Source organism: Coregonus clupeaformis, chromosome 16 (genome assembly GCF_020615455.1).
Source record: "Coregonus clupeaformis isolate EN_2021a chromosome 16, ASM2061545v1, whole genome shotgun sequence".
NCBI lineage: Eukaryota > Metazoa > Chordata > Actinopteri > Salmoniformes > Salmonidae > Coregonus > Coregonus clupeaformis.
In genome coordinates, this window is record NC_059207.1 from 47,351,417 (window position 1) to 47,422,888 (window position 71,472).

The window sequence follows — 71,472 nt, forward strand, 5'->3', positions numbered from 1 at the left end:
CGTAATTGGAATGAAGGTGATCAGCCCTCGCTGCTCCCTGGTGTGTAATATCTGTTCCCTTCCAGACCTTAGAACAGGTGGATACAACTAGAGAGAGGGAGAGAGGAAAGACAACGACTGGAGCCGCGTGGCTGAAAGACATTTAAGTCCTCCTGCACTTCCCAAACACTACAACTGATCTTCAACTCAAGATGACGGTCAAGGTTTCCACATCACGTTGAGAGCCTGTTATTTACATTGATTAGAGACTGAATCAACAGGTTCTATCTGTTTGTCCCTCTGTCCTTTGCAACAGGCAGTAGTGGGAGATACCTAAGTGTTATTGTGAAAGCCCCCGTATTGTGTGAGTCGGAACTCCACAGCTCCAGAGTTAGTCTAGTATCTGCTGCTCCACGACACTGCTCTCCCTCAGGCTAACTGACCCTACTAGGAGAGGGTAGTGGGTGACCAGGTTTTATTGGGGGGGTGGGTGGGTTGGTGGGGTGGCCTATGCTATGGTGAGCTGCTCCCTGCCGTGCTGCTCGTGCTCAGGCTCTGAGGGACTCTGTGCGGCCCGGGACAAAGGATAGTCCCCGGGCAGAAGGGCTAGGAAGAGGAGGAGGAGGAGGAGGCGGCTTAGGCCGCAGGACTCTTACCTTTTTCCCGCCACGGGTGTTGCCGTGTGTGTGTCGTCATCGTGACCTCCAGCCATAGCCATGGTGAAGCTGGCCAACCCAATGTACACCACCTGGATCCTGGAGGCCATCAAGAAGGTAAAGAAGCAGAAGCAGCGGCCGTCGGAGGAGAGGATATGCAACGCTGTGTCCATGACCCACAGGCTGGACCGCAAGACTGTGCTGGAACAGCTGGAGCTCAGTGTCAAGGATGGAACTATCCTCAAAGTGTCTAACAAGGGGCTCAACTCCTACAAGGACCCAGAGAATCCCGGCCGCTTGGCCTTCCCCAAGCCCCGCCTGGGCAGCGGTGGAGGGGGAGGTCATCATGTGCATGGGGACCATGGGGGGAGCCACCATCATTCTGGGAAGAAGCCAGGACTGGACTGGAACAAGCTGATCAAGCGTTCCCTAGAGGGGCTTCATGAGCTAGGCGGCTCCACCCTAAAGAGTGTTGAGCGCTTCCTCAAGTGCCAGGGTGACGTGGCGGCCTACCTGTCTGGCAGCGGCTCCATGGGGCCCGCGCTGTTCCACCAGCAGCTGAGGGTTGCGCTGAAGCGGGCGTGTGCCCACGGTAGGGTGGCCAAGAACGGGCCGCTGTTCCGCCTCGTCAGTCGCAGCTCCCAGTCAGATGGGACGGGCACTGTGGTGCTGGACTCCCTGCCGCCCGTCCGTCTCCTGCCACACGAGAAGGACAAGGTAAGCCACACACCGTCCCATACACCTACATTCGCTTTCTCAAATATAAACACAATGTAATGTCTCTATGTAAACATACAGTGTGAGTGTAAAGGGTTAACTGTTAAAGAGCAATCTGTAATTTATTTGTCCTCTGTGGCAGTGGGAAGAGGTAAACAAACAATCAAGGCTGAAGGCAGCACACACACCACACAATCAATCTTAGCAAGGCTGAACCTTTATTCTGAATAGTAGATGCCATGTGGTTGTAAGGCTGCCAGGGAAGACGTAATGCCTAAAATGTCACTTTATCACACGCAATTAGTAGCCAGATCGGGCAGCCAGGCAGAAGAGTTTGGCAAAACACAATGTCGAGCCTTGAACTTAGTTTCATTTTTACCCAGTCAGTGCACAGTCTCACAAAATCCCTTGTTCCTTCTAGGGCAATAATTTACAGATTGCATGATCAATACGTTTGCACATCATGGGTTGACTGATAATGTCTTTGTTAGAGTGAGTGGTCATTGGTGTCAAATGGTTTCATAATTTTCATAGATTGGAGTGTGAATATAAGCACGGGAAGAGAGATGAGATGTGTTGCATGTCTCTGTGTGATTAACATGACCCTAAAGCCACACGCTGTTGCTAAATTGACAGTTGGAGAGCTGTGAAAGAGAGACCCTAGATGCAAGTGTGTTTAATCCCTATGTGAGCATACAAGATGTCGGTCCACATGTAGCACCATGGGGGGAAACGACTAGCGTATCATCGCTGTGGCAGTCAGTGGGTCGATTCGACCTGTGTGTGTTCGGAGCCCTGGCTTGGGCACAGAGTACCAGGGCTTTCAATGTCTCTTTCAGGGGGCCAGCCCTGGGTCTGGGCGTAGTGGTGTGTCGTGTGCTCCAGGAGGCAGCAGGACTGAGTGAAGCTCCGTGCGAGGCGGATGAACTTAGTGCTCTGTGGTCGGCTGCCAGGGGCGAGGGCTGCTCTCCAGCCCTCTGTCTCAGGCATGCAGCAAGAGGAGAAAGAGAGTGGAGGAGGAGATCAGGGAAGAGTCACGGGACGCCCAGCGAGCATCCTGCTGGGACGAGAGAGACTGGCGACCAGCTGCAGGGCTGCTCCCTGTCAGGAGCTGTCAGGAGATGAGAGGAAGAGAGGAGGGAGGCAGAGGAAAAGGCCTGGCTGACGCATGCTCTGGGCCACCTTACCCAGTCAGGGAGAGGGAGAGAGAGAAAAGAGACTGAGACAGTGGCAGAGGAGCAGACATGCAGGCCAGAACGGAGCCAAAAGACACACCCACAGTGTAACCCGACAGACCGTAGCCGGATGGGCACTAACCTCTCCTACTACCAAGGGGCAGGGCCGCACATTGCCAACACACATAATACACATTACATGCATTCATGCACACATACACATGTATGGCATGCATACACACACATGCATGCACTGTGAAAAAACAAGTGCATGCAAGCTGACATACTGTAAACACTCATATACACAGACAACCATGTGCACACACATACACCCCTACACAAACGCATACAGTACACACACTTATCAGCCATCAGATGGAAATGTGGAAGGGTGGAAATTGAACTTTTTGATCCAGCAGCCGCAGTGGGTGGTAGATGACCAAATGTTACCAGCCACTCACATTTTGTACCAGACAAGCATGTTTTGTAACGTTAAAACAGCAATTAATGAATGTTTTTTTTAAATAGATTGAAAGTGATTTAAAAGAACAACTCAGAATATGACAGACAGTAGTGGATATCAGTGTGTGTTATTGACCTGTTTCAGCTGGCAAGATCTCCATCTTTCTCTCTCTATTGTTTGAACCAAATATTGAACCTATGCTGCAGCTGTACCCCACCCTGCTTTCACCACTGTACCATTGAGATTCTCTCATTCAACTGACACACACGTTGTTGTTTTTTTACATGTGGGCTTTGCATTATAAAAAAATAAAATAAAACTGCACCCAACTGCTCTGTGTGACCAGCTGTCAGTGTGGCTGGTAAGAGTAGACATTTACCAGCATGTGGCTGGTGTTAATTTCCCACCCTGGATGTAGTGTATAGTGATCTGAAAGGTCCTGCCCTTGACCTCCAGACAGACTTTGTTGTGACTGGGGGTGTAGTAAATCTCTGCTCTACTCTGCCGTAGAAGGGGCTTGTCTTGTGTGGGCTTCGGTTTATTCTGCAGGGGTCTCCAATGGCACCATATTCCCTACATAGTGCACTACTTTTGATCAGAGCCCTAAGGGCCCTGGTCAAAAGTGTTACACAATATAGGGAATAGGTTGCGATTTGGGACGTACCCTAGGATTAGAGTGGTGGGAGCAGCCAGGAGTCATATGCCTGGCTGACCGACCGGCTGGCTTGCTGGCTCGAGGGCTGAGTAGGCTAACACACTACAGGCCCAGATGGCCCCCACTTAAGACTGTGATCCCTCTGACTTAACTCACTATGAAAGTCATTGAACTAACGGGCTCTTTCGTTGTAGTGTTCATGTGTTGTTTGGAGGCGTTTGCATGGTGAACTCTGGGTGTACTGCTAATACAGCAGCTGCCGGTCTGGCTGGGAGTTATTTGAATGTTTCTCTTTGGCAGTCACACAACCTCCACAGATAGCTCTGTTCCTCTTATGCTTCTATTTGCTGCATTAAAGTAGCCGTCTCTCCATATCTCAGCTATAGAGCCTCTCTCTCAGCCTCCTGTCCTCTAGCTAGCCCCACTGTGTTTGTGTGTGTGACTGGTGGGGTGTGACGCGACGCTCACGCTTCCCTCTCTCCTCTCACTCCTCTCACTCAGGCGAAGTCTCATCAGTGCCATATTGCCTGCATGATTGCTATGGGTTGTGATTTAGAAAGGGAAGGGGTGGGTGAGGGGAGAGGAGGAAAGGAGGGGAAAAAAAGCAAAACAAATGGATAAGCACCGGCTTTGACCCCATTGCAGAGGAGATTTGTGTACTCAACACCCGAATGACTGTGTCGCACGGCTCCATTCAAACGGGATTGCAGACCCACTCACTCACTCTCCCTCTCTCCCCCTAATAGGGGGTCACTGGCGGGCCAGATTGGGGGAGGCGAGGGGGGTGTGGAGTCATCCAAGGGTCACGGATATATACATGGGGAACCTCATTGCTTTTCCTGAGATGAGCCACCCGTAGCCGTCCGTAGTCATGAGCCTAGTGGGCCATTAGGAAACTAGTGGATGGGGATGGGCCTGACTCTGTTGTTGGGAAGAGAGGGGAGGTGAAGAGCGATCATGGCCCTGTGCTTGACCTTTTCACAGCAGCTGGACCCAGGTGAAGCAGAGTTCTCCTCACTGATGTTGCCGTGTCAGGGAAGGGATGTGTGAAAATATGATCAACTGAAACGACACTGACTGGGGTGATGGTGTTGTGTTCTCAATGACCTCATGGGCTCTGTTCCGTTTGCTGGCATGGTGGCTGTCTACCTATGAATGAGCTGTACTGTAGTTAGGCCTAATTGGAGTCTAATTGTATCTTTATTCCAGTCGCTTTCAAACCGTAATGGCATAGGCATGTACTGCTCGCCCTGTGGAGGTTAGGCTAATTACCAAAACCTCTCACATAGATATTAGCTGTCTTTCGCCTTTTAGCTAACATTACAACCATCTAGTGTTTTCTTTCTGCTCAAGGTGAAGGAAGAGCGCTACACAGGACATGAATACAAAATACCAGTAAACATTGATTATGTGCCTTGGGTCAGTGCAGTCTCCCCACCACTACCTCATTGTGTGTCTGTCTGTGGCCGTAGAGAGGCTTGGGCCAGGTCAGAGAGGTGGCTGGACAGAGTAATGAGACATTTCTCTCAGTAGTGGACACCACTGGGGTCAAGAGAGAGAGCCATTTTTCAGGGCCCTGATGACAATGTCTTTGAAGCCTGTTGGGTATTGGTTGACAATAGAGAGAGCACAAATGTGTTAACAGACTACTAAACCAATGGAACAAGTAGGGTTAAATAAATAAAATAAAAAGGGTTTAGGAAAGCATTCACAGCCAATACAGGGCTGATATTTGTTAGTAGACGAAACCATCTGATATTTACATTTACATTTTAGTCATTTAGCAGACGCTCTTATCCAGAGCGACTTACAGTTAGTGAATACATATCTTTTTATACTGGCCCCCCGTGGGAATCGAACCCACAACCCTGGCGTTGCAAACGCCATGCTCTATCAACTGAGCTACATCCCCTGCCGGCCATTCCCTCCCCTACCCTGGACAACGCTGGGCCAATTGTGCGCCGCCCATGAGTCTCCCGGTCGCAGCCGGCTGCGACAGAGCCTGCATTCGAACCAGGATCTCTAGTGGCACAGTTAGCACTGCGATGCAGTGCCTTAGACCACTGCGCCACTCAGGATGATATGGAAGTGTATAGAGTCTAGGGAAGTTCAGGTTGATTTGCATTGGAGGCAGCTATTGTTTACGTTTTAACCAATGCATCACCTGGTGTCCTTAGATATGAGACATACTTTAAAAAATATATATTTTATTTTAGCAGGAAAGATATTACAATTCATACAACTCCCAGTAAAAATCAAATCCCTCATTGGAAAGGTTAGAATTGTAGCTTTCTAACAAACACACACATACATCTACACACATACCTGCTTATACACACAGCAACTGCACAGCCTCCCTATAATTAATTTCAGAATAATAATGTAGAGCGCTCTTTACTTGCACACAATATTGCTTGGTCGCCCCGCCCTGAGCCATAATTTGAATATGCTTCTACTCTGTGCTCAAAGTCCACGTCCATTGACCTATACTTCACTCAGGTTATGATATTTCCTTATGGACGTATTCTGCCTATGCATGGCCTTTTAAATAGGGATGTATTATGAACAGGTTGTTAGTGGTGGTGTGTCACTAATGAAATGTAACAAAGCTCATATTTCACTAGCCAGGTGTTCCCACTTGCCCCAGTGACACCAGAGGTGCTGCAATTGACAGACAGACAGACACAGACACATCATCTGGACAGTAGTCTGGTGGAGTGCCATTATCAGGCTGAATGAAGATAAAGTGGCTAGGGAGGGAGAGAGTGATGAGAATGTATGTTGGCGTGAGAATGACTGGAACTATAACCCAGCAAATGGGGCCAATGTGTTCTCCATCTGGGAAGTCTTTAGCTGCCACGCACACCACACACGGCCAACTTGTACTTTTTTGATAGTTATTTAGCCTTGTTACCTCTTTAACCTCACTTCTGTAAGGTGCTTCACTGCTTCCAACAGCTAGACTGGCAGGAAGCATGTCTATTTGAACCGAAACCCCAACGCGTGTAATAATATGGTCATTTAGTTAATCCAAATGGATTTAGTCAGTAAAACAGCTATTCAGAATGGGGTCCACTGGTCCATGCAGAAATCAAACCCACTACTTCGGAAGAGCCATCGGAAGGTGTTTAGCTACTCCCCATATGTTAAGTAGTCCACTCCATATTCCTGCTATGGCCTAGTGTGTGTGTGTGTTTCTCGTGACGTGCATGTGTGAGTGGCCGAGCACGCACCGTGCTGTGGAGCGAGCGGTGTGTAACAGTGATCAATGAGGTTGTGGTAAGAGGGCTGGGTCTGTATTGGTGAGGGGGCTGCCCAGCACTACCTGGTTGGACGATGAGATGGGTTTCACATGTTTATGAGAACCTTGACTTGAGAGGAGACAAGGACAACAGGACAGCTTTTCCCATTCGTTCTGTCTCCCACCTTTCTCTTTTGCGCTCTCTCATCCTATTTTACCCCCTTCATCCTCTCTTCATTGTTCTCTCTTTCATCATCTCCCTCCACCTCTGTCCCTTCTCTTTTACACCCAGTGCCACTGCAAATGGACAAGGAGAAGCCAGGACACTCTCACAGTACATCTCTCAGCTAGTGTATTGTACACTATGCACATCTGCCTCCGTAGCATGGGCAAGTGTATCTTTCACAATGGGACATCTAATCTGTGGAAAATGTAGTCCTATACTACAAACCTTTATCAGCTAGGCTCTGTTTTTGCTCAAGTGTAGGCCTTAGTAATACAGAGGGTTAGATGTGTCAGGACAGAGACAAGAAAATAACAGAATTCTTTAACCAGGGGCGGGGCCTTCGCCAGGGTTGCAATCTGATTCCTGCACTCTTTAATATTTACATTAACGAATTGGCCACTATTCTAGAAAAATCCCCAGTCCCTGGTGTTAGTCTCCACAATTCAGAGGTTAAATGCCTGCTCTTCGCAGATTACCTATGCCTACTGTCACCCACAGCACATGGCCTACAGCAGAGCCTGGACCTGCTAGAGCAGTACTGCCAGACCTGGGCCCTGGCAGTAAACCCCAAAAAGACTAAAGTAATGATATTCCAGAGAAGATCCAGATCTCAGGGAATTATACCAAAGTTCTCAATTGGTACAACATACAGTTGAAGTCGGAAGTTTACATACACCTTAGCCAAATACATTTAAACTCAGTTTTTCACAATTCCTGACATTTAATCCTAGTAAATATTCCCTGTCTTAGGTCAGTTAGGATCACCACTTTATTTTAAGAATGTGAAATGTCAGAATGATAGTAGAGAGAATTATTTATTTCAGCTTTTATTTATTTCATCACATTCCCAGTGGGTCAGAAGTTTACATACACTCTATTAGTATTTGGTAGCATTGCTTTTAAATTGTTTAAACTGGGTCAAACGTTTCGGGTTGCCTTTCACAAGCTTCCCACAATAAGTTGGGTGAATTTTGGCCCATTCCTCCTGACAGAGCTGGTGTAACTGAGTCAGGTTTGTAGGCCTCCTTGCTCGCACACACCTTTTCAGTTCTGCCCACAAATGTTCTATAGGATTGATGTCAGGGCTTTGTGATGGCAACTCCAATACCTTGACTTTGTTGTCCTTAAGCCATTTTGCCACAACTTTGGAAGTATGCTTGGGGTCATTGTCCATTTGGAAGACCCGTTTGCGACCAAGCTTTAACTTCCTGACTAATGTCTTGAGATGTTGCTCCAATATATCCACATCATTTCTCTTCCTCATGATGCCATCTATTTTGTGAAGTGCACCAGTCCCTCCTGCAGCAAAGCACCCCCACAGCATGATGCTGCCACCCCCGTGCTTCACGGTTGGGATGGTGTTCTTTGGCTTGCAAGTATCCCCCTTTTTCCTCCAAACATAACAATGGTCATTATGGCCAAAGAGTTATATTTTTGTTTCGTCAGACCAGAGGACATTTCTCCAAAAAGTACGGTCTTTGTCCCCATGTGCAGTTGCAAACCGTAGTCTTGCTTTTTTATGGCGGTTTTGGAGCAGTGGCTTCTTCCTTGCTGAGCGGCCTTTCAGGTTATGTCGAAATAGGACTCGTTTTACTGTGGATATAGATACCTTTGTACCTGTTTCCTCCAGCATCTTCACAAGGTCCTTTGCTGTTGTTCTGGGATTGATTTGCACTTTTCGCACCAAAGTACGTTCATCTCTAGGAGACAGAACGCGTCTCCTTCCTGAGCAGTATGAAGGCTGCGTGGTCCCATGGTGTTTATACTTGCGTACTATTGTTTGTACAGATGAACGTGGTACCTTCAGGCGTTTGGAAATTGCTCCCAAGGATGAACCAAACTTATGGAGGTCTACAATTGTTTTTCTGAGGTCTTGGCTGATTTCTTTTGATTTTCACATGATGTCAAGCAAAGAGGCACTGAGTTTGAAGGTAGGCCTTGAAATGCATCCACAGGTACACCTCCAATTGACTCAAATGATGTGAATTAGCCTATCAGAAGCTTCTATAGCCATGACATCATTTTCTGGAATTTTCCAAGCTGTTTAAAGGCACAGTCAACTTAGTGTATGTAAACTTCTGACCCACTGGAATTGTGATACAGTGAATTATAAGTGAAATAATCTGTCTGTAAACAATTGTTGGAAAAATTACTTGTGTCTTGCACAAAGTAGATGTCCTAACCGACTTGCCAAAACTATAGTTTGTTAACAAGACATTTGTGGAGTGGTTGAAAAATGAGTTTTAATGACTCCAACCTAAGTGTATGTAAACTTCCGACTTCAACTGTATATAGAGTACTGCACACACTACAGTTACTTAGGTTTAAAAATAAGCTCAACTGGACACCTTAATGATGCAGTGAATGAACTGAGAGAGAAAGCACGCAGGGCATTCTACGCCATTAAAAAACAAATTCAAATTGAAATGCCTATTAAAAGTAGGTTAAAACTAATTGAATGTGTCACTGAACCAATTGCACTTTATGGCAGTGAGGTGCGGGGTCCACTTGCAAAACAAGATTTCACCAAATGGGACAAACACCTCATTGAAACCCTGCAGAGTTATGTAAGATTCTCCTACATGTCCAGAGGAAAACTACAAACAATGCATGCAGGGCAGAATTAGGCCAATATCCACTAATAATAAAAACTCAAAAAATAGAAATTATGTTTTGGAAACATCTAAAATACAGTGACCCCCTCTCATATCATATCATTACAAAGCCCTGCAATGCCAAGAGCTGAGCAAAGAAAAGAGTCCCCTCATCCAGCTGGTCCTGGGGCTGAGTTCACAAACTTGTTCTACTAACACACTGAAGCCTCAGGACCAGAACATCCAATCAATCAGAATAAACCAAATTACAACACAGTCAAAACAAAACTACATTGCTTATTGGGAAACACAAGCACAAAATAAAATGCAGTGCTATCTGGCCCTAAATCGAAAGTACACCTTGGCTAACTATTTGACCATGGTTACTGATCAAAGCCTGTCAAAGTACAGGCTCAGTGAGCACAGCCTTGCCATTGAGAAGGGTAGACACAGGAACACCTGGCTCCCTGTAGAGGAAAGGCTGTGCAACAATTTATCAAAATGTCAAAAATATAAAACAATTAGAGTGTAATTTCCCCAAATTTGAAACCGTTTTCAAAGACCTCTCTGATGAGAATAGGCTACCTGTCCTGTTGGGGGAGGGCGCAGAGAGCTGTGGGTTGGCAGCGCACTACATTGCTTCCTGCCATAAGATGAGGGACAGTGTCTGACAGACCAACCAACCTGCACATGTCCTCTATATTGTTATTGTTCAATGGTTATTTTGTTACTGTTGTCCCGTTGACAATATTGATTATTATTATTTTAATTATGTTAATAGGGTAAATATCCAAAGTAAGCTTTGGCAATATGTACATTGTTACGTCATGCCAATAAAGCGAATTGAATTGAATTGACTCTCCCTGTCCGTCTCAGTATAAAGGTATAAAGGACCTGAGCCCTCACTCTAACCCGAAGGACGTGTTTTGGTCTCTGTCTGTAGTTGTTGTTCAAGTCGAGCGGGTAGATTACTCTGTTGGCATGGTGAGATGTTATAGGCGTGCCTTTGTTGTGACTAACTAGTGTTTCCTGCTGAAGTCATCTCTCTTATCTAGTGTGCATACAGCATAGTAGCATGAAGGTCAACCACGAACACACAGGCTTAAAATAGGCCCAGCAGTAGTCAAGTGCTACCCTAATAAAGGAAAGAAAGAGGGAAATCTAGGGCTAACCTTACAATACATGTTGGCTTTTGAAATAAAGAAAGAAAGCCTCATGAGGAATTGAAAGGAAATGTAGGCCTATTCCATTTCTCCCACACGTCTTGGAAAACGATTGTCTTCTTTAGTGTCTTTGGGATTATTTTACAGTCACAGTGAGTCAGTAATTGAGTGATGTCACAAATGAAACCCTGCACTGTAATGTGTGCATGAAACCCGATGCCTTGGCTCTGCCTGCACTAGCTACTCGTGGAGAAAGCAAGCGAGTGTGTGAGCACACACACACACACGCACAGGTCAACCCCTTCCCTCCCGGTGAACTGGCAGGAATGATTGGGAGTCTGCACAAAGGGCTGTTGCCTTATTTTCCCTCCTTCTCTCTTCCTCTTTTTCTCTCTCTCTCTCTCTCTCTCTCTCTCTCTCTCTCTCTCTCTCTCTCTCTCTCTCTCTCTCTCTCTCTCTCTCTCTCTCTCTCTCTCTCTCTCTCTCTCTCTCTCTCTCTCTCTCTCTCTCTCTCTCTCTCTCTCTCTCTCTCTCTCTCTCTCTCTCTCTCTGTCTCTGTCTCTGTCTCTCTCTGTCTCTCTCTTTCTGGTGTGATGAGAGGCGTCCCTGCATGGAAGCGGGAGCCTGAGTCGGAGGGAAATTAACCCAATAAATCAAGTTCTTCAGCCTGTCTCTCCTCCCTCCCTGCCTGGACCTGCTCCTTCCCTCTTCCCTCCCTGTGTTGAGCTATGTGCAGCTAGCCAGGAATATCTTTGCACCTGCCCCAGCCCACCGAGCCTCCCCCTACCCTACCCCACAGCCCCAACCCCCTATCCTAGCGCCAGACCTATAGCCTAACCCCGACCCCAGACCCAGTCAAGGCCCCCTACCTCCCAGCCCCCTTTAGTCATCAGCAGGGCTCGAATTTCCCGGTGGCATCGGGAATGCACCGTCGATGCCCCCTTGTGTGGCCGTAATGCCCCTAAAAAAATGCATGCCTTGCGCCCAAAGTGGCTGTTCCCTTGGGCTGAATATAATAATTATAATTCCCTTCTCCCGGCTGCCAATCGCCATAGCACCTTTCACTCACATGGCTCTCTCATATCTCAATTCTTATTAGCCAATACCCATCACGTGATCGGGTCCTTTCACAGGCATTGCAGCTCCTGATGTAGGCTACAAGTGAAGACAGACACATCGGGGATGCAACGGCGCGCGTCCTTATCAAATTTTGAGGGGCATATTGAAACTGTTAGAAGAACTGTCCACATTTTACTTTTCGTCAGCCAACAAGATGAGTAGGCCTAGCGAACAGCAAAAGCACTAGCCTATGTCAGTCTATTATCCCCCATAGTACAAAAGTTGACCTATTCTGTTGGTCAGCTTGTCCAAACATACTCTGGGACAGTTGTGGGATGCGATAGATCCCAAATTAATACAACCACTGTGTGTGTGTGTGTATGTATGTATATATATATATATATATATATATACATACACACAGTGGGGAGAACAAGTATTTGATACACTGCCGATTTTGCAGGTTTTCCTACTTACAAAGCATGTAGAGGTCTCTCATTTTTATCATAGGTACACTTCAACTGTGAGAGACGGAATCTAAAACAAAAATCCAGAAAATCACATTGTATGATTTGTAAGTAATTAATTTGCATTTTATTGCATGACATAAGTATTTGATCACCTACCAACCAGTAAGAATTCCGGCTCTCACAGACCTGTTAGTTTTTCTTTAAGAAGACCTCCTAAGTTTAAGTTCTCCACTCATTACCTGCATTAACTGCACCTGTTTGAAGGTGTTACCTGTATAAAAGACACCTGTCCACACACTCAATCAAACAGACTCCAACCTCTCCACAATGGCCAAGACCAGAGAGCTGTGTAAGGACATCAGGGATAAAATTGTAGACCTGCACAAGGCTGGGATGGGCTACAGGACAATAGGCAAGCAGCTTGGTGAGAAGGCAACAACTGTTGGCGCAATTATTAGAAAATGGAAGAAGTTCAAGATGACGGTCAATCACCCTCGGTCTGGGGCTCCATGCAAGATCTCACCTCGTGGGGCATCAATGATCATGAGGAAGGTGAGGGATCAGCCCAGAACTACACGGCAGGACCTGGTCAATGACCTGAAGAGAGCTGGGACCACAGTCTCAAAGAAAACCATTAGTAACACACTACGCCGTCATGGATTAAAATCCTGCAGCGCACGCAAGGTCCCCCTGCTCAAGGCAGCGCATGTCCAGGCCCGTCTGAAGTTTGCCAATGACCATCTGGATGATCCAGAGGAGGAATGGGAGAAGGTAATGTGGTCTGATGAGACAAAAATAGAGCTTTTTGGTCTAAACTCCAAGGATGAGTACAACCCCAATAACGCCATCCCAACCGTGAAGCATAGAGGTAGAAACATCATTCTTTGGGGATGCTTTTCTGCAAAGGGGACAGGACGACTGCACCGTATTGATGGGAGGATGGATGGGGCCATGTATCGCGAGATCTTGGCCAACAACCTCCTTCCCTCAGTAAGAGCATTGAAGATGGGTCGTGGCTGGGTCTTCCAGCATGACAACGACCCGAAACACACAGCCAGGGCAACTAAGGAGTGGCTCCGTAAGAAGCATCTCAAGGTCCTGGAGTGGCCTAGCCAGTCTCCAGACCTGAACACAATAGAAAATCTTTGGAGGGAGCTGAAAGTCCGTATTGCCCAGCGACAGCCCCGAAACCTGAAGGAGCTGGAGAAGGTCTGTATGGAGGAGTGGGCCAAAATCCCTGCTGCAGTGTGTGCAAACCTGGTCAAGATCTACAGGAAACTGTACCAAATATTAAGTTCTGCTTTTCTGATGTATCAAATACTTATGTCATGCAATAAAATGCAAATTAATTACTTAAAAATCATACAATGTGATTTTCTGGATTTTTGTTTTAGATTCCGTCTCTCACAGTTGAAGTGTACCTATGATAAAAAATTACAGACCTCTACATGCTTTGTAAGTAGGAAAACCTGCAAAATCGGCAGTGTATCAAATACTTGTTCTCCCCACTGTATTTATTTTAAAGTAATTAGGCTGATCCAACATATCAGAAGGTTTAGCTTAAAATGTTGATAAACTATTAGGCTATTTCTTCACATTTATAAATGCAGCAATGCGCACATGGCAGTAGGCTATAAGCGCGAATGTTCCAAAATTCAATTAGCGGGAAAACAAAGCTCTCAAAAGTGCACCGCAAATGCAAGCGGTTTCATGACAGAGATTCAATTATCCTAAACAAATATAGAAAGAGGGAAGATCTAAAGAAGCAACAACAAGCATGGGTTGTTAATATGACTAGGATTGTGTCTTTGGCTGCTGGACAATGAAAGAAAGTTAAAATGACAACGTCCAGGTTTTAAGTAATTACGTTTATGGTTTAATGGTTTCAAAATGTTGACTGCCTCCGCTCCGATTGCAAGATGGGTGATGTTGTAGTGCGCAACAAGCACTGGCCTTTCTCTCCTATCGGAACGTACAGTGCCTTCGGAAAGTATTCAGACCCCTTGACCTTTTCCACATTTTGTTAGGTTACAGCCTTATTCTAATAATGATTCAATAGTTTTTTCCCTGTGATCAATCTACATACAATACCCCATAATGACGAAGCAAAAACAGGTTTTTCAAAATTGTTGCTAATTTATTGCAAATAAAAAAACAGATCACATTTTCTTAAGTATTCAGACCCTTTACTCAGATCTTGAAGCACCTTTGGCAGTGATTACAGCCTCAAGTCATCTTGGGTATGACGCTACAAGCTTGGCACACCTGTATTTGGGGAGTTTCTCCCATTCTTCTCTGCAGATCCTCTCAAGCTCTGTCAGGTTGGATGGGGAGCGTTGCTGCACAGCTATTTTCAGGTCTCTTCATAGATGTTCGATCGGGTTCAAGTCCGGACTCTGGCTGGGCCACTCAAGGATATTGAGACTTGTCCCGAAGCCACTCCTGCATTGTCTTGGCTGTGTGCTTAGGGTCGTTGTCCTGTTGGAAGGTGAACCTTCTCCCCAGTCTGGGGTCCTGAGCGCTTTGGAGCAGGTTTTCATCAAGGATCTCTCTGTACTTTGCTCCGTTCATCTTTGCCTCGATCCTGACTAGTCTCCTTGCCGCTAAAAAAGCATCCCCACAGCATGATGCTGCCACCACCATGCTTCACTGTAGGGATGGTGCCAGGTTTCCTCCAGACGTGACGCTTGGCATCCAGGCCAAAGAGTTCAATCTTGGTTTCATCAGACCAGAGAATGTTGTTTCTCATGGTCTGAGAGTCTTTAGGTGCCTTTTCGCAAACTCCAAGCGGCCTTTTTTCATGTGCCTTTTACTGAGGAGTGGCTTCCGTCTGCTCACTCTACCATAAAGGCCTGATTGGTGGAGTGCTGCAGAGATGGTTGTTCTTCTGGAAGGTTCTCCCATCTCCACAGAGGAACTCTGGAGCTCTGTCAGAGTGACCATCGGGTTCTTGGTCACCTCCCTGACCAAGACCCTTCTCCCCCGATTGCTCAGTTTGGCCGGGCGGCCAGCTCTAGGAAGAGTCTTGGTGGTTCCAAACTTCTCCCATTTAAGAATGATGGAGGCCACTGTGTTCTTGGGGACCTTCAATGCTGCAGACATTTTTTGGTACTCTTCCCCAGATCTGTGCCTTGAAACAATCCTGTCTCAGAGCTCTACGGACAATTCCTTCCACCTCATGGTTTGGTTTTTGCTCTGACATGCACTGTCAACTGTGGGACCTTAAAAAGACAGGTGTGTGCCTTTCCAAATCATGTCCAATCAATTGAATTTACCACAGGTGGACACCAATCAAATTGTAGAAACATCTAAAGGATGATCAATGGAGACAGGATGCACCTGAGCTCAATTTCGAGTCTCATAGCAAAGGGTTGAATACTTATGTAAATAAGGTATTTCTAAAAACCTGTTTTCGCTTTGTCATTATGGGGTATTGTGTGGATTGCTGAGGATTTCTTTCTATTTAATCCATTTTAGAATAAGGCTGTAACGTAAAGTCAAGGGGTCTGAACTTTCCAAAGGCACTGTATGTCACAGAATCTCGCCTTTTTAGATATTAATAATTTTCCTACATTATATTTGTAAAACATGACTAGCCTACAAAAATATAAACGCAACATGCAACAATTTCAAAGATTTTACTGAGTTACCGTTCATATGAGGAAATCTGTCAATTTGGGAATAAATAAATTAAGCCCTAATCTATGGATTTTACATGACTTAGAATACAGATAGCATCTGTTGGTCACAGTTACCTTAAAAAAAAATGGGCCTCACAATGGGCCTCAGGATTTTGTCACGGTTTTTTTGTGCATTCAAATTGACATCAATGTTGATTGCCCATAGCTTATGCCTGCCCATACCATAACCCCACCGCCACCATGGGGCTGTCTGTTCACAACGTTGACATCAGCAAACCGCTCGCCCACACAACACCATACGCATGGTCTGTGGTTGTGATGCCGGTTGGACGTACTGCCAAATTCTCTAAAAGGACGTTGGAGGCGGCTTATGGTAGAGAAATTAACATAACATTCTCTGCCAACATCTCTGGTGGACATTCTTGTAGTCGGCATGCCAATTGCACGCTCCCTCAACACTTGAGACATCTGAGGCATTGTTTTGTTTCACAAAACTGCACATTTTAGTGGCCTTTTATTGTACCCAGCACAAGGTGCACCTGTGTAATGATCATGCTGTTTAATCAGCTTCTTGATACAGTGGGGGAAAAAGTATTTAGTCAGCCACCAATTGTGCATGTTCTCCCACTTAAAAAGATGAGAGAGGCCTGTAATTTTCATCATAGGTACACGTCAACTATGACAGACAAAATGAGATTTTTTTTCTCCAGAAAATCACATTGTAGGATTTTTTTATGAATTAATTTGCAAATTATGGTGGAAAATAAGTATTTGGTCAATAACAAAAGTTTCTCAATACTTTGTTATATACCCTTTGTTGGCAATGACACAGGTCAAATGTTTTCTGTAAGTCTTCACAAGGTTTTCACACACTGTTGCTGGTATTTTGGCCCATTCCTCCATGCAGATCTCCTCTAGAGCGGTGATGTTTTGGGGCTGTCGCTGGGCAACACAGACTTTCAACTCCCTCCAAAGATTTTCTATGGGGTTGAGATCTGGAGACTGGCTAGGCCACTCCAGGACCTTGAAATGCTTCTTACGAAGCCACTCCTTCGTTGCCCGGGCGGTGTGTTTGGGATCATTGTCATGCTGAAAGACCCAGCCATGTTTCATCTTCAATGCCCTTGCTGATGGAAGGAGGTTTTCACTCAAAATCTCACGATACATGGCCCCATTCATTCTTTCCTTTACACGGATCAGTCGTCCTGGTCCCTTTGCAGAAAAACAGCCCCAAAGCATGATGTTTCCACCCCCATGCTTCACAGTAGGTATGGTGTTCTTTGGATGCAACTCAGCATTCTTTGTTCTATTTTGTTTTCATCTGACCATATGACATTCTCCCAATCCTCTTCTGGATCATCAAAATGCACTCTAGCAAACTTCAGATGGACCTGGACATGTACTGGCTTAAGCAGGGGGACACGTCTTGCACTGCAGGATTTGAGTCCCTGGCGGCGTAGTGTGTTACTGATGGTAGGCTTTGTTACTTTGGTCCCAGCTCTCTGCAGGTAATTCACTAGGTCCCGCCGTGTGGTTCTGGGATTTTTGCTCACCGTTCTTGTGATCATTTTGACCCCATGGGGTGAGATCTTGCGTGGAGCCCCAGATCGAGGGAGATTATCAGTGGTCTTGTATGTCTTCCATTTCCTAATAATTGCTCCCACAGTTGATTTCTTCAAACCAAGCTGCTTACCTATTGCAGATTCAGTCTTCCCAGCCTGGTGCAGGTCTACAATTTTGTTTCTGGTGTCCTTTGACAGCTCTTTGGTCTTGGCCATAGTGGAGTTTGGAGTGTGACTGTTTGAGGTTGTGGACAGGTGTCTTTTATACTGATAACAAGTTCAAACAGGTGCCATTAATACAGGTAACGAGTGGAGGACAGAGCAGCCTCTTAAAGAAGAAGTTACAGGTCTGTGAGAGCCATAAATCTTGCTTGTTTGTAGGTGACCAAATACTTATTTTCCACCATAGTTTGCAAATAAATTCATTAAAAATCCTACAATGTGATTTTCTGGATTTTTTTCCCTCATTTTGTCTGTCATAGTTGACGTGTACCTATGATGAAAATTACAGGCCTCTCTCATCTTTTTAAGTGGGAGAACTTGCACAATTGGTGGCTGACTAAATACTTTTTTTCCCCACTGTATGCCACACCTGTCAGGTGGATGGATTATCTTGGCAAAGGGGAAATGCATACGAACAGGGATGTAAACAAATTTGTGCACAACATTTGAGAGAAATAAGCTTTTTGTGCGTATGGTACATTTCTGGGATTATGTCTCATTTATATTTTTGTTCAGTGTGTGTGTGTATATATATATATATATATATATATATATGTGTATATGTATATGTATATGTATGTTTGTGTGTGTATGACCAAAAGTATGTGGATACCTGCTCGTCGAACATCTCATTCCAAAATCATGGCCATTTAATATGGAGTTGGTCCCCCTTTGCTGCTATAACAGCCTCCACTCTTCTGGGAAGGCTTTCCAGTAGATATTGGAACATTGCTGCGGGGACTTGCTTACATTCAGCCACAACAGCATAAGTGAGGTTGGGCGATTAGGCCTGGCTCGTAGTCGGCGTTCCAATTCATTCCGATGGGGTTGAGGTCAGGGTTCTGTGCAGGCCAGTCAAGTTCTTCCACACCGATCTCGACAAACCATTTCTGTATGGACCTTGCTTTGTGCACAGGGGCATTGTCATGCTGCAACAGGAAAGGGCCTTCCCCAAACTGCTGCCACAAAGTTGGAAGCACGGAATTGTCTAGAATGTCATTGTACTGTATGCTGTAGAGTTAAGATTTCTCTTCACTGGAACTAAGGGGCCTAGCCCGAACCATGAAAAACAGCCCCAGACTATTATTCCTCTTCCATCAAACTTTACAGTTGGCACTATGCATTCGGGCAGGTAGCGTTCTCCTGGCATCCGCCAAACCCAGATTTGTCTGTCGGATCGCCAGATCGTGAAGCGTGATTCATCACTCCAAAGAACGCGTTTCCACTGCTCCAGAGGCCAATGGTGGCGAGCTTTACACCACTCCAGCCGACACTTGGCATTGCGCATGGTGATCTTAGGCTTGTGTGCGGCTGGTCGGCCATGGAAACCCATTTCATGAAGCTCCTGACGAACAGTTCTTGTGCTGACGTTGCTTCCAGAGCCGGTTTGGAACTCGGTAGTGAGTGTTGCAACCAAGGACAGATGGTTTTTATATGCTATACGCTTCAGCACTCGGCGGTCCCGTTCTGTGAGTTTGTGTGGCCTACCAGCTGAGCTGTTGTTGCTCCTAGACGTTTCCACTTAACAATAACAGCATTCACAGTTGACCGGGGCAGCTCTAGCAGAGCAGAAATGTAACGAACTGACTTGTTGGAAAGGTGGCGTCCTATGACGGTGGCACGTTGAAAGTCACTGAGCTCTTCAGTAAGGCCATTCTACTGCCAATGTTTGTCTATGGCGATTGCATGGCTGTGTGCTCGTTTTTATACACCTGTCAGCAACAGGTGTGCCTGAAATAGCCAAATCTACTAATTTGAAGGGGCGTCCACATACTTTTGTATAGATAATATGTGTATGTGTAATTAAAAGTCTTATTATTGCTTCAATATACCATGAGGTAAGGCTTAGCTCTCGCAGATGCGATATTTTCAGGAATGGGTTATTATAACATTTTCAGGCGCCTCCCTCATGTCAGCGTAGGTCTGGACATGACATGCTGTAGCCAAAGGCTATCACCTGCACGTCGACATGTAGGCTCATTCTTTATGTACATTTACAGTGGGGAGAACAAGTATTTGATACACTGCCGATTTTGCAGGTTTTCCTACTTACAAAGCATGTAGAGGTCTGTAATTTTTATCATAGGTACACTTCAACTGTGAGAGAAGGAATCTAAAACAAAAATCCAGAAAATCACATTGTATGATTTTTAAGTAATTAATTTGCATTTTATTGCATGACATAAGTATTTGATACATCAGAAAAGCAGAACTTAATATTTGGTACAGAAACCTTTGTTTGCAATTACAGAGATCATACGTTTCCTGTAGATCTTGACCAGGTTTGCACACACTGCAGCAGGGATTTTGGCCCACTCCTCCATACAGACCTTCTCCAGCTCCTTCAGGTTTCGGGGCTGTCGCTGGGCAATACGGACTTTCAGCTCCCTCCAAAGATTTTCTATTGTGTTCAGGTCTGGAGACTGGCTAGGCCACTCCAGGACCTTGAGATGCTTCTTACGGAGCCACTCCTTAGTTGCCCTGGCTGTGTGTTTCGGGTCGTTGTCATGCTGGAAGACCCAGCCACGACCCATCTTCAATGCTCTTACTGAGGGAAGGAGGTTGTTGGCCAAGATCTCGCGATACATGGCCCCATCCATCCTCCCATCAATACGGTGCAGTCGTCCTGTCCCCTTTGCAGAAAAGCATCCCCAAAGAATGATGTTTCTACCTCTATGCTTCACGGTTGGGATGGCGTTATTGGGGTTGTACTCATCCTTGGAGTTTAGACCAAAAAGCTCTATTTTTGTCTCATCAGACCACATTACCTTCTCCCATTCCTCCTCTGGATCGTCTAGATGGTCATTGGCAAACTTCAGACGGGCCTGGACATGCGCTGCCTTGAGCAGGGGGACCTTGCGTGCGCTGCAGGATTTTAATCCATGACGGCGTAGTGTGTTACTAATGGTTTTCTTTGAGACTGTGGTCCCAGCTCTCTTCAGGTCATTGACCAGGTCCTGCCGTGTAGTTCTGGGCTGATCCCTCACCTTCCCCATGATCATTGATGCCCCACGAGGTTGGGGCAATTATTAGAAAATGGAAGAAGTTCAAGATGACGGTCAATCATCCTCGGTCTGGGGCTCCATGCAAGATCTCACCTTGTGGGGCATCAATGATCATGAGGAAGGTGAGGGATCAGCCCAGAACTACACGGCAGGACCTGGTCAATGACCTGAAGAGAGCTGGGACCACAGTCTCAAAGAAAACCATTAGTAACACACTACGCCGTCATGGATTAAAATCCTGCAGCGCACACAAGATCCCCCTGCTCAAGGCAGCGCATGTCCAGGCCCATCTGAAATTTGCCAATGACCATCTGGATGATCCAGAGGAGGAATGGGAGAAGGTCATGTGGTCTGATGAGACAACAATATAGCTTTTTGGTCTAAACTCCACTCGCCGTGTTTGGAGGAAGAAGAATGATGAGTACATCCCCAAGAACACCATCCCAAACGTGAAGCATGGAGGTGGAAACATCATTCTTTGAGGATGCTTTTCTGCAAAGGGGACAGGACGACTGCACCGTATTGAGGGGAGGATGGATGGGGCCATGTATCGCGAGATCTTGGCCAACAACCTCCTTCCCTCAGTAAGAGCATTGAAGATGGGTCGTGGCTGGGTCTTCCAGCATGACAACGACCCGAAACACACAGCCAGGGCAACTAAGGAGTGGCTCCGTAAGAAGCATCTCAAGGTCCTGGAGTGGCCTAGCCAGTCTCCAGACCTGAACACAATAGAAAATCTTTGGAGGGAGCTGAAAGTCCGTATTGCCCAGCGACAGCCCCGAAACCTGAAGGAGCTGGAGAAGGTCTGTATGGAGGAGTGGGCCAAAATCCCTGCTGCAGTGTGTGCAAACCTGGTCAAGATCTACAGGAAACGTATGATCTCTGTAATTGCAAACAAAGGTTTCTGTACCAAATATTAAGTTCTGCTTTTCTGATGTATCAAATACTTATGTCATGCAATAAAATGCAAATTAATTACTTAAAAATCATACAATGTGATTTTCTGGATTTTTGTTTTAGATTCCGTCTCTCACAGTTGAAGTGTACCTATGATAAAAATTACAGACCTCTACATGCTTTGTAAGTAGGAAAACCTGCAAAATCGGCAGTGTATCAAATACTTGTTCTCCCCACTGTACATACACTTATGTAACAGAATAGCTACTGTTTTTCGGTTTTCAAATACATTTAATTGGCTATTTTGGTTAATGGCCTTGGTGCCCTAGCAGATGGCCTTGGTGCCCTAGCAGATGGCCTTGGTGCCCTGGCAGATTGGGCACCTCTTGAAGGCCAAATGGAAATTCCAGGCCTGGTCATCAGCTTCCCTCCACCACTGGCTACTCCCCTGGGCTCTGTGTAGCTGCCCTGCAATTGGGAGAGAGTGTGTGTGTGTGGATGAGTTTGTGTGTATCTGTTGATATGAGTGTGTGAGGATGCGTGTGCTCTCCTCCCGCTCCTTGCTGAAAGACTTATGGCGCCCCAGAAGTGGATGTCAGATGGCGTGCTACAGAATAAGCAACAGAACCGTGCCTTTGCCTTTAGTGGCGCTCACGCTGCACAGCGCAGAGCTGCTCTGGAAACGATATGGGAATCCAGTTGAGCAGCCATCCAGGCTGAGTCAAGGGAGGGATGGTTCATTCAGGTCATGTGAACAGAGCAAAGACCTCTGGGTACTGTAGTAACTATCACCTCTGGGCTCGTATGTATCAAGTGTCTCAGTTGGAGTGCTGATCTAGGATCAGGTCCTTGTGTCCATTCATTATAATCTAAAAGGCTCAACTGATCCTAGATCATCACTTCTACTCTGAGAGTATAGGCAGGTTTTCATCATCATCATAGCCTTTAATGGTCATCTGTTAGGTCACAACATCATCACCAGGGAAGAGTCTGCTGCCTCTGCTATTCACTTCATCTGATTGACAAATTAACTGTATTCATTTGCTGTCTGAGTGAACTGTAACTGCTGTCTCTGTGGCACATTGACAGTGATCTGAATGTGGGCACACAACGATACTGTCCCGTCCCCCCCCGTCTGGTACAATGGAGCAGTTGAATGGATCTGTTTTGTGACTCTCTTTCTGTGTCCCTCTCCTCTCTTCCTCTCTCCACCCCCACCCCCCGTTTGACTCCCGTTTATCTATACATCTCACTCTCTGTCCGTCTCTCTATCTCTCAGCCTGTGGCAGAGCCCATCCCTATCTGCAGCTTCTGCCTGGGGACCAAGGAGTCGAACCGCGACAAGAAGCCAGAGGAGCTCATCTCCTGTGCAGACTGTGGCAACAGCGGTGAGTAGCACTGTGGCAGTACGGTTTATATATGCTGGGACATCAAGGCAGTGCTGCCTGCTACTTCTCGTGTGGTTGTCAGGATTATGAGTGTTTGACGTTGTTGATCTGTGTCCCATAGGCCACCCGTCGTGTCTAAAGTTCTCACCAGAGCTCACTGTGCGAGTCAAAGCTCTGTGGTGGCAGTGCATTGAATGCAAGACCTGCAGCAACTGTCAGGATCAAGGCAAAAACGCGGTGAGTGTTTGTGTCTGTGTCACCCAGTGTGCCTGGTTGTGCTTCAGCTTAGTACGTCGGAATCCGATTTTTTTTCAACTAACGGAGAACTATTTTAGACAGCTGCTGCAAATGCTTCTCTCTCTTCAGAACGTCCAAGTACAGTACAGTACTGGTTGGAGGCAAATGGTGGAAATGTAAGTTCTGTGTAAACATGATGTGCAGGGAGTGACCAAATGTTTACTGACTGACGTGTGTGTGTGTAGGAGAACATGTTGTTCTGTGACTCCTGTGACCGGGGCTTCCACATGGAGTGCTGTGACCCCCCACTGATGCGGATGCCAAAAGGTAAACCCCCTCTCCCCTACCCCTCTTCTCTCCCACCCCTGACCCGTCTAATGTACCCAATAAAACCCACTTAAACATACACTGTCCCTTAAAAGTCCTGCCTCTCTGCAGTAAATCGATCCACTGTACATCTGAATGACTATGGCCATGATTTAATTGGTAACGAATTACAAAGCTCAGAAGGACCACAAACCCATTTTCCCCCAGTGTAATGAAATGGGTCTTTATTGCTGTCCTAATGCTGGTGTACTGTTTAGTCAGTGCATGTCAGTGAATAATAGTAGTACTGAAGAGGTTGAATGCCAGGCCAGCTAAGCTAATACACTATGTCCTGTGTTCTGATCGGTTCTGTTCTGCTCTCCCACCAGGCATGTGGATCTGTCAGATCTGTCAGCCCAGGAAAAAGGGAAGAAAGCTCTTACATGAAAAGGCAGCACAAATCAAACGGCGCTACAACGCACCACTGGGACGATCCAAGAACAGGTTGGTAACGACATGGAGAGAGCGGCCGCTCGGCAGCACCGTCTGGTAGCTAGCAGCTCGGCACGACGTGGCGCTGGACCTGTAAAACACAGCAGGCCACTTCAGATCAACCCCACTACAGTTTCACTGGCCAGGGCAGACCATTGTTAATGACTACAAACTGTTTTTAATGACAGTGCCTAATAGATAACAAGGTCTGCTGTGTTTCAGGCTGTAAATGAAGCTTTGTTGGAGCATAGAATCTAGCTAAATGATACTCACTGATCAACGTTTAATGTCGGGAGTGGGGAACCTAGCCTTAATCTTTTGTTGACACTACTTGATCATTGGAAACACAAATGCCGATCTGTACAAACAATCATTCATTTAGCTGTTCCGTTTTGGCTGTGTTGCTTCCAAATGACCAGTCCATAGTGGCTGTTTCCTGTTGGGTGTCTGACCAATCCTGTCTCCCGTTGCAGACCAGGCCGGCCATTCAAGAAGCTGCGTGGGCCAGGTGGGCGAGGCCGGCGGAAGGGGGACCGTCGCTCGCAGGGTTCCTCCTCCCCGCACTCGTCGTCCAGCTCGTCCTGCGAGGGTTACCCTGGCGACGATCGGCTGCTGTTCTCCCTGCGGGAGGACTCGTCGGAGCAGGGTGGCCTGCGCTTCAACAAGAAGACGAAGGGCCTGATTGATGCCCTCACCAAGTTCTTCACACCCTCGCCCGACGGACGCAAGGCCCGGCACGAGGTGGACTACTCCCAGCAATACCGCATCCGCAAGAAGGCCATACGCAAGGGAGAGGGGGACGACAGGACAGGTGAGGAGGGCAGGCTGAATAATGCATTAAATACTGAGGGTGAATGTATTTGTATCAGTCAAAAGCTGCACTTCATACTATGTCCTTCAGTTAGACTCAGCACCTACATACTGGCCTACATCCCACACATTGGTCCACACACCTCACGGCACAACATCTCTCCCCTATTTGACCGAGATAGTTTGTGTATGTATTGATATGTAGGCTACGTGTGCCTTTTTTAAATGTATGTAGTTCTGTATTATGTCATGTTTTGTGTGGACCCTAGAAAGAATAGCTGCGGCTTTCGCAACAGCTAATGGGGATCCTAATAAAATACCAAATACCATTTACAAGTTCCAGCACTTTGTGTCTGTCAGAACCTTAAAACATGACTGTTCTGTCCGCTTTCTGTAAGTATCCCACTGACGGTTTCTGTCCTCCACAGACAATCAGGACAGTAGTGACTGGCGCGAGGATGAGGACAAGCTGCCAGGACATGAGAACCTGACAGAGAAAGATGTGGAACTCTTCAGACGCATCCAGGAGCTGGCACTACAGGTAACCACAGACTGAGAAGGAAAGAAGGTGTGTGTCTCTGTGTGTGTGTCTCTGTGTCTCTGTGTGTGCGTCTCTGTGTCTGTGTGTGTCTCTGTGTGTGTGTCTGTGTGTCTCTGTGTTTGTGTGTCTGTGTCTCTGTGTCTGTGTGTGTGTCTCTGTGTGTGTGTGTGTGTGTGTGTGTGTGTGTGTGTGTGTGTAATAATAATAATAATAATAAAATAATATGCCATTTAGCAGACGCTTTTATCCAAAGCGACTTACAGTCATGCGTGCATACATTTTTGTGTATGGGTGGTCCCGGGGATCGAACCCACTACCTTGGCGTTGCAAGCGCCGTGCTCTACCAGCTGAGCTACAGAGGACCACTGTGTGTCTCTGTGTGTGTGTGTCTCTGTGTGTGTGTGTCTGTGTGTCTCTGTGTGTGTGCGTCTCTGTGTGTGTGCGTCTCTGTGTCTGTGTGTGTGTGTGTCTGTCTGTGTGTCTCTGTGTGTGTGCGTCTCTGTGTGTGTCTCTGTGTGTGTGTCTCTGTGTGTGTGTGTCTGTGTGTCTCTGTGTGTGTGCGTCTCTGTGTCTGTGTGTGTGTCTCTGTGTGTGTGTCTCTGTGTGTGTGTGTGTCTCTGTGTTTGTGTGTCTGTGTGTCTCTGTGTGTGTGCGTCTCTGTGTCTCTGTGTGTGTGCGTCTCTGTGTGTCTGTGTGTGTGTGTGTGTGTGTGTCTCTGTGTGTGTGTGTCTCTGTGTGTGTGTGTCTCTGTGTGTGTGCGTCTCTGTGTGTGTGCGTCTCTGTGTGTGTGTGTGTGTGTGTGTGTGTGTCTCTGTCTGTGTGTCTCTGTGTGTGTGTGTGTGCGTCTCTGTGTCTCTGTGTGTGTGCGTCTCTGTGTCTGTGTGTGTGCGTCTCTGTGTGTGTGTTTGTGTCTCTGTGTGTGTTTGTGTCTCTGTGTGTATGTGTGTGTGTGTGTGTGTGTGTGTCTCTCTCTCTGTGTGTGTGTGTGTGTGTCTCTGTGTGTGTCTGTGTGTGTCTCTGTGTGTGTCTCTGTCTGTGTGTGTGTGTCTGTGTGTGTGTGTGCGTGTCTGTGTGTGTGTGTGCGTCTCTGTGTGTGTGTGCGTCTCTGTGTGTGTGTGCGTCTCTGTGTGTGTGTGCGTCTCTGTGTGTGTGCGCGTCTCTGTGTGTGTGCGCGTCTCTGTGTGTGTGTGTGTGTCTCTGTGTGTCTCTGTCTGTGTGTGTCTGTGTGTGTGCGTCTCTGTGTGTGTGTGTGTGAGATAGAGAGATTGAGGGCATTGTGGTTCAGTGCATTGTCAGAGCAGAGCTGATCAATCGGTGTCTATTCCGTTGCGATTCCTCACTGGTACAGACGGAGCAGAGCTTCAGAGCACTGCCATACATCACAGGAGAAACTCTCAATGCCAACGTTGGGTTTTATTCTTCTGGTGTTTTCTCTGGTCTTGGTCTGTAGGAGAATAGGAAAGGCTGGTGAAAAGTAGAGGTGCAAGCTCAGCGATAACATTTCAACTTTGTATTTTATAATTGATGGCTTCCCTTTTGTGTTGTGGTTTGTTTACAAATAGTGTAGACTAGACTCATTCTGGTACTGCTTGCATTTCTCTTCGAGTGGATCCTCTCTCCCCTTTCATGGCAGTCAGTGAAAAAGATCAAACACACACCTGACACTGTAGGCATGGGTGAGGGGCCTCTAGTGTGTGTGTGTGTGTGTGTGTGGAAGCGTGTGGTTACCAGCGTGTGTCAACAGAACCCAGTGGCAGATGCCTAGAGTTTCCACTAATAATAATCCTATAAGCAGGCGACAGGGAGCAGCACAGGAGACTGTGTTTGTGTGTGTGTTTGTTTCTGTTTTACTGTGCCTGTGTGGGTGTGCCTTAGCGTGTGTGTATGTGTCTTCCTGTCACTAAGTGTGTGCGCGTGTATGCTGTGTTTGAGTGCCAGGCCCTAGTGTGTGTCAGGCACAACCACACACCGTGCTGGGTTAGGCAGGGGGCAGTCAGAGGCCCAGTAATCCCTGGTGTGTAATCTGTCTGCTCCATGCTCTCCTCTTAATCCCCTGTTGGCAAACCTGGCCTTAACTTGATACTGTAGCTCCAAAACAGAACCCTCTCGCTCGCCCTCGCGCTCCCTCTGTCGCTCCCCTCGCTCTCTCCCCCATCCCCCTCTTTCTCTCGCTCTTTCTCTCTCTTTTTTTCAAAATATATATTTTTTTGCCTTTGCAGAAAGTTGGGGTGACCGGCCCTCCAGATCCTCAAATGCGTTGCCCGTCTGTCATCGAGTTTGGCAAGTTTGAGATCCAGACTTGGTACTCCTCTCCATACCCGCAAGAGTACAGCAGGTAAACAAACAACATGACCCACAGTACTTTTCACACACTCCACTCTGAGTCAGTCCACTGTTAGTTTGTGTTCGTATAATGGATGTCTGTTTTGGTCCTCACCATTTTCCCTCAATCTTCTCCCTCCTTTCCTGTCCCAGACTGCCTAAGCTCTACCTGTGTGAGTTCTGCCTGCGCTACATGAAGAGTCGCAGCATCCTCTTCCAGCACATGAGAAAGTGTGCTTGGTTCCACCCTCCAGCCAATGAGATCTACAGGAAGGACGGCGTCTCCGTGTTCGAGGTGAGACAGACCGAGAGACAGAAAGAGGGATACAAGATGGAGGGAGCGAGATGAGGCCACCCTCCCTGCCACAAATCACACTGCTCCTTCTACATCCTCTGCTAAGAGTGGCAGTGTCACACAGGCACTTGTCAAAGACTCTCATTTCCTCTGAGGCTTCAACTGTTCTCTAAACCACCTTGTTATAATATTGACCCACAAGACAGCCCTGTGTGACGCTACAGTACCTAGGTTGCTGTCTAGTACAACTACTACTAGTTTTTTTTGGTACCTGGAACCCGGGACTGCTTGTATTAAAACTATCACTTCAGAACCAACTACATTGGTGTCAGCTAACCATCTGAGTTCCTGTACAGAAGGTTGAGAGCCACTGTACCAGTAGGCCACATACTGCAGGCCTCTAATTGAGGGGCAGTCAGTCTATGTCCGTCTGTCTGTCTGTCTGGGATAGCGTCTGCAGCTCTGGTTTCACTGCCTCTGCAGCAGCAGAGTAGGATAGCTGGGATGTCTGGCTGCATGCCAGGGAGCCCCTCTCTCTCCCAGCCTGGGACACCAGAGATGCCATGGCTCACATCATTGGCATCATTGTCTGAGACTATAAAAGCAATCGACTCCCCTCCCATATCCCATGAGTGTCTGTCTCATAGTTACTGACATTGCGGTTCGGAAATGGGCTGAACGGTGCACTCAAGACTGCCCTTTTGGATCATTGTAGTCAAACTCATGTGTAGTACTTGTATTTGTTATATTCAAATGTGCATGTCTGCCTTGGTGGTTGCTGTCTGTACTCATGATGTGCAGATCAAATTCCCTTTGGGGCAATACAGGTTTTCATTCATTTCATTCATGTTGTGTGTGTGTGCTGTGTTCTCAGGTGGATGGGAACGTGAGCACAATCTACTGTCAGAACCTGTGTCTGTTGGCCAAGCTGTTCCTGGACCACAAGACGCTGTACTACGACGTGGAGCCCTTCCTCTTCTACGTCCTCACACAGAACGACAGCAAGGGCTGCCACCTGGTGGGCTACTTCTCCAAGGTACGTCTAACCACCAAATCATCCAAGTAAATGCATGCATAAGCAACATTCCGTCACATTTTTTGGGCACTGAGCAAATTGTAGGTTTTGTGAGCGGAAACTTGAACGTTGTGAGAATTTTGTGTAACTTCAGGCGCACATTTACAGTGAACACTGAGGCTGTACCCTTAGTTTTAGACAGTAGCCAATAGGCTATTGTAGCTATTTGAGAATAATGTAGGCCTACCAACAAAACCAATGGAGCAAATCCCATAACATTTTCACATGGAAATAGCTTTTATATGTGGTGTAGCCTATATGTGGTGTTCAATGCAGGCCTACATTGCATGAGACTTTTAAAAATGTTTTTACATTATGAAGGGCTTGACATTAATTATTGATTTTCTACTTGGTCTGTAACACCATGGGCCAAATAGTTGACTGTAATTTGCATTGTATTGTGTTGTACAAAATACAATTAATTATTATTACCATACAGAGATTTAGACAATGTAGGCTACCCTCTGCCTATTGGCTTATTTGCATATTCAAGCCTGTCTCAAAATACAACACTGCCCCTTTAATTTAGACACAAGCTTTTTTTTTTTACCTGACTGGCTTGAAGACAGCTTGAAATGTAGCCTACATGTTTTGTGCTCTTGTAGGAAGCAGTAACTCCCCGTTGCTGACCTACACTTATCTATAACTGGGCTAATAACGCACTGACTTGCAAAGAATATCAACAATTGTGCACACGCCGGGCTCTGATCTGAAAAGCGCATTCACTCACGGGTGATTGAAAGACCACTTGTGGGCTATCCCCGCCAATAGAATTCTACTCCGTTGCGCTTTGGCTCTGCCTAAAACAAAATCAGACTTCATTTTGCCAAGTTAGATTTGGTTTGGTTTGTTGCATTGAAAAGGGGCTGATATAATGTTGATTCGATCACAGAAAAAACGTTGATCTATATTGTGCAAACTAGTGGGGCGAACTCAATCTCTTGCGTCTCTGCGCGGCATAGCATTTCTTCTGCCCGGCAGTCCTAGAAGAAGTACATGGCTGTGTACGCGCGCAGCTTATTGGGAACATTGTACATAAGTAAACACAACAAGGTGAACCCAAGGTACAGATCTAGGACCAGCTTACCATTCCAAAATCCTAACCTTAACCGTTCGAGTGGAAAAGCCAAAACTGTCTTTAGATCACTGTCTTTACTCTAGTGAATACCTCAGTATGCAGAGCAACAACCACTGCTGCTTTGATGCTCTCTGTCTCACTCCTGTCTGTCTGTATGGATGCTCTCTGTCTCACTCCTGTCTGTCTGTATGGATGCTCTCTGTCTCACTCCTGTCTGTCTGTATGGATGCTCTCTGTCTCACTCCTGTCTGTCTGTATGGATGCTCTCTGTCTCACTCCTGTCTGTCTGTATGGATGCTCTCTGTCTCACTCCTGTCTGTCTGTATGGATGCTCTCTGTCTCACTCCTGTCTGTCTGTATGGATGCTCTCTGTCTCACTCCTGTCTGTCTGTATGGATGCTCTCTGTCTCACTCCTGTCTGTCTGTATGGATGCTCTCTGTCTCACTCCTGTCTGTCTGTATGGATGCTCTCTGTCTCACTCCTGTCTGTCTGTATGGATGCTCTCTGTCTCACTCCTGTCTGTCTGTATGGATGCTCTCTGTCTCACTCCTGTCTGTCTGTATGGATGCTCTCTGTCTCACTCCTGTCTGTCTGTATGGATGCTCTCTGTCTCACTCCTGTCTGTCTGTATGGATGCTCTCTGTCTCACTCCTGTCTGTCTGATGGATGCTCTCTGTCTCACTCCTGTCTGTCTGTATGGATGCTCTCTGTCTCACTCCTGTCTGTCTGTATGGATGCTCTCTGTCTCACTCCTGTCTGTCTGTATGGATGCTCTCTGTCTCACTCCTGTCTGTCTGATGGATGCTCTCTGTCTCACTCCTGTCTGTCTGTATGGATGCTCTCTGTCTCACTCCTGTCTGTCTGTCTGTCTGTATGGATGCTCTCTGTCTCACTCCTGTCTGTCTGTCTGTCTGTATGGATGCTCTCTGTCTCACTCCTGTCTGTCTGTCTGTCTGTATGGATGCAGGGGCTCTTATTAACTGGCTGCCAAAACACAGCAATTATCTTACTACACACACACACTCTTGCGCTGCTCCCAGAACATCACCGCCACGCTGCACCAGCTGATAATGCTGGAGCAGTGAGACACACACACACTACCAGTCATAATCATGATACCATCACAAATTCAACGAAACGGTGTCTTTAGGTCAGTGTCTACATCAGGCCTCTCCGACCCTGTTCCTGGAGAGCTACCCTCCTGTAGGTTTTTGCTCCAACCCGATGTAACTGACCTGATTCCGCTTATCAACCAGCTAATTATTAGAATCGGCTGTGCTAGATTAGGGTTGAAGTGAAAACCAATTGGACGGTAGCTCTCCGGGAACAGTGTTGGAGAGCCCTGGTCTAGACGCACTTTCATTCTACTTCAGTGAATCCCTCTGTATGCAGAGAAACCACTGCTGCTTTGATGCTGTCTCACCCCTGTCTGTCTGTCTGTCTGTACGGATGCAGGTGCTCTTGGAATCTGCCAAAACACAGCAATTATCTTACCACACTCACACACAGACTCCTACTGTATGTGCTAGCACAGTCTTGCTCTGAGTACGTTTCCATGCCTACTCTCTCTCTCCACTCTCCCCCTCTCTCTCTCTCTCTTTCCCTCTCCAGGAGAAACACTGTCAACAGAAGTACAACGTGTCCTGCATCATGATTCTTCCCCAGTACCAGCGCAAGGGCTACGGCCGCTTCCTCATCGACTTCAGTAAGGAGCTCCGCTCAGGCTCAGCTAGGCTTTTCCTCCGCTCCCCAGACCTCATTGATGCCGAACTAGTGGTTCTAAGCTGCTGTAGAGTTATTGGTCAATGCCATCGGAATAGCAGTCAGTCCCATTGAATTGAACTAGCAACATGTTGGAATCTGACTCAAAGTGCCTGTAATGAATAATGTCCGGTCCAATTCCTTGTTGAGCTTAATAATCGAAACCGCATTGGCCCTTTCCTACTCTGCTTAGCTGGTTGAGTTGGATGTTTTAGAAGGTGGAGGTTATTTTGAGGAAAGCTGAACCACTATCATGTAGTAATAGGACAAGTAGTGGTAGAAATAGTAGCATTCATTTATTTAACACAGTCAGACTGAATTGTATACACCAACAGTCATAGACTGAATTGTCCACCAATGTAAATGGACCTTGTATAGCCTACTGATTTTAAAATTAACCTTGTTCTCAACCCGCTCCCTTCTCTCTCCTCTCCCCTCCAGGCTACCTGCTGTCCAAGCGGGAGGGCCAGCCTGGCTCCCCAGAGAAGCCCCTGTCAGACCTGGGTCGTCTGTCCTACATGGCCTACTGGCGCAGTGTGGTGCTGGAGTGTCTCCATGAGGTCCGCGACCGCCAGCTCTCCATCCGACGCCTCAGCAAGATCACAGGCATCTGTCCGCAGGACATCACCGCTTCGCTGCACCACCTCAACATGCTGGAGCAGAGAGGGGAGCGGTGAGACACGCACTCACACCATAATCATGATGACAACACAAATTCAACGATGTAGAAATTAGCAACAACATGCTGACTACCAAGGCCAATGAAAGCTGACAAGACTATTCTACAGCATGGAACACACGTCTGTTTAGGAGCTGTCATTTGTTCAAAGTAGTTATTCTCTCCCTGTGGAGTTTTACCCATCTGTCTGAACAACATTCTGACCTTCCCTGTGTCTGTCCCCCTGTCCTGTAGGCTAGTCCTGGTGCGTAAGGAGAGGCTGGTTTCCACCCACATGGCTCGTCTCACTGCCAGGCCCCGGCTGCTAGAGGTGGACCCTGACTGTCTCCGCTGGACCCCCGTCATCGTCATCAACACTGTGGTGTCAGAGGAAGAGGAGGGAGAGGAGGAAGAGGGGGAGGAGGACATCTGCAAGGAGGTGAGGATAATGCTGCTTCAGGTTCTAAAACCTTTTTAGATGAACGACATTACAACAATGACTTGTATAGATTAGAGTGGTAAATGAAGGAGTTATTGAGATCTTTTTTTTTTTCAACAGATCAAGCCTAGCCACAAGGTGTCTCCATTCTCCTGGCTCGTCCGAGGAGGAGAGGAAGAGGAGGAGAGAAAGTGCTTCCCAGGGTTCCCCACCAGCCAAAGCTCTCCGGCCTCCTCCCCAGTCCGCTGCCCTCTGCCCATCCCCGATCACCGGCCCCCTCCCTCCGCCAACGGAGAGCGCCGGGGCAGGGGCCGCCCGCCCAAGAATTGGCCCTGGGGCAAGGTGAAGGATGGGCCGCGGGCCGAGAGGCGGCCAGGCCCGGGACGACCCCCAAAGATCCGGGTGGAGATGCAGGATGATGATGATGATGATGATGATGACAGGGCTGAGGGCACTAAAGCTAGCCCCTCTTTTGGCAGCAGCCCACCCTCCCTCTTCTCCTCAGACAGGCAGCAGGCTGATTCTATAGGCACCATCAGGCCCCTAGAGATGCTTGGCAGGCAATCTGTTGTTCCACCCCCACGTAGCAGAGGGAGACCTCCCAGGAAGAAGAGGGGCTCCAAGCGCAGGCTGAGTGAGGGGCCCGGGGAGGCCCTGCCCCAGTTGCCCCTATCGCCCAGGCTCAGCGACCCACCGCCGGTCAGACGGAGCTGCTTCAGTGAAAGCAGCGAGGAAGAGGAGGATGATGATGATGACGAGGAGACGGGGGCTCACTCCCCACCCATCCTCACAAAGCCCACCCTGGGGCTCAAATGCAAGGTGAATGGAAAGAATGTGGATCTGCTGAACTGCTTGATACAGGTCACTCCAAATGATGAGAACGTTGTAACCTCTTCCAAAATAAGAAATTCCCACTTTCTGTTTGCTTGCAACGTTTCACTGTATTATATTTCAATAGCTTTTCCATGTCTCCCCAGAAACCGTTGAGGAAGAGACGCATGCATCAGCGCAGCCACAGCAGCGTGGTGACCGAAACCATCTCAGAGACCACCGAGGTGCTAGATGAGCACTTTGTGGACTCCGACTCTGAGAGGCCCATGCCCCGGCTGGAGGAGGAGACCCCCCTGAGGCGCTACCCCCCGGCCCGCTCCGCCCTCCGACACACAGACCCTACGCCCAAGAGGGGCAGACGAGCCAACCTCACAGAGTCTGAGGAGGACGGTGAGTCCACAGGAGCACACAGGGCTAACAGAGCAGTTATTTATATAGCAAGGTATTGGTGTACAGGACATGTTGGAGCAGAGCTGTATGTTAGCTAGCCATTGAGATACAGTACTTGCTTGAGTAGATCTGTATGTGTAACAATGGATTTCTCTCCCGCTCTGTTCTCGTATAGAATCCACTCCTGTTTTGAAGTCAGTTGCCTCCCTACGGAACCCAGAGCCCACGGCCTCCGCAGACACCCCGGCGGCCAACCCAGAGTCCCCCGTCAAGAAGAAAAAAGGCTGGCCCAAGGGCAAGCCCCGCAAGCCCCTGCACTTGAGGAAATGGCCGGGCAGACCACCTGGCAGCGGGACTAACCAGAACGCAGGGGACACCAGCCTGACCACCTCGGGGGACCCTCCGCCCCCCAAGATCAAGATGAAGCCGGGCCGTAAACCCCAGAGCTGGTACCTACAGCGGGCCCAGGAGGAGGCCGAGAGGCAGGAGGCAGAGAGACAGAGGCTAGGTCTGGGAGGGGGGCAGCAGCTAGACAAGCCCCCCCAGCAGCTAGAGGACCGAGCCTGCAAGAGGGCCTCCAGAGCCACAGCTACCGACAACGACAAACGCAAAGACTCTGATGAAGAGGACGACTACCACCCCAAGCCCGTAGAGCAGAAGATCCCCAAGAGGCGGGGACGACCGCCCAAAAACCCAGCCCTGCAACAACAACCCGTCCCTAAGCCGTTCCCAGTCTCGGAGCCAGAGGAGGAAGAGGAGGAGGAGACAGAGAGGGGCTGGGTAGAGGACAAACCCAGCCGTCCACCGACCCGCTCCCTGCTCTCCCCGTCCTCTACCGGAGGCCCCAGTGCCCCCCAGCCCAGCAGGCCAGACACGGACAGAGACATGGCCGACAGGGAGGAAGACGAGGATGAGGAGTTTGCGAGCCTCGGCAGCAGCAGCAGGAGGACAGCAGCCATGCCATGCCCGGGGAGCAGACGCAGTGACGACCACGATGCAGACGACGAAGGAGACGGACACCTGGAGGACAAGAGCAGCAGCAAGAAGAGGAAGAGCCAGGACTCTGAGGAAGAGGAAGATGAAGAGGAGGAGGAAGAGCCTGCTTCCCCCGCCTGCTCTCCGCCCGTCAAAGAGGAACCCCAGGGCGGGGAAGGTTTTTTAGACATGCAGGGAAGCGTGCAGGCCAGAGACTCCTACGTCAGCAAGCAGGAGGAGGACGAAGAGGAGGACGAAGAAGAGGCGGAGGAGGAGCTGCAGGAGGTGAAGTGCCGGCCGCTGGATGCAGCACAGGACGAGAGGAGGCGGCGGCGAGAAGCGGAGGAGTCAGCAGCGGCGGCCGCGGCGGTGGAGACGGTGACAGCCATCTCAGTCCCCTCCGAGCCCCTGGAGCTGCAGACTCTGCAACCCGAGGACAAGGCTGTCACGCTGCTGATGGATCCCCAGCACCCCCACCCACACCTGCATCCCCACCAGCACCCCCACCAGCACCCCGACTCCTTCAAGGAGGAGCTGACCCACCACCACGGATCCCATCACAGCCAGCACCACCACAGCAACGAGCTGGACCTGGAGACGGTACAGGCGGTCCAGTCTCTGACCCAGGGAGAGGCCCAGGACGAGGAGCCAGAGAGCCACGCGGTCTCCCACGGAGCCTACCAGGACTGTGAGGAGACGCTGGCCGCCTGCCGCACCCTGCAGAGCTACAGCCACGCCGGGGAGGCCGAAGAGGAGGGAACCCACCTGTCCCTGGTTGAGGAGTGTGGAGCCTCCCAACAAAGCAGCCCCCTACCCCACACCAACCCCCCGATACCCCCCTTACCCAGCCAGTCAGTCCGCTCCGTCAACAGCCCAGCAGGCATGACCCCAGGAGGGGTGATGGAGTCTGGGCTGGGGCAGCAGAGAGAGGGCACGCCAGGCCCTACTGGGGGAACGGGAGGAGGAGGAGGGGGGTACACCCAGATCACCCCTGAGCACCCCAGCTCTCTGTCAGCCCCGTCCCAGCAGAACATGGAGACCAGTCCCATGATGGACGTGCCGTCTGTGTCGGACCACTCCCAGCAGGTGGTGGACAGTGGATTCAGTGACCTGGGCAGCATCGAGAGCACCACAGAGAACTATGACAATCCCAGCAGCTACGACTCCACCATGGGCAGCGGGGGCAACGGGGGAGGGAACAACAGCGGTAACCATGCGGTGGTGGCTGCGGTCGCCTCGACCTCTTCCTCGTCGGCGGCGGGCTCTTCCTCTAACTCGGCCACGCCCTCCTCACAGGGCAACAGCTGCTCCTTTGTCCCGGCGCCCGGTCTCACGTCTCCCAGCGGTGCCGTGACATCACAGCTCGCCATGGGCAGCTGCAGCCTCATCCAACAGACTGGGCCAGGGCCCAATAATGGTCTGGGAGCCAACATGGGTGGCAACAACAGTGTGCCCCAGCCTCCGCCGCCACCCCGTCCACCGTCTGCCAACACCCACCAAGGCATCAAGTCCCCTCAGAGCTTTGTTAATGAGAGGCCGCCCAGCACCAGCCAGCAGTCCCAGAAAAAGGTGCAGCAGCCACCACAGCAGCAGCAGCAGGCTCCCAACCCCCAGCCCACAGCCCCTCCAAACCCCCACCCCCACCCTCCCCAGCAGCAGCAGCCCCTGTCCCAGTGCAGTATGGGGAATGGCTTTGGCTCTACATCCATGATCATGGAGATCCCTGAGAGTGCCTCCCAGGGAGGGGGCCGCAGCCTGTACGAGCGGATGGGCCAGGACTTTGGTGCAGGGGGTTACCCCCAGCCCTCGGCCACGTTCAGCCTGGCTAAGCTGCAGCAGCTCACCAACACCATCATGGACCCCCACGCCATGCCCTACTCGCACTCGGCCTCCGTCACGTCCTACGCCACCAGTGTTTCTCTGTCTAACCCTGGTCTGGCCCAGCTCTCCCCCTCCCCACACCCTCCCTTAACCCAGGGCCAGGCCACCATGACCCCCCCTCCCCAACTGAGCTCTGGCTCCATGAACCTGGGCTCCCTGCAGCTGCAGTGCAACATGCCCACCAGCAACATCGGCCTTCCTCCCCCGCCTCACACCCAGCGGCTGCAGGGCCAGATGGCCACAGTGAAGGGACACATCTCCATCCGCTCCAAGGCCCAGCTGGCCCCCGCTCCATCCCCGCACCAGCAGCAGCTGTACGGCCGCAGCTCTGGGTCCGTGGCCATGCAGGGCTCGCCCCGTACCCTGGCCGTGCAGCGCAGCATGATGCCCAACCTCATGCCCACGCCGGCCGGCTACAACACCATGAACATGAACCAGCTGAACGCCATGTCGGCCGGCTACCGCATGCCACAGCCCATGATGAACAGCGGTTACCACGGGAACCCCCCTTACATGAACCAGCCCGCCCAGTACCCCATGCAGATGCAGATGGGCATGATGGGGGGGCAGGGGTACCCGCAGCAGCCTATGCAGCCCAATCACCACGGCAACATGATGTACACGGGCCCAACCCACCACAGCTACGCCGGCGTCCCCAAACAGTCGCCTTACATGAGCAGATGAGTAGAGCACCACAGAACAACGCCACAGCTCTAGAGAGATGGGAGGGACACTCTGACCCGACACACTCTGATGGAGAGAGGGACTCTGCTGTTGCCTCTCTTTACTGTATTACTTGGTGTTGTATCCACCCTCTCCAAAGCCAGAGCGAGCGTAAAGGGAGAGAGAGGGAAGACTGTTTTCAATGTTTTGTATGTGTCATTTTGCTCCATTCAGTTGGACTCATCCCCCCCAAGCTGGCTGTGTAGGGAGTGCGCTGGCGCGATACATAACGTGTAAATGGACCTCTGGTACTGTATGGCAGACTACACTAGTCTAGTCAGACCTACACGACACACTCCTCTGGCACGGTTTCTACGCTAACGGAAGGCTCCCCTCCACTGTTTACTGGGAGGAGAGTGGATGAGGAAGATGGGCTGAAACACGGACTTTGGAGGACCTTACATTGTCAAAACTGAGAAAGGAAAAACGAAGTGGTTAACTAAATATATGAAACCACGCACACAATATTTTAATTGACATAGGAAGCCTTACCTTTAAAAAAGAGACTATTATAATTGTAGATGGACTTTTAAAAAAATATAATTTTGAATACTTTTGTTGTTTTGTTTTTATTTTGACAACCGTTAAAAATAACTTGTGTGCAGTCCAACCTCTGCTTTGGTCTTGATGTTGTGGCATACTGAAATGGTGGTTCACCCTCTAGCTCCGACATGCACTCTCTCTCACACACAAACACACACCCAAATGCACATGCGCACAACCTTCTCCATTGCCAGTTGGTGAGCCGGGGCACTTCAGTCTCAGAGTTGAGATCAGTGGGGCCTCAGTGGAGAACAACATAGTAACAAGTGTTAGGAGTCTGTCTTCCTGGTAGGATGGTGTGTATCAGGCCAGAATAGAATAATACAATGATGGAGAGAGGGGTCACTGTCCATTAGTATGTCCATAAATAAATAAACCAGTAGTGTTCTCGGCACCACCCAGGATGCTGTAGCTGTTCGTTCTGGAATGTTTAGATGTAAATATTCTAGTACTTCCTGTCGATTCACAGCACAGTCCAGCATTGTCAGTCAATCAGTCAGCCAGTCTCCCCTCAGTGGCAGGCAGAAGACATTGCAGCACTAATGTTTTTTTGCCACACTCTACAGAAGGCTATTATTAGGCCTTTTTACCCAATTGATGGTGTATGTCTGTCATCCCTTGCAGTTTACCTTCCAGGGAAAAAGATATGAGGTCTGCCAGGTGGAGTAACTCACTGCTTTTAAGGAAAACCAGCTGTTGGAAATTAGCTGAGCCACTTCATTAAGTGGTAGTAACCCACAAACAGAGGTCAAGGCATCCTCTCTGAACACTGTTTTCTGTTAAAACTAGTTCATCTGTGCAAGTCTGCAGTGCACTTCCATTGACTAGTAGAGATGTCTGCGCTCTATGGACCATCAGCATACGGAGAGGTGGCCAATGCCAAATACTGTGCATTGTGTACGCCTCGCCCCCCACACACAGACATCTGGATGGTTACTGTGTTATGATGGGAACGGTGGTGGAGGAGTTGACCCAGTTGTCTCAATTTTCCAGTATTCAAAGTCAAAATGAGGATACTTTTCTTACAGACCTGACGTTTCATATATTATTTGTGTTTTATTTTCTCTGAATTTTATCAGACTGGGCAGCTTTCTTTTATGACACAAGCTGACTCTTTTTGACTTTAGAAAACCTATTGTAGAGAATGTTTTTTCTATAATATAAAAAAGAAAAATTCTGACATTGATATTGGTACTGTCATTTTTTCCACTTCTGTTTCAGGAAAAAAAATTATACATATTTTTTAGCTCGACTCTTGAGGTAAAATTATTAAGAAATTCAAAACAAAAAAAATTACCACTCACTTTTAGTGAATTTAAGATGCCTTTTAACCTCTCCATTCCATCTCATCTCTAGAGTTTTCTATCTTTGTGTAGTATATTAATGCTATTTTAAAACAAAAGGAAAAAACATATCTGAAGGTCACTTAGCCGTTCTTTTCTTTTGTTTAGATTATTTTTTGTGTGTATAGGACGACTTCCTTACATTTAAGAGGCATGTAAAAATGAGCTCAGTATATTTGTCTGTTTACATCGCTTCCCTTTTTGTATCCTTTGTAATTGTACATGGTGCGTTGTGAGCTAAGAGCGTGCAAGATATAGAGAGAAGTGGGTCTGGCTGGGTGCATAGCGAAGGTTGATAGCACCCTGCTGCCTCGGTCTCTCTACTTTGTCCCTGTATGTATTTCCATTTGTTTGTTTTTCTTTCTTAGCAAGTACTTTCAAAGAACTCTGTACATTTTAACATAAAACAAAAATAAATTATGTTGAGCCATGTATGTTGTCATGGTATTTCTTGATCTATTGTTCTGACTTCTACCAATTATAATAATTGCTGCTCCTTGGGGGTGATATTTTCTCACTTTAAACAGAAACTCATTCTGATTTACATTCTAATTTGTTATTTGCTGATAGAAAGACTGTAAAGATTGCTATGTGAAGCTGGCTCATATATATACTGAACAAAAATATAAACGCAACATGCAACAATTTCAATGATTTTACTGAGTTACAGTTCATATAAGAAAATCAGCCAATTGAAATAAATTAATTAGGCCCTAATCTATGGATTTCACATGCCACACCTGTCAGGTGGATGGATTATCTTGGCAAAGGAGAAATGCTCACTAACAGGGATGTAAACAAATATGTGCACAACATTTGAGAGAAATAAGCTTTTTGTGCATATGGAACATTTCTGGGATATTTGATTTCAGCTCATGTAACATGGGACCAACACTTTACATGTTGCGTTTATATTTTTGTTCAGTATAAGATCCAGTGCACAGAAGAGTGGATCAGAAGCCAGTCCATGACGGCAGAAGGTCAGACTGATTGCAAATACATATTTGGCTTCCATTTAAGGGATCCATTTGAAGAAAATTGGCAATCACCCCCATAAACAGCTATCTACTTGATAACATACCTGCTACATCTTCAATATGAGCGTGAGTCCATTATCCAATTTATCATATTTACAGACTCATATAGAAATACTATCAAAGGGACCAATTATATTCTGATTTAACACTAGGCCTATTTATCTCTGCCATATTATTGGCAAATTATGTAAATTATATATACATGTATATTCAAATAGCCTACACTTTAAAAAAAAATATATATATATATATATTACCCCTCCCAGGGGCTATGGGTTTGCTAGATTTGATACATGGTGGTTTCAATGTAACTAGGTAAATGGTTTACCATTCTATTTCCAATGCATAGACTGTCTCCACAAAATGTATCCACAAGATGAAATCTGATACGATCCGTGGACGATGTCTTGACACAAAATGTCAGACACGACCGTGCGGTTGAGCCAATCAAGGTGCATGTTCAGCCTGTGTTTACTGGGCGCTGTCCAATTACAATTGAGTTCCGAGTGGTACTGACAGGCACGAACATCCGCGCTATGGACCAATCACTATTTGGAAGACGAGGGCATTCTTGCTTTTTTTCCGTCTCCGATTGGTCCTGCATGGTGTCAGATTTCTCGTCATTCAGCCAGCTAACGGAGAATAAGGGACGGCCTTCTCTAATCTTTCATTGAAAAAAGGCGAAGGCGAGACGAAAACACCGGTAAGTAATTAGAGGTTATAAATGTAAGGAATAGCACTAAAATATTGAGCGCAAACCATGAATAATTCCGTTTTCGGTATTCATCATCGCTGTATGACGGTGCTCGCCTGCTGTCACAAGACAACCGTGAGGAGGGGGGTCTGATGTACGGATGTTGTAAGGTCGTAAACAGAGGCAGGCCTATCTTCCAGTAAAATACCATATATTACCATCAACTATAGTCATCTTATTACACAGGTTTGTGTGCATGCAGGTAACCTACCGATAGTACGGCCGCCCACGGCGGAACTTGATAGCACAGCCGAATATTTAATGAAATGGTGTCGCCTGTGACCGGTCCTATACCTTTCTCCACCTTACAAGTTACATTGTCACTCCTCATAGATGTATGTAGATATTGAGAGTACCACAAGCGTTGTGTAACTCAGATTATATTGTATTCCAACTGCATGGGATGGTATAGCTAGAACCGTTTTAGAGTCGCTAGCTAAATATTTGTTATTTTTCTGTTTCACCCTCCAGCCAAAATGATCCACAGTCTGTTCCTCGTGAACTCCTCGGGGGACATTTTCCTGGAGAAGCACTGGAAGAGCGTTGTGAGCCGCTCCGTGTGCGACTACTTTTTCGAGGCGCAAGAGCGTGCTAGCGAGCCGGAGAACGTGCCCCCTGTCATCCCGACCCCCCACCACTACCTAATCAGTGTGCTCAGGCACAGCATTTACTTTGTGGCAGTGATCCAGAGCGAAGTGCCACCACTCTTTGTCATTGAGTTCTTACACAGGGTGGTTGATACATTCCAGGTTTGTACTTGGACTTGGTATACTTACTTTTCATCCATTTGCTTTCACATGTTCAGGCAGTTCATCACCACCAACTAGGTCTACCTTGCAATGTAAAAATCTGTTTCTTTGAGTTACTGATTGTCTTATTGTTAAGTTACCAAGTGTTGTAACTTTTTAAATGATGTAAGTCATTTATCTTCTCACTCTCCATTCCCTCTACTGATCCCTCCTTCCCTTGCCTCTAACTCCCTTCCTCCCTGTTGTCAGGACTACTTTGGGGTGTGCACGGAGGCAGCGATCAAGGACAATGTGGTGGTAGTATACGAGCTGCTAGAGGAGATGCTGGACAATGGTTTTCCCCTGGCCACAGAGTCCAACATCCTCAAAGAGCTCATCAAGCCGCCCACCATCCTGCGCACAGTGGTCAACACCATCACAGGTACCTGAACATTACGAAGTCTGCCTCACTATGTCATCACTTTTTCCTGACCATAACAACCTCAACACCCTAGTACTACACCAGGCAACTTGACCAGAAGAAACTCAGGCCCCTAGTCATGACATATAAATGTTCATCAATAGTTATATTTATTTACAGATTATTGGCAGCGGGCATTGGCTATGATATGTTTTTAAACTTTGCATTTAGACACCTGTCACTGTACACAACTATCTGAATGTATACATCCTGTTTGTCTTTCATTATGTTTGACTGTTCTGTTTGTAGGCAGCACCAATGTAGGGGAGCAGCTCCCTACTGGACAGTTGTCCGTGGTGCCATGGCGACGCACTGGAGTGAAGTACACCAACAACGAGGCCTACTTTGATGTAGTGGAGGAGATTGATGCCATCATCGATAAATCAGGTATAGTATGCATACTGCCCCATCATGGTCTCCATTAAAATCTGTCCTGACTCATTAAAAACAACAGAATCACAGAACTTGACATTCTGATTGACTCGTTCTCTTTCTCCATCTCTCTCTATTTCTCTCATACACTGTTAGGCTCCACTATCACAGCAGAGATCCAAGGGGTGATTGACGCCTGTGTGAAACTGACAGGCATGCCTGACCTCACTCTCTCGTTCATGGTGAGTCCTCTCTTTCTCTCTCTCTCTAGCCCAGGGGTGGGCAATCAATTTGGCTCGAGGGCCACATTGGGATTTCAAAATTCAGCGGAGGGACGCAAATATTTTTTGGGGGGCCAATTTGTTTTGGCAAAAGCATTACGGCCCAGAAAAATTGCAGTTATTTTAAAATATAGGTCCATTATAATTTTTGCATACTTTCTATCTGTACTGAACAAAAATATAAACGCAACATGTAAAGTGTTGATCCCATGTTTCATGAGCTGAAAGAAAATATCCCCGAAAATGTCCATACTCACAAAAAGCTTATTTCTCTCAAATGTGAACAAATTTGTTTATAACCCTGTTAGTGATAATTTTTATTTTGCCAAGATAATCCATCCACCTGACAGGTGTGACATATCAAGAAGTTGATTAAACAGCATGATCATTATACAGGTGACCTTGTACTGGGGACAATAAAATGTGCACTTTTGTCACACAACACAATGCCACAGATGTCTCAAGTTTTGAGGGAGCGTGCAATTGGCATGCTGACTGCAGGAATGACCACCAGAGCTGTTCCCAGAGAATTTAATGTTCATTTCTCTACCATAAGCTGCCTCCAACGTCGTTTTAAAGAATTTGTCAGTACGTCCAACCGGCCTCACAACCGCAGACCACGTGTAACCACGCCAGCCCAGGACCTCCACATCCGGCTTCTTCACCTGTGGGATTGTCTGAGACCAGCCACCCAGACAGCTGATGAAACTGAGGAGTATTTCTGTCCGTAAGAAAGCCCTTATGTGGGGAAACGCTCATTCTGATTGGCTGGGCCTGGCTCCGAAGTGGGTGGTAAATAATGTATTGTGTCATTTTGTAATCACTTTTATTGTAAAATAAGAATAGAATATCTTTCTGAACACTTCTACATTAATATGGATGCTACCATGATTACGAATAATTATGAATGAATAATGATGAGTGGGAATTACAGATGCACAAATATACTACATGACAAAATGCTTGTCGAACATCTCATTCCAAAATCATGGGCATTAATATAGAGTTGGTCCCCCCTTTGCTGCTATAACAGCCTCTACTCTTCTGGGAAAGCTTTCCACTAGATGTTGGAACATTGCTGCGGGGACATGCTTCCATTCAGCCACGAGCATTAGTGAGGTCGGGCTCTGATGTTGGGCGATTAGGCCTGGCTCGCAGTCGGCGTATCAATTAATCCCAAAGGTATTCGATGGGGTTGAGGTCAGGGCTCTGTGCAGGCCAGTCAAATTCTTCCACACCGATCTCGAACAAACCATTTCTGTATGGACCTCGCTTTGTGCACGGGGGCAAGTCATGCTGAAACAGGAAAGGGCCTTCCCCAAACTGTTGCCACAAAGTTGGAAGCACAGAATCGTCTAGAATGCCATTGTATGCTGTAGCATAAAGATTTCCCTTCACTGGAACTAAGGGGCCTAGCCCGAACCATGAAAAACAGCCCCAGACCATTATTCCTCTTCCACTGAACTTTACATTTGGCACTATGCATTGGGGCAGGTAGTGTTCTTCTAACTTCCGCCAAACCCAGAATCGTCTGTCGGACTGCCAGATGGTGAAGTGTGATTCATCACTCCAGAGAACGCGTTTCCACTCTCCAGAGTCCAATGGAGGCAAGCTTTACACCACTCCAGCTGACGCTTGGCATTGCGCATGGTGATATTCGGCTTGTGTGAGGCTGCTCGGCCATGGAAACTCATTTCATGAAGCTTCCGACGAACAGTTCTTGTGCTGGCGTTGCTTCCAGAGGCAGTTTGGAACTCGGTAGTGAGTATTGCAACCGAGGATAGACAATTTTTACGCGCTTCAGCACTCAGCGGTCCTGTTCTGTGAGTTTGTGTGGCCTACCACTTTGCAGCTGAGCTGTTGTTGCTCCTAGACGTTTCCACTTCACAATAACAGCACACACAGTTGACTGGGGCAGCTCTAGCGGGGCAGTAATTTTAAGAACTGACTTGTTGGAAAGGTGGCATCATATGACGGTGCCACGTTGAAAGTCACTGAGCTCTTCAGTAAGGCCATTCTACTGCTAATGTTTAGCTATGGAGATTGCACGGCGGTGTGCTCGATTTTATACACCGGTCAGCAACAGGTGTGGTTGAAATAGCCGAATTCATTCATTTGAAGGGGTGTCCACATACTTTTGTGTATATATATATATATAGTGTATCATGCCCCAAAAACATGCAAACCTCCTACCATTACCCATAACAGCGGAGGTTAGAGTTATTTTTTTTTGGGGTGTGATATTTATGCCTCTAACTTTCTCACTCATCGTTATTCTGGATTTGTTCACACACACACACATACATACATACATACATACACACACACACACACACACACACACACACACACACATACAGTGAAAAAACTCTAGACCACCTTTACTCCACACACAGAGACGCATACAAAGCTCTCCCTCGCCCTCCATTTGGCAAATCTGACCATAACTCTATCCTCCTGATTCCTGCTTATAAGCAAAAACTGAAGCAGGAAGCACCAGTGATTCGGCTAATAAAAAAGTGGTCAGATGACGCAGATGCTAAGCTACAGGACTGTTTTGCTAGCACAGACTGGAACATGTTCCGGGATTCTTCAGACAGCATTGAGGAGTACACCACATCAGTCACTGGCTTCATCAATAAGTGCATCGATGATGTCGTCCCCCACAGTGACCGTACGTACATACCCCAACCAGAAGCCATGGATTACAGGAAACATCCGCACTGAGCTAAAGGGTAGAGCTGCCGCTTTCAAGGAACGGGACTCTAACCCGGACGCTTATAAGAAATCCCGCTATGACCTCCGACGAACCATCAAACAGGCAAAGAGTCAATACAGGTCTAAGATTGAATCATACTACACTGGCTCTGACGCTCGTCGGATGTGGCAGGGCTTGAAAACTATTACAGACTACAAAGGGAAGCACAGCCGCGAGCTGCCCAGTGACACAAGCCTACCAGACGAGCTAAACCACTTCTATGCTCGCTTCGAGGCAAGCAACACTGAAGCATGCATGAGAGCACCAGCTGTTCCGGACGACTATGTGATCACGCTCTCCGTAGCCGATGTGAGTAAGACTTTTAAGCAGGTCAACATTCACAAGGCCGCAGGGCCAGACGGATTACCAGGACGTGTACTCCGAGCATGTGCTGACCAACTGGCAAGTGTCTTCACTGACATTTTCAACATGTCCCTGACTGAGTCTGTAATACCAACATGTTTCAAGCAGACCACCATAGTCCCCGTGCCCAAGAACTCTAAGATAACCTGCCTAAATGACTACCGACCCGTGGCACTGACGTCTGTAGCCATGAAGTGCTTTGAAAGACTGGTCATGGCTCACATCAACAGCATAATCCCAGAAACCCTAGACCCACTCCAATTTGCATACCGCCCCAACAGATCCACAGATGATGCAATCTCTATCGCACTCCACACTGCCCTTTCCCACCTGGACAAGAGGAACACCTACGTGAGAATGCTATTCATTGACTACAGCTCAGCATTCAACACCATAGTGCCCTCAAAGCTCATCACTAAGCTAAGGATCCTGGGACTAAACACCTCCCTCTGCAACTGGATCCTGGACTTCCTGACGGGCCGCCCCCAGGTGGTAAGGGTAGGTAACAACACATCTGCCACACTGATCCTCAACACGGGGGCCCCTCAGGGGTGCGTGCTCAGTCCCCTCCTGTACTCTCTGTTCACCCATGACTGCATGGCCAGGCACGACTCCAACACCATCATTAAGTTTGCCGACGACACAACAGTGGTAGGCCTGATCACCGACAACGATGAGACAGCCTATAGGGAGGAGGTCAGAGATCTGGCCGTGTGGTGCCAGGACAACAACCTCTCCCTCAACGTGACCAAGACAAAGGAGATGATTGTGGACTACAGGAAAAAAAAGAGGACTGAGCACGCCCCCATTCTCATCGACGGGGCTGTAGTGGAACAGGTTGAGAGCTTCAAGTTCCTTGGTGTCCACATCACCAACGAACTATCATGGTCCAAACACACCAAGACAGTCGTGAAGAGGGCACGACAAAGCCTATTCCCCCTCAGGAGACTAAAAAGATTTGGCATGGGTCCTCAGATCCTCAAAAAATTCTACAGCTGCACCATCGAGAGCATCCTGACTGGTTGCATCACCGCCTGGTATGGCAACTGCTTGGCCTCTGACCGCAAGGCACTACAGAGGGTAGTGCGTACGGCCCAGTACATCACAGGGGCAAAGCTCCCTGCCATCCAGGACCTCTATACCAGGCGGTGTCAGAGGAAGGCCCTCAAAATTGTCAAAGACTCCAGTCACCCTAGTCATAGACTGTTCTCTCTGCTACCGCACGGCAAGCGGTACCGGAGTGCCAAGTCTAGGTCCAAAAGACTTCTCAACAGCTTCTACCCCCAAGCCATAAGACTCCTGAACAGCTAATCATGGCTACCCGGACTATTTGCACTGCCCCCCACCCCATACTTTTTACGCTGCTGCTACTCTGTTAAGTATTTATGCATAGTCACTTTAACTCTACCCACATGTACATATTACCTCAACTACCTCAACTAGCCGGTGCCCCCGCACATTGACTATGCAACGGTACCCCCCTGTATATATAGCCTCCCTACTGTCACTTTATTCTATTGTATATATAGCCTCCCTACTGTCACTTTATTTTTACTTCTGCTCTTTTTTTCTCAACACTTTTTTGTTGTTGTTTTATTCTTACTTTTTTGTTTAAAATAAATGCACTGTTGGTTAAGGGCTGTAAGTAAGCATTTCACTGTAATGTCTGCACCTGTTGTATTCGGCGCATGTGACCAATAAAATTTGATTTGATTTGATTTGAAGTCGGAAGTTTACATACACCTTAGCCAAATACATTTAAACTCAGTTTTTCACAATTCCTGACATTTAATCCTAGTAAAAATTCCCTGTCTTAGGTCAGTTAGGATCACCACTTTATTTTAAGAATGTGAAATGTCAGAATAATAGTAGAGAAAATGATTTATTTCAGCTTTTATTTCTTTCATCACATTCCCAGTGGGTCAGAAGTTTACATACACTCAATTAGTATTTGGTAGCATTGCCTTTAAATTGTTTAACTTGGGTCCAACGTTTCGGGTAGCCTTCCACAAGCTTCCCACAATAAGTTAATTTTGTCCCAATCCTCCTGACAGAGCTGGTGTAACGGAGTCAGGTTTGTAGGCCTCCTTGCTCGCACATGCTTTTTCAGTTCTGCCCACACATTTTCAATAGGATTGAGGTCAGGGCTTTGTGATGGCCACTCCAATACCTTGACTTTGTTGTCCTTAAGACATTTTGCCACAACTTTGGAAGTATGCTTGGGGTCATTGTCCATTTGGAAGACCCATTTGTGACTAAGCTTTAACTTCCTGACTGATGTCTTGAGATGTTGCTTCAATATATCCACATAATTTTCCTTCCTCATGATGCCATCTATTTTGTGAAGTGCACCAGTCCCTCCTGCAGCAAAGCACCCCCACAGCATGATGCTGCCACCCCCGTGCTTCATAGTTGGGATGGTGTTCTTCAGCTTGCAAGCATCCCCCTTTTTCCTCCAAACATAACAATGGTAATTTGACCAAGAATGATGGAGTGTTGCATCAGATGACCTGGCCTCCTCAATCACCCGACCTCAACCCAATTGAGATTGTTTGGGATGAGTTGGACCACAGAGTGAAGGAAAAGCAGCCAACAGGTGCTCAGCATACGTGGGAACTCCTTCAAGACTGTTGGAAAAGCATTCCTAGTGAAGCTGGTTGAGAGAATGCCAAGAGTGTGCAAAGCTGTCATCAAGGCAAAGGATGGCTACTTAGAATCTCAAATATAAAATATATTTTGATTTGGTTAACACTTTTACAATGTAGAAAATAGTAAAAATAAAGAAAAACCCTTGAATGAGTAGGTGTGTCCAAACTTTTGACTGGTACTGTATGTGTATGTATGTATGTGTGTGTGTGTATATGTATATATATATATATATATATATATATATATATATATATATATATATATATATATATATATATATATATATACACACACACACTCCCCTACGTATTTATTTGGACTTCTACATGAATGTGGATGCTACCATGCGGGCCGGATCCGCTCTATCCAATCATTTATCTCCACTCCTGTCCCCTGCAAATAACCGATCACTCTCTGCCTCTCCGTATGAAATACTCATATTTTTCATATTTTTGATCTTTTATATAACTGTAGATTTCCTGTCCGTTTCTTTTTCTTCCTCTTTCTCTGTCTTGATAACAGTTTTTAAACTGTGTTGTATTGAATAACTGTGTCAAAATGGTCCTGTTTGTTTCTCTGTCAATCCCACTCTCTTTCTCTCTGTCTTGATACCCCTGTTTGATCCTGTCACCAGAACCCTCGTCTGCTGGATGATGTGAGCTTCCACCCGTGTGTGAGGTTCAAGCGCTGGGAAGCGGAGAGGATCCTCTCCTTCATTCCCCCAGACGGAAACTTCCGGCTGCTCTCCTACCACGTCAGCTCCCAGAAGTCAGTAGCTCTGTTCTCTTCTAGTCTTCTGCTCGGCTTTCTCAGGCTTTACAGTATTATACCACATACAGTGCCTTGGAAAAAGTATTTTCCCTGTTTATGATTTTCTCTATTTTTGCATTTTTTTTTTATACTGACTTCAACCAAAACCTAATATTAGATAAAGGGAACCTGATTTTACAAATAACAAAAAAAATGATACTTATTTAATTTAGTTAATTAACAAAGTTATGCAACACCCAATTCCTCTGTGTGAAAAAGTCATTGCACCCTTACACTCAATAACTGGTTGTACCACCTTTAGCTGCAATGACTGCAACCAAATGCTTCCTGTAGTAGTTGATCAGTCTCTCACATCACTGTGGAGGAATTTTGGCCCACTCTTGCATGCAGACCTGCTTTAACTCAGCGACATTTGTGGGTTTTCAAGCATGAACTGCTTGTTTCAAGTCCTGCCACAACATCTCAATTGGGATTAGTTCTGGACTTTGACTAGGCCAGTCCAAAACTTCAAATTTTTTGCTTTTTAACCATTTCCATGTAGACTTGATTGTGTGTTTTGGATCATTGTCTTGCTGCATGACCCAGCTGTGCGTCAGCTTCAGCTCACAGATGGATGGCCTGACATTGTTCTGTAGAATTCTCTGATACAGCGCACTCACTACCAAGATCCAAACTGCCTCTGGAAGCAATGTAAGCACAAAAACTGTTCATCAGGAGCTTCATGAAATGGATTTCCATGGCCGAGCAGCCGCACACAAGTCTAAGAACACTGTGCGCAATGCCAAGCATCAGCTGGAGTGGTGTAAAGCTCGCCGCCATTGGAGCAGTGGAAACACGTTCTCTGGAGTGATGAATCACGCTTCACCATCTGGCAGTCCGATGGATGATTCTGGGTGGATGCCAGGAGAACGCTACCTGCCCGAATGCATAGTGCCTCCTGTAAAGTTTGGTGGAGGAGGAATAATGGTCTGGGGCTGTTTTTCATGGTTCAGTCTAGGCCCCTTAGTTCCAATTAAGGGAAATCTTAACGCTACAGCATACAATGACATTCTAGACAATTCTGTGCTTCCAACTTTGTGGCAACCGTTTTTGGGAAGGCCCTTTCCTGTTTCAGCATGACAATGCCCCCGTGCACAAAGCGAGGTCCATACAGAAATGGTTTGTCGAGATCGGTGTGGAAGAACTTGACTGGCCTGCACAGAACCCTGACCTAAACCCCATCGAACACCTTTGGGATGAATTGGAATGCCGACTGCGAGCCAGGCCTAATCACCCAACATAAGTGCCCGACCTCACTAATGCTCTTGTGGCTGAATGGAAGCATGTCCCTGCAGCAATGTTCCAACATCTAGTGGAAAGCCTTCCCAGTAGAGTGGATGCTGTTATAGCAGCAAAGGGGGGACCAACTCCATATTGATGCTCATGATTTTGGAATGAGATGTTTCACGAGCAAGTGTCCACATACTTTTGGCCATGTAGTGTACATTTTTGCCTGTCTGCCCTAAAATGCAAAGTTTAAAAACATATCATAGCCAATGCCCGCTGCCAATAATCTGTAAATAAATATAACTATTGATGAACACATACAGTATGTCATGACTAGGGGCCTGAGTTTCTCTTGGTCAAGTTACAGTACTGTGAAAAAGTATTTGCCCCCTTTCTAATTTTCTCTACTTTTGCATATGTTTTATACTGAATGTTATCAGATCTTCAACCAAAACCTAATATTAGATCATGGGAACCTGAGTGAACAGTTCTTGTGCTGACGTTGCTTCCAGAGGCAGTTTGGATCTCGGTAGTGAGTGTTGCAGCCGAGGACAGATGATTTTTACGCGCTTCAGTACTCGGCGGTCCCATTCTGTGAGCTTGTGTGGCCTACCACTTCGCGGCTGAGTCATTGTTGCTCTTAGACGTTTCCACTTCTCAACACTTACAGTTGACCAGAACAGCTCTAGCGGTGCAGAAATTTGACAAACTGACTTGTTGGAAAGTTGGCGTCCTATGACGGTGCCACGGTGAAAGTCACTGAGCTCTTCAGTACGGGCCATTCTACTGCCAATGTTTGTCTATGGAGATTGCATGGCTGTGGGCTCGATTTTATACACCTGTCAGCAACGGGTGTGGCTGAAATAGCCGATTCCACTAATTTGGAGGGGTGTCCACAATTTTAGCATAACATGCACACACCTCTGCTTGCTTCCCAGTTTTTTAATGTTTACTTTTTCTTGTTATTGTCTTAATTTTAGTCTCCACCCATTAAGGTCAACAAGGTATTTCAAAGTAAATTGACATTGTAGTTGTGGCTCAAACCTAAACTAGTTTTAAAATGTTAGCTAGATGAAGACCTGTGTTTGGTTGGATGTTACATGAATGATTGAATGGATGTTTTTATTATCAAAACATCCATTTGACAAAGCCTTAAGATGTAAGTAGTATAGTGTCAGGAACATAGTGCAGTACCGTACGTGTTTATAGATTGGATTATTATCCCTTCTGGTTTTGCTTTGGAAAACCCAGGAACAATATTTGGCACCAACGCCAGTATGGCCCTGACATTTACATTATATATCCACATTTTTAGTTAGAAGTTTAAAATGTTGAAAGTTGTAATAACAATGTAACAAACTGACATCTGAGCAGAAAATGATTCACTTGTTTTATTCAGTACTAGTCACTCGCACACTTTGTGTTCAGTGTGCTCTGTGATGTTTTTCTCTCGGTGTCTGTCCTAGCTGTTATTCTGTGTCTGCCCCTCAGTCTGGTGGCCATCCCAGTGTACGTCAAGCACAACATCACGTTCAGGGAGGGTAGTTCTCAGGGCCGCTTTGAGCTGACCCTGGGCCCCAAGCAGACCATGGGGAAGGGAGTAGAGGCTGTTCTGGTCAGCAGCCAGCTGCCCCGCGGAGTCCTCAACACCAACCTCAACCCTACCCAGGGGACATACACCTTCGACCCTGTCACTAAGGTAAGGTGGTGGGAAAGGGAGTGTGTGTGCAGAGATGGACTTAACCGACCAGTTTGTGGTGTATGCTGTGAACTGAAGGGTATGTAATCATACATTCCGTGGGATGGTTGATTCCTCCCCCCACCCACCTCTGTGTATTCATAATAATACCCTTCTCCCTGTGTGAGGATATTGTGTTGTCCCTATGCAGCTCCTGTCGTGGGACGTGGGTAAGATCAACCCTCAGAAGCTGCCTAGTCTGAAGGGCTCTATGAGCCTGCAGGCAGGGGCCTCCAAGCCAGACGAGAACCCTACCATCAACATCCAGTTCAAGATCCAACAGTCGGCCCTCTCCGGTAAAACACACACACACACGCACACACAGACAGGTAGCCTCGAGGTTAGTGTTGGGCCAGTAACCGAAAGGTCGCTGGTTCGAATACCGGAGCCGACAAGGTAAAATATCTGTCGCTGTGCGCTTGAGCAAGGCCCTTAATCCTAATTGTTCCAGGGGGGCTGTACAATGGTGACTCTGACCATGACCCCACTCCCCGCAGGAGTCTCAGGGGGAGTTGGGATATGCAAATAAAACATTTCCATTACACACTTGTGTTTAACAGGACGAATATAAGCACCCCCAAAAATTATTATTATTAGTATTATACAGACACCTTATCATAATTGGTTATTACACTCTAGAGTAGAAGTTGCCACTTAGCAGCTGATTTAGTATCAGTTTACTTTACCCATATTCTTAACCGTAATCATTTTAGGGAATAAAGAAATATCTAACCCTAGATCAGATCTTTATTAATCTTCTATCTACTAACTCCATATTACACAGCATTCTCAGCAGACAGTCACATGACATCCACACAGCTCATTCACAGTGACAGCTTTTACCATTAGATGGAAACAAGATACTTAATCTCTATTTAATCTATATGATCCTCAGAGGTTTGCATCTGTTTCCAAAAGGGATATACATGTAGGTTATTTCCCTTGCAGTGGCCAAATCAATTTTTTATATGATTTTACTTGTTCTTCTCCAGGACTGAAGGTGAATCGGTTGGATATGTACGGGGAGAAGTACAAACCATTCAAAGGCATCAAGTACATGACCAAAGCTGGCAAATTCCAGGTCCGGACATAGAGGCTGGGCTCGCCACTCTCTGGCCTCTGCACCACAACCACTACTGTACAACGGAGAGGAGGAGGTTTCGGGGGGGGGGGGAATAAATATAGGGAAGGGGGTGGCTATGGTACATTCCCTGTGTAAATGCATTTCAGGATTTATCCACACAAACTGTGGGCTCTGCTGTCTAACTGAACTACTACAGAATGTGACACGACACACAAAAGCCTCTTTAATGGAGTTGTTTGCACAGTCAAATGTGTTATTTAAGTGGCCACCAGTCTCAATGTAGCTACAGCTCTTGTAGTAGGCGTAGAATGGGTATCTGTGTTGTATGTCATTTCTGGTTCTCTTTCCAAGCTCTTTGCTGTCCTTTGAGTTCCTCTTGTGAGTGAGAATGGCAGGCAAAACGGTTTGTGTGCTTCCCTCAGATGTGTTACTACTGTCTACTGCTAGAACCTCTCTTCTCATGCTTCCATCGATTCCTTATAATCAACAGCCCAGAGTTTCTTCTGGTCAGGTCACATGACCAGGAAAAGCTCCTGGCGCTACTTATATTACATTCCTTATGTTATCCCTCTGTCCCCTTGGTATTTTCTCCCTTCACTTATTCCAAAACTCCCCGTTTCCTTAAATTTTCTTCTAAGTCCTCTGAACCATATTTATTTATTTGTCTGTCTGCCTTGTCTGTCATCAACACTGAAGTCAACACACTGGAGTTTGAGAATGTGACATGAAATCCCTTCCCCTGAATCATGCACTACCATACTCATTGTTCTATCAACAGTTAGTACTGTATGTATAACCATGTCCTTCCAAATCAAATCTAATGGTTGTAGTATGTTACTGCTTTTCTCTCTTTCTATCATATAAGGTGTCATGTTGAGCACCTTGCTGTGGCTTACCTGAAGTTTTATCCACCTTAATCCCTCCTGATTACTTTTTAATTATTATTTATTGACCAATGATTGATCAGCGACTGAATCCTGATCCAAGCACCAAATCTTATACTGTATATCCCTATTAAATAATGCAGCACAGATTTATATTTTTTACTCTATAGTGAATTCTACAGAGGCTTGTATTTAAGACCACCATAAAGACCAATAAGATGAAACATGCTGGCCCTTTATTATGTTATTGAAGCTGTGACACACAGTGGCCTGGCTGGCTTTCCTCTTTGTAGGTATGTTCTCTATACTGACTGACATACTACAGTTTGATGGTAACGATGGGTTACCCTATCAAGAATGTTAAAGGTTTGCGTTTGTGTTTACAGCTTTTGTGTGTCTGTCAAATGAATTCAAACTGAGTTTTACAATGGTATGATATTAAAGATTTAAGAATTTATATGATATACCCTGAATTATCCAGTCCATTTTTGTCCTCTCAGTTAGTGGATACTTTGTAACTACTACAATGTAGTCAGTGTAGATCTGGCTGTTACCAACTTAAAGAACCACATTTTTCTACATGTCTGTAACAACAAACACATTGAGTATTATAAGAGCCCATTTATGAAGATGTATGGGAGGTTTGATGTTTTTGGTTTGATGAACTAAATGATGAACAAATGTTGTGGGGTGTGGTTATTTTCTACCCCACATCATAGGTAGGCTACAATGAACATTACTCTCAAATTATTATATCTTTGAGAGATATTCCAAACTTAACGTTTAGACAAATAGCCCACACCAATTACTATTATGGACTAGGCTGTGGAAAATGCCATCATGGCAAAAACCAATCATAATTAGGACATAGACCATCTCATATTTGTTTTCTTAGCATCTGAAAAGTAATCCCATGATTTATAATTGATGTCATTTCATGTTTAAATTTTATTGAGGGTTTGTGTAAAACGTAAAAAATGTGTCCTATCTGAGATGAGAATGACGTCATGGGGAGAAGAGTTAACCCTGTCGTTCCACTGTTTGTATCGAACTCCATTCCGTAATTTGCTGATCACTTTAACCTCCACAACGTTTCTGCTCTCCTTTTCTTCCTTCTCCTCTTCGTCTTTTAACTCTAACCAGACCTCGGACCTTCAACGAGTCACTAAGTGAAAAACTGTGTCAAATAAGTTTTAAGACAGTCGCGCATTTTCTCTGAAAGTTTATTGGCTACATTTTGTTTTTATTCTGGGAGTTGAGTTGCTTTTGATGTTACTTTTCCATTGCAATTTTTTGTACAACCTTTCTCATTATTATCATTCACCTTCGAATAACTTTTCAATAATAATATCTAGAGCTAAGCCTTTGAAGAGGGAGTTTATGCTGTTTTTTTGTTGTTTTTTAAAACTTTATCTAAGGTGAAAAATCGAGGCATTTAAAGACCCACCCGTCAAACGTGGTATGTATCCCATCTCTTGAGATATTTCTCTATTTCATTTCGATGGCCATCAGCCTTTCCAATAGCCTAACAGCTTGTTGTCAAAATAAATATGGATGTGTATTCCACCTAGTGAAAGTGAGTAGTATCTCACCAGTAAAGCAATTAGTCAAATACACATTGGGGCCACTGATAAACTCCATAATTAGTTGTGTTACTTCACACATGCCTTAACAGATTTATGTGTTCTGTTTGACAGATAAGGTTTATGTAAATGTGATGATCCCATCTAATTGTGTATTGTTTTATCTTATGTTTTTCTCACTTTCATCCTTCAATCATTGTTCTTGTCTATTAGCTACCTGGGGTGATGTTTTAAAAGTCTTTATTTTATGTTTTTTCCTCTCCAACACCTTTCACTGACACTTCAATAAACTATAGAAAAAGTGTTTAATACATGAGTTATAACCATCATTGTTTATAATAACGGATTGTGTAACAGTCTTGTGCAGCGCTTGCGTTTGCCTCCAGTTAAAGCAACCGGTATAAATTGCTGAATAAGCCATGTGCTTATTTGGGAAGTAGGGTAGTGGAGCGCGTGTTGCATTGTGGCAACGTTCCATTGTATCTGATTCTGCACAATACTTTCACAGGAAAGTTGCCTAATTAATTCCGGTTGCCAAATACTGTCTAATTTTGTGGCTAGACCTACATTTGCGAACAGGTGGCATTGGATAGCCTATATTTAGGCTTTTTCCTAACGATTTTTCCATTCCAGCATCATTCTGTTTTGTTGTGTATAGGTTTTTGCACACAACCAAACAAGACAAAAATAAACTAAAATATTGCACAATTCACCCTTTATTTACGCTCAGTATGCATGGTTACACAGGCCTATATAGGCTTATCCTATATTGTCCTAATATACCTGTTGTTCACACCTGTCCATAGGCACTTCATTGGACATCTATATATTTGGGTTGATGATGCATAGGCCTACTAAAAAGGTTGTAGATGTATTTATTTATTTATTTGGACAACAATAAGGGTTGATGTAGCCTAGGCTTGGATGTAGAAGATTGACACCCAATATGCAGATTTTTAGGTCTCTATCATGCCTACTGAATGAAGTCAATGTTCATGTGGTTGGTTTGTATCAGAGAGCTTGGGACTAACGTTATAAGGTTCATTTTGCAAAACGATGATTCTGACATAATTGGCTTTACATTCCCGAATGGTTTGAATGGTGTCAGCAATTTTGATCTTGTATTCTTTTGAATTTAACAACATGAATTGGGTTATTTAAAGTACTATACAGGTAGAGAACATTGAACCAAACAAGGCAATGCCAATAACTCATTTTTTTTTATAAAAATACAGATAGTCCCAAGGTCTAGTAATGGCAATTTCGGACACTGATCCGTCTGAATAGTGGTTGTGACTAATGTTGTAATAATAACGACTTTGTAACAATGTTTGGGACGATTGATAATATTGCTAAACTAAAGTAAGAAATAAACTAGTGGGTTCTCTATTGCGCGAGAAAAGACTTCACCTCATCTGCGGATTTGCACAACGGAAAAGCATCTTCTTCATGTCTTTCGAATTTCAGACACGTTGACGATATATATTAGTCGGCCTAATAATAATTCGTCAGAGCACATTCAATTAGAAAGTGTAATGATACATTTCTGAGTGTATCTTTGTATCTGGACAATATGAAACGAGATGCTACAGCAGTGATTCAACATGAGTGTGATTCAACATCAGCGTAGGCCTACTGCCATGGAGAAACAATTTGGCTACAGCGGGTTTATCCGCACAGTTAAAACATTTCAGTTTAATGAGTCTGACTACGGAACAAAGAACTCCGTCGCGGGCATCAACGAAACCCCCTTTCTCATTCATAGAGGACAAACAAAGCCCCCTCCTCGTGGGGAGGGATCGCCATTATAGAACTCGCAATAGGCCCATATCGACCCATGTGCATTTAATCTGCCTGTGAAAGAGTGTCAGCCAACATAAAAATAGACTGGCATCCCCAGACCCAGCCATTTCTAATGACAGGTCTAGACTACTAATAACTGTCATGATGTGTGATTTATGTATTTCCCAGTAAAGCAGTAATTGATAGATTTGTGTGGGGGAAAATGACAGGTGAATTTTGTATTCTCATATTTTCTCAGTTTATTGGCCTACATGGAACACACACATTGCTATTGTCCATTGTAAGTAACTGTTCTCTCTTCCATATTTCTCTCCATGCTGTCTATTCCCACTTTCAGACAGCTACCAGGTAGGCAACTGCTGGACAGGCGAGACCAGACCATGTCTCCTCTCACACCTCCTCCCCTGCTGTGGTTATGGCTGACCCCTATCTGTCCCTCTGGGTAGCTGGGAAAGATGCCGTATCGCCAACAACCAATCTCATCCAGCAGGCCAACCAGGAGACTGACAGGACAGGATGGACTAGACTAGCATCTAGAAGTAACGTACGCCTCAGCCCTTCTCAGCTCTTCTCAGCTCTTACAACAACTACCTTCCCAACTCCAGAACTCCCATTAGACTACACTACTCTGTGTTGCTGCTGTTCTGTTTTTATCCCTCACATTGCTACCAGGACTGCAGCTAGGCTTTAGACTGGACTGTCTGTCAGCATGCACAGGGCCAAGGGAGGGCCTGGCCCCCCACCCTTCCAGGACATCTATGAATTCTCCATGGACAGTGACGAGACCGGGACCCAGATCTTTCTGCGTGGCCCGAGGGTAGCCATGGAGGGCCCAGGGGTGCGCCTCTCCCCTCACTCCGAGTATATCCAGACTGAGCACCAGCAGGGCGGTCTCTTCTCCCTTGGGCCCCCCGCCCATGGAGTGCCCCACGCGGCCCCACAGGGTAAGAAGAGGAGGCGGTGTGGCGTGTGTGCCCCCTGTATGCAGAAGGAGAACTGTGGCACCTGCAGCAACTGTATGAACCGTAAGATTGGGAAGCAGATCTGTAAGCTGCGTAAATGTGACCAGCTGAAGAAGAAGGGACAGAAGGACTGGGAGGTGAGTGGAAATGACTGACCAAACTTCTAACTAACGCACATTTTCATGATATAGTCCCAGTGCCTATTTCTCCTAGGTCAGTGTGAGACTGATTCCCAGTGGCTATTTCACCTAGGTCAGTGTTAGACTGGTTAGAGCTGATTGAGGGAAATTGAAGTTCAACATTTTTACTAGAAAATGTCTCTCTAAGATATAGGACCCTAAAATGTAAATGTCATGACCCATATCCATTTAACAGTTTAAACATTAAAGGGTTTATAGGTTTAGTTTTGTTTACAGATAATGGCCATATGTGGACATACCACAGCAGAGGAGGATTGTATTTGGGTTCCATAACTGATTAATCACATTAATTTAAAAACAGCTAACTTTTCTTTTTGAGTTTTACAAATACAGATTTTAAAGTCCATGTAGCTGGCTGTCTTAGAAGGTTTTCATCAGACCACCTAATTCATGACAACCTGACGTTAATGCCCCTGTCTGGATCCCCTTGGACATTCTTTAGTTGTCAGGTCTGGAAATGCATCACCCAAGGCCTGGTTAAAGGAATAGTCCACCCAAATGACACATACAGTATACTGTACCTCATCTTGCCTATACCTTAAAGTTGACCTAGGAACAGCTTACCATTGTCATTGTTTAGTGCAAAACAATGGCGGAGATAGGGACCTCTGAAGGCGTCTGCATGCTTCCCATCCGAAACAGTTCGGAACAGTTTGTGCATATATTATGACATTTTGTTTGTTTTGGTCTTCGGCAAGGGTTTTTTCAGCTGTTCGTGCACATTTTTTTCTCGAGGCAAGCCGAAGTTGGAAGCCGAAGTTGGACGCCCTTTCGTCGGTCATTGTTCAACAGTAGGGATTCTTCAATTAAGTGTTTGTTGTCATTCAACGATAGCCGACTCGTTTTCATGCAGATTTTTTCACTTGAGAAATACTGTACCAAACATCTTAGTTAGATGTAAAATTGTGTGACTAAGATCTCAGCAAAAAAATGTCAAAATTAATGACAGATTTCTTGAGTTATCTTAGATTAATTCTGACTATTTTGGCTACGCTGTCTCAAGATGGACAAACAGTACTTTTGCCGTTTTTTTCTTGTTTTTCAAGCGAAGGTCTTTTAAGGGAGTATGCGAGCACACTTGTTCGGTTCGCCTAGCCGATTTCGGCTAGGCACCAGCCGAACCGAAGTATGCGGAAGCCTTTAGTGTGCTCCAAATAGCATGTCTGAATGGACTCAGACAAAGTTGTTGAGCAACTAGAAGACCAGTCCTTGTCCCAGACAGACATTGTAAATCAGCTAGGGTAATTCTTTCTCAGCAGATTTCCAGCCTGTTTGACCAGCGGTTTTCCATTAAAGGTAATGGAAACAGGTGAGATATCCACTGAAGTGTGTGTGTGTGTATATGCGTTCATGTGCGCAATGTGCATGTGTGGGTATAAAAAATTGCAGAAGATTTGACTTCTAGAAAGCTCAATACATTCCATTTTGGTTTGACCAAGAACTGAGGTTTTATGCCAACGTAAGCAACCATCATAACTGTCTCCATTAGCTCTGTTTGTGGAATAATTGAGATGAGTGTCGTGTTTGGTTCCTCCTTCCATTCAACAAACAGCAGTAGTGTAGAATTCCTTCCAGCGCCCTCTGCGTTTTCTCCCCTGACCCCTGAGGCCCCGCACTGACACTCAGGGTGGGGGTTGACCTTAGGGCCAGGGCCACGACGGGAGTAGGGGAGGGAGGGTGGGGGTTGACCTTAGGTCCAGGGCCACGGAGGGAGGAGGGAGGTAGGAGGACAGGAAGAATGTAAATAAATAGTCAGCAGTGAGGAGGAAGGGAGGAGGGCTCAGGAATAACTCTGTGAACTGACTAGGCAAGGCCTTTTTCCCTCTCTGTGTGTGTTTTAGGATGGGGGGGTGACCCTGTAGACAGGGACATGGATGACAGTTAGGACATGGTGGCCTGTAGCCTTGGAGACAGAGGGAAAGGTCTGAGGAGGGGGGAACAGGTTCAGTCAATCACAGGAAATCTTGGCTGCCCTTCTGGACTGCCCTCCCCTGCTCTGTCACTCTGTCCCCTTTGTTTTCAGACACTCACTGTCCCAGTCTGTGATTGGTTACCTAGACCTCACATGTGGTCATAGTTGAAGATGAAGTTCTTGGAGAGGAGTTGTAACCCAGACATTTCAGTAGTCCTGAGTGGGAATAACTTACGTTTATGGATTTATCCTAACTTACTGTCTTGCTTTCACTTACAGTAACTGTACAGTGGGGGAAAAAAGTATTTAGTCAGCCACCAATTGTGCAAGTTCTCCCACTTGAAAAGATGAGAGAGGCCTGTAATCTTCATCATAGGTACACGTCAACTATGACAGACAAAATGAGAAATTTTATCTCCAGAAAATCACATTGTAGGATTTTTAATGAATTTATTTGCAAATTATGGTGGAAAATAAGTATTTGGTCAATAACAAAAGTTTCTCAATCCTTTGTTATATACCCTTTGTTGGCAATGACACAGGTCAAACGTTTTCTGTAAGTCTTCACATGGTTTTCACACACTGTTGCTGGTATTTTGGCCCATTCCTCCATGCAGCTCTCCTCTAGAGCAGTGATGTTTTGGGGCTGTCGCTGGGCAACACAGACTTTCAACTCCCTCCAAAGATTTTCTATGGGGTTGAGATCTGGAGACTGGCTAGGCCACTCCAGGACCTTGAAATGCTTCTTACGAAGCCACTCCTTCGTTGCCCGGGCGGTGTGTTTGGGATCATTGTCATGCTGAAAGACCCAGCCACGTTTCATCTTCAATGCCCTTGCTGATGGAAGGAGATTTTCACTCAAAATCTCACGATACATGGCCCCATCCATTCTTTCCTTTACACGGATCAGTCGTCCTGGTCCCTTTGCAGAAAAACAGCCCCAAAGCATGATGTTTCCACCCCATGCTTCACAGTAGGTATGGTGTTCTTTGGATGCAACTCAGCATTCTTTGTCCTCCAAACACGACAAGTTGAGTTTTTACCAAAAAGTTCTATTTTGGTTTCATCTGACCATATGACATTCTCCCAATCCTCTTCTGGATCATCCAAATGCACTCTAGCAAACTTCAGACGGGCCTGGACATGTACTGTCTTAAGCAGGGGGACACGTCTGGCACTGCAGGATTTGAGTCCCTGGCGGCGTAGTGTGTTACTGATGGTAGGCTTTGTTACTTTGGTCCCAGCTCTCTGCAGGTCATTCACTAGGTCCCCCCGTGTGGTTCTGGGATTTTTGCTCACCGTTCTTGTGATCATTTTGACCCCACGGGGTGAGATCTTGCGTGGAGCCCCAGATCGAGGGAGATTATCAGTGGTCTTGTATGTCTTCCATTTCCTAATAATTGCTCCCACAGTTGATTTCTTCAAACCAAGCTGCTTACCAGTTGCAGATTCAGTCTTCCCAGCCTGGTGCAGGTCTACAATTTTGTTTCTGGTGTCCTTTGACAGCTCTTTGGTCTTGGCCATAGTGGAGTTTGGAGTGTGACTGTTTGAGGTTGTGGATAGGTGTCTTTTATACTGATAACAAGTTCAAACAGGTGCCATTAATACAGGTAACGAGTGGAGGACAGAGGAGCCTCTTAAAGAAGAAGTTACAGGTCTGTGAGAGCCAGAAATCTTGCTTGTTTGTAGGTGACCAAATACTTATTTTCCACCATAATTTGCTAATAAATTCATTAAAAATCCTACAATGTGATTTTCTGGAAAAAAAATTCTCAATTTGTCTGTCATAGTTGACGTGTACCTATGATGAAAATTACAGGCCTCTCTCATCTTTTTAAGTGGGAGAACTTGCACAATTGGTGGCTGACTAAATACTTTTTTCCCCCACTGTATATTCAGGGACTATACCATTTGTATAGCCTAACATTGTAGACATGTCCAGCTATATCTAACATGACACTCATGATGACATCTTCTATCTGTCTCAGAGAGGAATAGAGAAGCAGCCCAGCTAGTGTTTATGGATTGGATATATGACCCTAATTGTATGGTGCATGTCTATTCCAGAGGTTCTCACTCAGTCCCATTGTTGTTAGAATTAGAATGTTTATGGCCACCATAGATTACACCAGTGAACTCTAGGGGAACTCTTCCTCTATTTAACCTGCTGTTCAGTAGCTAGGGTCTGAACCATAGTAATAGTAACACTGATATGTAGCTGTCTATTTCTGTATGTTACTGTAGCTGTCTTTTTTAGCTTTGTAGGTCTAGTTCAAAGTTAGACAAAAAGATAAACTGTATATATACAGTGAGGGAAAAAAGTATTTGATCCTCTGCTGATTTTGTACGTTTGCCCACTGACAAAGAAATGATCAGTCTATAATTTTAATGGTAGGTTTATTTGAACAGTGAGAGACAGAATAACAACAACAAAATCCAGAAAAACGCATGTCAAAAATGTTATAAATTGATTTGCATTTTAATGAGGGAAATAAGTATTTGACCCCCTCTCAATCAGAAAGATTTTGTTGTTGTTACTCTGTCTCTCACTGTTCAAATAAACCTACCATTAAAATTATAGACTGATCATTTCTTTGTCAGTGGGCAAACATACAAAATACTTTTTTCCCTCACTGTATGTGACTAATAATGTCTTGTCTGTCTGAACCTGAGAATCCCCTCACAGGGAGAGAGTGTGTGGGCGGTGGGTGATTGTATGTATGTACATGTATGTGTACATGTGTGTTTGTGTACGTTTGTGTACATGTGTGTTTGTGTACATGTGTGTTTGTGTACTTGTTTGTTTGTGTACATGTGTGTTTGTGTACATATGTGTGTTTAAGCATTAGACTATAAGGCCATGCTATAACACAAACTACACTGAAAAAACATATTAACGCAACATGCAACAATTTCAAAGACTTTACGGAGTTACAGTTCATATAAAGATATCAGTCAATTGAAATAAATTCATTAGGCCCTCATCTATTGATTTCACATGACTGGGAATACAGATATGCATCTGTTGGTCATAGATACCTTAAAAAAAGGTAGGGGCGTGGATCAGAAAACCAGTCCGTATCTGGTGTGACTACCATTTGCCTCATGCAGCACGAGACATCTCCTTCGCATAGAGTTGATCAGGCTGTTGATTGTGGCCTGTGGAATGTTGTCCCACTACTCATCAATGGCTGTGCGAAGTTGCTGGATATTGGCGAGAAGTGGAACGCGCTGTCATACACGTCGATCCAGAGCATCCCAAACATGCTCAATGGGTGACATGTCTGGTGAGTATGCATGCCATGGAAGAACTGGGACATTTTCAGCCTCCAGGAATTGTGTATAGATCCTTGCGACATGGGGCAGTGCATCATCATGCTGAAACATGAGGTGATGGCGGCGGATGAATGGAACGACAATGGACCTCAGGATCTCATCACGGTATCTCTGTGCATTTAAATTGCCATTGATAAAATGCAATTGTGTTCGTTGTCCGTAGCTTATGCCTGCCCATACCATAACCCCACCAGCAAACCGCTCGCCCACATGAAGCCATACACGCTCTCTGCCATCTGCCCGGTTTCAACTTTGTTGAAACTGCAGTCAGGTCAAGATCCTGATGAGGATGACGAGCATGCAGATGAGCTTCCCTGAGACGATCCTGCAGGTGAAGAAGCCAGATGGGGAGGTCCAGATGTGGAGGTCCAGATGTGGAGGTCCATTTTAGAAAAATAAGCTTTTTGTGTACATGGACAATTTATGAGATCTTTTATTTCAGCTCATAAAACATGGGACCAACACTTTACATAATGCGTTTATATTTTTGTTCAGTGTATATTTACAGTGTAAGATTGTAATGGTTAGCCAGCAGTGAGTAGGATGGACAGAGAGAGGAAGCTGTAGCTGTGCTCTTTAGGTGTACTGTATTGAGCAGAGGTCAAACAACTCCCTCTCCTCCCCTCCTCCCCTCCTCTCCTCCCATCCCCCTCTCCTCTTCTGTCTTCTCTGACCCCTGTGTGGGTGCACCAGCTGTGTCCCCATCACCTTGGCAACCACATCCCATCATCTCCATCCATTATTCTACTCTACAGACAAGAGGGCTGGCAACACATCTCATGGTGTTTACACCTCTATTGCCTCAGTCACGGAAGACCAGGCTTATCATTTGGAAGGATGGCCACACAACACTAGTATAGCCTATGTACATTACTCTATCTTTAAAGATGTATATGGTGTTTATACGTCTACTGCCTCTTTTATTTAGCCTGTAGGCTAAATAAGCCAGGTAGGTCATTTAGAAGAAAGTTTCCTACAGTAACCATGTGGCAGGTTTTGATCTCATATCTGACTGTAAACTAGGCCTAATACAATAAACTGTGAGCAGTGTGAATACATCTGACAGGAGCGATCACACTTCTCTTAGTCCTCTGTAGTCTCCCATGGAGACGGGTGACGGTCAGCGTGAGTGTGTGTGTGTGCATGTGTGCCTCTGTGTGTGTGCCTCTGTGTGTGTGTTGTTGCATAGGGAGAGGAGTGGGTGTTATTAGGGATTAACTGGAGGTACTAGAGACCAGAGGCATTGTCACAGGAGAGGAGAGGAGAGGAGAGGAGAGGAGAGGAGAGGAGAGGAGGAGAGAAGGAGGGAGGGGGGGGGAAGAGAGAGGAGAGGAGAGGAGAGGAGAGGAGAGTGGAGAAGAGAGGAGGGGAGAGGAGAGGAGAGGAGAGGAGAGGAGAGGAGAGGAGAGGAGAGGAGAGGAGAGGAGAAGAGAAGAGGACAGGAGGAGAGAAGAGGACAGGAGAAGAGGACAAGAGGAGATGAGAGGATAGGAGAGGACAGGACAGGAAGAGAGGAGGAGAGGAGAGGACAGGAGAGGAGAGGAGAAGAGGATGGGAGGGGAGAAGAGGACACCACAGGAGAGGACAGGAGAGGACAGGAAGAGAGGAGGAGAGGGGAGGAGAGGAGAGGACACCAGAGGAGAGGACAGGAGGAGAGGAGAGGAGAGGAGAGGAGAGGAGAGGAGAGGAGAGGAGAGGAGAGGAGAGGAGAGGAGAGGAGAGGAGAGGAGAGGAGAGGAGAGGAGAGGAGAGGACAGGACAGGACAGGACAGGACAGGACAGGACAGGAGAGAACAGGAGAGGACGGGGAGGGACAGAGTCAGAGTGTTAGTTAATTAATACTGTTAATAGTGTTGTAATTACAGCTGGCCACTTCTTTCCACGCCTCCCCCTCCCCTCCACACTCAGAGTTGCTGATGTTTACAACTCATTGTTAAAGTGGTTGTAATGAGTCTCCCTCCCACTGATTCTTGTCCTACTCTAGAGGGGTGTGTGTGTAGGTGTGGGAGTGGGGGTGGGTTGTCACAGGCTGGGTGAGTGAGGAGAGTGTTGGAGGGTTGCTTGGTTGGTAGCTTGGTTACACCAGACTGAACACTACTCATTCTTGCTTCACTTGTTCAATCTGTTTTAACCTGTTGGAAAGGAGGATGGTGAGGTCTTGGGTTACCAGGCACTAATCTGTCATTTGTGTTGTGGGGGTGAGGGAAACTGACATACAGGGTACGTGGGAATTAGCTGAGATTGAGTTGGGGGGTTTATTTATACAACAGGATTACAGTAATGTCATTGAGCAGATGGGATTTTATGTGTGTGTGTGTGTGTTTGTTTGAGTGTGTGTGTGTGTGTGTGCTAGCACTGACTTTGCTGATAGCGACTTTATTGATGAAAAATGTATTTACTATGACTGAAATATGTGGTTGTCCCACCTAGATATCTTAAGATGAATGCACTAACTGTAAGTCGCTCTGGGTATGAGCGTCTGCTAAATGACTAAAATATAAACTACAGTGCCTTTGGAAAGTATTCAGACCCCTTGACTTTTTCCACATTTTGTTACATTACAACCTTAATCTAAAATTGATTAAAAAATAATAATAATCTTTGATTTTTTGCGCTCTCTCTTTTTCAGTCAGTTCTCTCTCTTTACCATCTTCTCTTCTCTCTCTTTTGCCATTTCTTTTGGTGATTTCTTCGACTAAATTACTGTTTAAAACGTTTTACACTTCTCTCAAAAGAGATTGACAGTAAATGGGTGTAACTAACAACACTGTATCCAGGTAAGCCCATAGACATCGTCGCTACAGTTGCCTGGAACTCTGTGACGCTTGGAAATTACAACAACCACTTGTCCTTCTCCACCTAGACTTAAAAGTATAAGAAACTGGCAAACCCCAGATACAGTTTTGTTCATGCCAATAGTTTACTGGCATTCTCAGGCACATAACTAGTGTCAGTGAAAACTTAACAGAGAGCATATTTTACCTGCGTCTGAAACGGTACTAGCAGATCTCTCTCTCTTAAAATTGGTTTCCTCAGCAATCTACACACAATACCCCATAATGACAAAGCGAAAACCGTTTTTTATAAATGTTTATAAATGTATTAAAAATTAAAAACAGAAATACCTTATTTACATAAGTATTCAGACCCTTTGCTATGAGACTTGAAATTGAGCTAAGGTGCATCCTGTTTCCATTGATCATCCTTGAGATGTTTCTACTACTTAATTGGAGTCCACCTGTGGTAAATTCTATTGATTGGACATGATTTGGAAAGGCACACACCTGTCTATATAAGGTCCCACACTTGACAGTGCATGTCAGAGCAAAAACCAAGCCATGAGGTGGAAGGAATTGTCCGTAGAGCTCCCATACAGGATTGTGTCGAGGCACAGATCTGGGGAAGGGTACCAAAAAATGTCTGCAGCATTGAAGGTCCCCAAGAACACAGTGGCCTCCATCATTCTTAAATAGAAGAAGTTTGGAACGACCAAGACTCTTCCTAGAGCTGGCCGCCCGGCCAAACTGAGCAATCGGGTGAGAAGGGTCTTGGTCAGGGAGGTGACCAAGAACCCGATGGTCACTCTGACAGAGCACTAGAGTTCCTCCTTCTAGAAGGACAACCATCTCTGCAGCACTCCACCAATCAGGCCTTTATGGTAGAGTGGCCAGACGGAAGCCACTCCCCAGTAAAAGGCACATTACAGCCCACTTGGAGACTCTCAGACCATGAGAAACAAGATTCTCTAGTCTGATGAAACCAAGATGAAGCTCTTTGGCCTGAATGCCGAGCGCCACGTCTAGAGGAAACCTGGCACCATCCCTAAGGTGAAGCATGATGGTGGCAGCATCATGCTGTGGGGATGTTTTTCAGCGGCAGGGACTGGGAGACTAGTCAGGAACGAGCCAAAGATGAACGGAGCAAAGTACAGAGAGATCCTTGATGAAAACCTGCCCCAGAGCGCTCAGGACCTCAGACTGGGATGAAGGTTCACCTTCCAACAGGACAACGACCCTAAGCACACAGCCAAGACAACGCAGGAGTGGCTTCGGGACAAGTCTCTGAATGTCCTTGTGTGGCCGAGCCAGAGCCCGCACTTGAACCCTATCAAACATCTCTGGAGAGACCTGAAAATAGCTGTGCAGCAACGCTCCCCATCCAACCTGACAGAGCTTGAGAGGATCTGTAGAGAAGAATGGGAGAAACTCCCCAAATACAGGTGTGCCAAGCTTGTAGTGTCATACCCAAGAAGACTCAAGGCTGTAATCGCTGCCAAGGGGCTTCAACAAAGTACTGAGTAAAGGGTCTGAATACTTATGCATATGTGATATTTCAGTTGTTGCTGTTTTTTTAATTAGCAATCATTTCTAAAAACCTGTTTTTGCTTTGTCGTTATGGGGTATTGTGTGGCCTCCATTCTTAAATGGTGAGGGAAAAAACAATTTAACCAATTTTAGAATAAGGCTGTAACCTAACAAAATGTGGAATAAGTCAAGGGGTCTGAATACTTTCCGAAGGCACTGTAAATGTGTGTGTGTGAGTGTGTGTGTGTGGAAATGGTGAGGGCTGTATGGGTTTGCCAGGTGCAGTGTAATCAGATCAGTCAGTACTGAGTATTGAGATGAGTTGGAGATATAGACTATGCTACGTAAGGCAGAGTAGTCCACGAACTTCCGCGTTAGCCTCGACTCAGACATGCGACTCTATCAGACTTTATTACAGATATTTTTATCACTCATGTTGGAGCGATAATTTAAGCTTACCACACAACGAAACCATGATACATGACGTTGCTCGGTCACCACCCATAACACAAACACGCTGTGCAGCCGCTCTCTCTCTGTCCCGCTTACTACAAACACACCCCTTTACGCACTCACATTCCCACACTCTCACATTCTGAGTGACGTCAGAGCAGGGGATTTCCACGCCAGCCACATGAGAGGCTGAGGCTCAGACAGGCATCACAAACGCTGTGTCACTGACTAGCTGCTTGCTTTACTATTTACTACCACTCCAGTCTTGCTCTCTCTCTTTTCATGTTCTCTCTGTCGTTCTCTCTCTCACTCTCAAAATGAACTCGTTCGCTCCGTCTCTGACTTTTTGCCGTCTGTCTTTTTCAGTCAGTTTTCTCTCTTTACCATTTTTCTTTAGTCTTCTCTTTTGCCGTTTCTTGTGGTGATTTGTGCTTTTTCTTCGACTAAATTACTGTTTAAAATGTTTTACACTTCTCTCAAAAGAGATTGACAGTAAATGGGTGTAACTAACAACACTGTATCCAGGTAAGCCCATAGACATTGTCGCTACAGTTGCCTGGAACTCTGTGAAGCTTGGAAATTACAACAACCACTTGTCCTTCTCCACCTAGACTTAAAAGTATAAGAAACTGGCAAACCCCAGATACAGTTTTGTTAATGCCAATAGTTTACTGGCATTCTCAGGCACATTACTAGTGTCAGTGAAAACTTAATAGAGAGCATATTTTACCTGCGTCTGAGACGGTACTAGCAGATCTCTCTCCCTTTAAACTGACATAAACAAAACACTCCCCCCCAGACCTCCTAAATATGATTGGTATGTTAATCTCGTAGGGTCAGTTTCCTAATAGAGAAAAACTCCTCAGCAGAATGGAGGGGAAATGATTTTATTGTACAACCTTGGGGGTTATTGTCTCTACTATCAGAATTATACTAATTAGGCAGTGTGTTTTCTTTAATTTCATTTGAACTTTTCTCAATGACCTGTGCAACACAGTGTTCACGCAGTACAAAAATAAGATTAATATTCTACCTTGTGTTCAATTTTCACAAATGTCCATAAATTTGCACAATTCAGAAATGTTTGCTACATTATGTCAGTGTGTGTGGATCTTGAGTCAGCATGTTTAAATGGATGCGGTGCTGTGTAAGTGTCTGTTCGCTGCTACACAGGGAGAGTGTCCGTGAGTGTGTGTGCACTGTGCATTGCAGTCCAGTCCAGTTATTGCAGGCAGCCCTGACACAGATGGTCCTCAGCGATACCACATACCAGAGGCATTGTTTAGGGAAGCCGAGCTCAAGGAGATAATTGACAGCCATAGAGAGGTCCCATCCCCCAGTCCACCTTCCGTCTATCTCTATCGTTCTCTCTCTCTCTATGTGTTATTCTCACTAACTCGTTATAGGGCTGCGTGTGCAAGCAAGCACACACAGATCCCCCCTCTCTCTCTCTCTCTCTCTCTCTCTCTCTCTCTCTCTCTCTCTCTCTCTCTCTCTCTCTCTCTCTCTCTCTCTCTCTCTCTCTCTCTCTCTCTTTCACCCTAGCAGCAGAGCTCAGGCTGGCTGCTGATTGGCTGCTTGACTCTCTTTGTGTGCTATGTGTAGCGTGACGTCTCGCCGGCCATGTGTGTGTGTGCGTGTGTTCATGCGAGTGTATGGTTGAAGAGGGGGTAGGGGGGGGGAGTATTCACATCACGATTGCAGTTAGCTTTACTCGATGGAAAGACTGAGAAAGAGAGGAGGGAGGAGGGGTGTTTAAAGAAAGGAGAAGGAATGGTGGGAGGTAGTGTGTAGTGCAGCAGTGAAAACGATCACAGAGGCATGTGTGCGGTAGACCTATTAGCATAGGGGAACGAGGGAGGGAGAGAGGGAGAGGGAGGAAGGGAGGGAGAGAGAGAGGGAGGGAGAGAATGTGTGTGTACTAGGGCTAATGTAAAAC

At 46.2% G+C, this 71,472-nt stretch overlaps 3 protein-coding genes across 7 annotated transcripts in view; all 3 read left to right on the forward strand.

Moving 5' to 3' along the window:
- Positions 1-465: 465 nt before the first annotated feature.
- LOC121585019 (histone acetyltransferase KAT6A-like) lies at positions 466-38,113 on the forward strand. The gene is made up of 16 exons (XM_041901335.1): positions 466-1,352; positions 23,005-23,113; positions 23,235-23,350; positions 23,596-23,677; positions 24,046-24,160; positions 24,622-24,959; positions 25,387-25,499; positions 27,719-27,834; positions 27,975-28,116; positions 28,991-29,152; positions 31,882-31,975; positions 32,473-32,704; positions 32,945-33,128; positions 33,249-33,947; positions 34,106-34,349; positions 34,525-38,113. The coding sequence occupies exons 1-16, from the start codon at positions 696-698 to the stop codon at positions 37,887-37,889; spliced, it is 6,768 nt and encodes a 2,255-aa protein (XP_041757269.1). The 5' UTR covers positions 466-695; the 3' UTR covers positions 37,890-38,113.
- Positions 38,114-41,424: 3,311 nt separating this feature from the next.
- Positions 41,425-55,444, forward strand: LOC121585021 (AP-3 complex subunit mu-2). Of its 3 annotated transcripts, none has more exons than XM_041901337.1 (10): positions 41,425-41,554; positions 42,077-42,354; positions 42,604-42,775; positions 43,064-43,201; positions 43,343-43,428; positions 49,872-50,005; positions 52,255-52,278; positions 52,766-52,973; positions 53,164-53,308; positions 54,005-55,444. In XM_041901337.1, the coding sequence occupies exons 2-10, from the start codon at positions 42,082-42,084 to the stop codon at positions 54,103-54,105; spliced, it is 1,281 nt and encodes a 426-aa protein (XP_041757271.1). In that variant the 5' UTR covers positions 41,425-41,554; positions 42,077-42,081; the 3' UTR covers positions 54,106-55,444. The 3 variants fall into 3 exon arrangements, with proteins under 3 accessions (XP_041757271.1, XP_041757273.1, XP_041757272.1); XM_041901338.2 differs by lacking the exon at positions 41,425-41,554 and adding an exon at positions 41,684-41,791; XM_041901339.1 differs by lacking the exon at positions 52,255-52,278 and having other exon boundaries at positions 41,426-41,554.
- A 99-nt stretch (positions 55,445-55,543) lies between these two features.
- The window catches only part of LOC121585020 (methylcytosine dioxygenase tet3-A-like), a 52,642-nt gene continuing 36,713 nt past the window's right edge, over positions 55,544-71,472 (forward strand). For 2 of the 3 annotated variants that reach the window (XM_041901336.2, XM_045225756.1), the window contains exons 1-2: positions 55,544-56,439; positions 58,704-59,465. In XM_041901336.2, coding sequence (XP_041757270.2) covers positions 59,076-59,465 — 390 coding nt within the window. In that variant the 5' untranslated portion in view covers positions 55,544-56,439; positions 58,704-59,075. Of the gene's footprint in view, positions 56,440-58,703; positions 59,466-71,265 lie in introns of those variants that run through there. The other variant, XM_045225757.1, reaches the window with a different exon arrangement.

Bases quoted from the DNA above. Each gene is read 5' to 3' on its own strand.
- LOC121585021 (XM_041901337.1), top strand. From the start codon at position 42,082: ATGATCCACAGTCTGTTCCTCGTGAACTCCTCGGGGGACATTTTCCTG. The intron at 42,355-42,603 runs GTTTGTACTTGG...CCCTGTTGTCAG, and splicing joins GGGTGGTTGATACATTCCAG to GACTACTTTGGGGTGTGCAC. The intron at 52,974-53,163 runs GTAAGGTGGTGG...GTCCCTATGCAG, and splicing joins CCTTCGACCCTGTCACTAAG to CTCCTGTCGTGGGACGTGGG.
- LOC121585019 (XM_041901335.1), top strand. From the start codon at position 696: ATGGTGAAGCTGGCCAACCCAATGTACACCACCTGGATCCTGGAGGCC. The intron at 24,161-24,621 runs GTTGGTAACGAC...CTCCCGTTGCAG, and splicing joins CTGGGACGATCCAAGAACAG to ACCAGGCCGGCCATTCAAGA. The intron at 34,350-34,524 runs GTGAGTCCACAG...GTTCTCGTATAG, and splicing joins CACAGAGTCTGAGGAGGACG to AATCCACTCCTGTTTTGAAG.